The following is a 72,089-nucleotide window of genomic DNA, read 5'->3' as shown; positions in this document are numbered from 1 at the left end:
ACTTTTAAATTACCTCCTTGTAAAAGTGGGCGGTGCCACGCCCATTGTCCAAAATCTTACTAATTTTCTATTCTGCGTCATAACGTCAACCCATCTACCAAGTTTCATCGCTTTCTTCGCCTTTGGCAATGAATTATCGCATTTTTCTGGTTTTTCGAAATTTTCGATATCGAAAAAATGGGCGTGGTTATAGTCCGATATCGTTCTTTTTTAACTTCGATCTGAGATAAGTGCCCAGGAATCTACATACCAAATTTCATCAAGATACCTCAAAATTTACTCAAGTTATCGTGTTAACGGACAGACGGACGGACGGACGGACATGGCTCAATCAAATTTTTTTTCGATACTGATGATTTTGATATATGGAAGTCTATATCTATCTCGATTCCTTTATACCTGTACAACCAACCGTTATCCAATCAAAGTTAATATACTCTTTGAGCTCTGCTCAACTGAGTATAAAAATAGGTAGGTACTTTGGATGAGGATGCAAAGCTTCACGTTTTTTGTGGTCTGCATGTAAAAACTATGACTACGAATCACGTATTTCAAAAATATATGACGTAAACTTAACTATTTGATGAAATTTTGGTGAATTTTGAAGCTTCTAGCCGTAAAAAAGGGACAAAAATTACAGTTTATATGGGGTATATAATATATATACCACCGATGTCTATGATTTTTTCCGACAACAATATATGCTATATACGTAAGCATTTGGCGAAATTTGAAGCCTCTAGCTCTTAAAATAGGGCAGAAATTACGAAAAGTTTCCTATCTGAACAATCGGTTGTGGGGGATATGTAATGTATCTCATCAATTTTTTTCAGACAACAATATGTGCAATATACGAAAGTATATGGTGGAGTTTGAAACTTCAATCTGTTAAATTGAGGAAGATATGGCAAAAACCCTATTTTTCTGAAAAATCGGTTCTATGGAGGATATATGCTATAGTGGTCCGATTCGGCCGGTTCCGACAAAAGTCTAATCGGACACCCAAATACACCCGCTCACCAAATTTTATCAAGATATCTAAAAAATTGAGGGACTAGTTTGCATACAAACAGACAGACGGACATGGCTAAATCAACTCAGCACTTCATCCTGATTATTTCGGTATACTTAATGGTGGGTCTATCTATTTTTCTTTAAGGACTTACAATTTTGGGTTTCGTGACGAAATTAATATACCATTTCATTTTCATGAAAGGTATAAAAATCACCTTGTATCAGCAGTGTAGTATGACGCGTTTAAATTTTTACTACGTCAACATTTTCGGCTCGACTGTACGTTGTACGCTGCTCTAGAAGCTATGTAATAAAAATGTATTTAACAAAAAGCTTATGGGTGTTGTGATTGGATTTAATGTGTCAAAATTTGACATTGTGATACAAAAGCGGATGCATATCACTAATATAAATGTCATGTATAACAAATCAGTTGATTGCAATTAAATTGATTACAATTTTAACTCAAGTGTTTACGTTTATGAAAAAATTTACAATTGGTATATGTTTGTACATTGATATAAATATGCATAAGGGTAGTCACAGTGTCATTTCAATGTAACCGCATTTAATTTGTTGCGTCCCTCCCACAAACTGTCATTCTCCCAGCAGCTCCTTGCACCGGGACTGCTCCATATTCTCTTGCTCCGGGAAGGTATCGAATCCAATCCGGGCCATCTCCTAATCCCGGTCCTGAGAAATGGTTTTGCTGCGTCTCCCGGAAAAGAAACCCTTTATGACGGTCATACTCTTGTCAGTGTGTCTCGTTTAAGGGATGGTTGCATCGGACAGGTCGTTCTGGGTAAGATCCCAAACCAGACGTCCACGTAACTTCTATAAATCTTTTGTGGCTCTTTGCTGTTCACGCCCAAGGGCGTCCCGTAGTATACGCCTTAGTGCGCCCCCACTACCTTCCAGCAGCCAGGCTGCTCAGCAAGCCACAACAAGTACCCGCTGCTGCTCGTGCCCCTCGGTACCACCAACTCATACGGCTGCTCTCACTCATACCTACAATCTCCGTAGTAGAGTCGGAAGCAATGCCGAGCAGCAGCCCCTGCCCCCGTCTTCTCTCGCCCTCTTTTCCGGCAGCAATCGTGTAGGTCAGGGAAACATACTCTTAGTCCCTACCACATTTTGCACCGTTTGTCAGCACAGAATATATATGTTTGCGACATCCGCCCAATGCAGCTCCTGCCTTGGACAGTGCCACTTTCCTAGATGTTCAGGTCTCCGCGACGGCAACCCCCCGACGGGTTTCATTGCGCCATGTTGCCAGGCCGCATACCCAAATACACCGGGTACCCCAATGCTTACACAAGGACGTTGAGTCCCAGGGCCACAACATCAGTTGCGTCCTAGCCTTTCACAACCCAGACGTAGCCACCCGTCACTTACTCCCAGAGTGACGACGCCTTCCCCGTTGCACTTCAGAATTCTGCAGTTAAACTTTAATGGATTAGCTGGGCAGATCCCGGAGATAGCCGATTTCATGAAATGGAGGCGGTGTTCGCGCCCCTACCTAATAAATTATCATCGCCACACCTGCCTTTCCAATCAGTCTTCGCTATCATCGAAATTGCAATTGTTCTCTAACTCCATGCACACTCATGTTAACATATCTTCATCGCTTTTGTTGTTGTCATCACTTGCATTCAAATTATTTCTTCGCTTTGAGCTCATAACTATTGCCCATCCACCTTCATCGCTTTCGTCGCTGCAGCATACATCCCAAGCATACATACATACATGTTGCTATGAATGCAAACATACATATGTGCCTACATTCATACGTAATCACAAGCAGAATTTCATATCATACTTTTCGCCCCTATCATATTATAATAAGCCATCTCATGAAATCATCCGATGTCTAATTTGTGTTTTGTCAATTTGAAAAAACTATTATGACTACTATGACTAATATTTTACAACTCACCTATTTTGAACGGTGTCTTAGTTTTTAAGTTCAATCGAAATGTAACTTTAATCGAATGAAATACACTTTAATAAACACGCAAAGGTAAATTGTCTAGCCTTTCATTATACTCAGTTGAGCAGAGCTCACAGAGTATATTAACTTTGATTGCATAACGGTTGGTTGTACAGATATAAAGGAATCGAGATAGATATAGACTTCCATATATCAAAATCATCAGTATCGAAAAAAAATTCGATTGAGCCATGTCCGTCCGTCCGTCCGTCCGTCTGCCCGTTAACACGATAACTTGAGTAAATTTTGAGGTATCTTGATGAAATTTGGTATGTAGGTTCCTGGGCACTCATCTCAGATCGATATTTAAAATGAACGATATCGGACAATAACCACGCCCACTTTTTCGATATTGAAAATTTCGAAAAATCGAAAAAGTGCGATAATTCATTACCAAATACGCATTAAGCGATGAAACTTGGTAGGTGAGTTGAGCTTATGACGCCGAATAGAAAACTAGTAAAATTTTGGACAATGGGCGTGGCACCGCCCACTTTTAAATGAAGGTAATTTAGAAGTTTTGCAAGCTGCAATTTGGCAATTTGGTTGAAGATATCATGATGAAATTTGGCAGGAAAGTTACCCTTATTACTTTATGTCTGCTTGATAAAAATTAGCAAAATCGGAGAACGACCACGCCAACTTTTTAAAAAAATTTTTTTTTAAATTCAAATTTTAAAAGAAAAGTTAATATCTTTACAGCATATAAGTAAATTATGCCAACATTCAACTCCAGTAATGATATGGTGCAACAAAATACAAAAATAAAAGAAAATTTCAAAATGGGCGTGGCTCCGCACTTTTTCATTTAATTTGTCTAGGATGCTTTTAATGCCATAAGTCGAACAAAAATTAACCAATCCTTGTGAAATTTGGTAGAGGCTTAGCTCCTAGGACGATAACGGTTTTCTGTGAAAAAGGGCGAAATCGGTTGAAGCCACGCCCAGTTTTTATACACAGTCGACCGTCTATCCTTCCGCTCGGCCGTTAACACGATAACTTGAGCAAAAATCGATATATCTTTACTAACCTCAGTTCACGTACTTATCTGAACTCACTTTGTATTGGTGTAAAAAATGGCCGAAATCCGACTATGACCACGCCCACTTTTTCGATATCGAAAATTACGAAAAATGAAAAAAATGCCGTAATTATATACCAAATACGAAAAAAGGAATGAAACATGGTAATTGTATTGGTCTATTGACGCAAAATATAACTTTAGAAAAAAACTTGGTAAAATGGGTGTGACACCTACCATATTAAGTAGAAGTTTTGCAGGGCGAAATCAAAAGCCCTTGGAATCTTGGAAGGAATACTGTACGTGGTATTACATATTGTAACGAATTTACTTGCAAATCCTCTTATTTGCAATCCTCTGCTAAGTTCGAATCACTAAACTGTTGAATAAATAACTCCAATATTCAATAATGGAAAAATGGCCTTTATTAAAGTACTTCACAATGACACTTATACTTTGCTACTCGCTGGCTTAATAACCAAACTGATTGATAACTCAAATTGAATTCTACTATTGGCCGCTAGATCGCGTGCTTAATCAATAACTGATTGATTGCTCAACTCAAACTGAATTACTGCGCCTCTTCATCTGTTGCCTTTTATACCCTTTGGTTTCCTCGTTGGCATTTTTCCAGAATTTTCCAGAAAGCATTGTCCATGAGCTCTCAAACTTCTCAGCTATAACTAAAATTGCACAATTTTATACATCTTTTAGGCGCTTCCAGAATCTACTAGTCCAGTAGCTCTCAAACTTCTCAGATATATGCATGTGTTTGCGCATTGACTCTCCGCTGCATGTAGTCGTACATGGTACATATGTGTAGACGCATTTATTTCTGCGTTTATGTAGATACATAAAGATTGAATTATTGATGTGAATGTTCGTAGTTTAAAATGCATCTGTGTGTGACATCTCTCTGGGCTGCCTTATATATGTGTATACTTGATTTGATTATTAACGTAAATACTGCTTGGCATGGCCTTAGCATCGCCTTAGTGATGGGATAACTTAGTGATGGTAATATCCGTGACAATATATAAATAAATTAGCGGTACCCGACAGATGATGTTCTGGATCACCCTGGTCCACATTTTGGTAGATATCTCGAAAACGCCTTCACATATACAACTAAGGGCCACTGCCTTTTAAAACCCTCATAATACCTTTCATTTGATACCCGTATCGTACAAACAAATTCTAGAGTCACCCCTGGTCCACCTTTATGGCAATATCTCGAAAAGGCGTCCACCTATAGAACTAAGGCCCACACCCTTTTAAAATACTCATTAATACCTTTCATTTGATACCCATAACGTACACAAAAATTCTAGAGTTAACCATGGCCCACCTTTATGGCGATATCTCGAAAAGGCGTCCACCTATAGAACTAAAGCCCACACCCTTCTAAAATACTCATTAGCACCTTTTATTTGATACCCATATTGTACAAACGCATTATAGAGTCACCCCTGGTCCACGTTTATGGCGATATCCCGAAAAGGCGTCCACCTATAGAACTAAGGCCCACACCCTTTTAAAATACTCATTAGCACCTTTCATTTGATACCCATATTGTACAAACGCATTATAGAGTCACCCCTGGTCCACGTTTATGGCGATATCCCGAAAAGGCGTCCACCCATAGAACAAAGGCCCACTCCCTTTTAAAACACTTATTACACTTTTCGTTTGGCACCCATATTGTACAAACGCATTCTAGAGTCAACCCAGGTCCACTTTTATAACGATATTCCGAAATGCGTCCACCTATAGACCTTAGGCCCACTCCCTTTTAAAATACTCATTAACACCTTTCATTTGATACCCATATAGTACAAACAAATTCTAGAGTCACCCCTGGTCCACGTTTATGGCGATATCCCGAAAAGGCGTCCACATATAGAACTAAGGCCCACGCCCTCTTAAAATACACATTAACACCTTTCATTTGATACTCATATCCTACAAACAAATTCTAGAGTCACCCCTGGTCCATCTTTATGGCGATATCTCGAAAAGGCGTACATCTATAGAACTTAGGCCCACGCTCTTTTAAAATACCCATTAATACCTTTTATTTGATACCCATATCGTACAAAATAAATTCTAGAGTCACCCCTGGTCCACCTTTATGGCGATATCTCGAAAAGACGTCCACCTATAGAACTTAGGCCCACTCCCTTTTAAAATTATCATTAACACATTTCATTTGATACCCATATCGTACAAACAAATTCTCGAGTCAGGCCTGGTCCACCTTTATGGCGATATCCCTAAATGGCGTCCATCTATAGATCTATGGCCCACTTCCTCTTAAAATACTCTTTAATGTCTTTCATTTGATACGCATGTCATACAAACACATTCCAGGGTTTCCCTCGGTTCATTTTCCTACATGGTTATTTTCCCTTAAGTTGTCACCATAGCTCTCAACTGAGTATGTAATGTTCGGTTACACCCGAACTTTACCTTCATTACTTGTTTTTCAAATAAGAAACAGAAACATGTAGAAAAAGCTCTACAAGTCACCAAAAGGTCCTTCGAGCCGGATAATTGTTCTGGCTCCCAACAGAATCACAATAAATTATCGTTTTATTTTATCGTCACCATCAACATCATTTGGAAATGGATCAAGAACCCATCACCGAAAATGATGGCGCATCTGGGGCATCCCCGTCCCACACAAATGAACCTATCGCTCGAGAGATTCGCATTAAAATACATCAGCGTGACAGCTTATTAACACGCTTGCGGTCAATACAACACGGAGTGCTGGACGGAGAATCACTTTCATTTCGCCAGCTAACAGCAAAGCTCAGTTTGGTTGAGCGACAATTTAGTACACTCGATACCTTGCAAACCCAATTGGAAGAACTTGACGAATCGCAGTTAAATGAAGAACATCGTGTGCTATTTGAAGAATCATACGTTGAAGCAAAGGCAGCAATTCTCGACCAAATGGAAGAGTTACAAAGAATTCAATCACCAGCCCATCTTAGAAGCACATGGGTAGAACGGCAACCAGCTCATCGCATCAACTTGCCAAAGCTGCAGCTAACCAAATTGAGTGGGAAACAGTCGGAGTGGTTGGATTTTTATAATGTGTTCACCACTCTGGTGTATAACAACCTAAACCAAGTAGAAAAATTTCAATATCTGCGGTCTTGTCTAACAGAAGAAGCCTCGCGATTGATACAGTCCCTTGAAGTCATCAGCACCAATTACAACACTGCATTAGATCTCATCGTCAGTCGGTTTAACAACAGTCGTCTAATATTCCAGTCCCACATGCGGCAAATTTATGATCTCTCACAACTTTCGTCGTCGAATGCCTCATCACTTCGCAACTTTATTGACACCATAAATGTTAATCTTCAAGCAATGCAATCTTTGGCAAGCACTCAACAGCTTGGTGATGCAATTCTACTACATCTTGTGTCAAGTAAGTTAGATAAAATAACGCGTACAAAATGGGAAGAGGAAGTGGCTATGAAATGGACTGCCACAAATTCAACAGTACTTCAGATTCCCACCTGGACAGATATAGCCTCGTTTTTGGAACGTCGTTGCCAGACAGTCGATGTACTTGCGCAGAGTAATTCGTTTCTCTAGCCGTCACCCTCATCAAAAAAGTTGTCATCGAAATCAGCTAGCAGCAAAGGTCACTCAATGGCTGTAACAAATACAATTAACAAGTGTGTGTTGTGTGACAAAAGCCCTCACCACAGTCAATTTAGTTGCGAGGAATTTATGAGCTTAGATGCATATGATGGTTTCCTTCGCGTGAAACAGCTCAAGCTATGTCTTAACTGCTTAGGTAAGAACCATACGTCTAACACATGCCCTTCTAATCGTAGGTGCCAGCATTGTCGCATCAGCCACCATACGCTGCTACACAGAACACCTGTTAAAGCAAATTCATCAAACAATGAAGATAAAGGTTCTTCAGAAGAGAGAAACGCAAAAGCCGTGCTCAAGGTCAATGGAGGTTACGAAGATGTAATTCTTGCTACAGCTCGCGTTTCTTTATACAACTCATCAGGCAACTTTATCATGGTCCGCGCGCTATTAAACTCAGGTTCTCAACTCAACTTTGTCACTGAGCGTGTGGCGTAGCACCTACATCTCCCTCGTGTGAAAAAAGGCATCGAAGTCATCGGCATTGGTGCCACCTCCACAAAAACTCAGCAAATTAGTCACGTAACTATGAAGTCACTTCACACAAACTACTCATCGAGCTTCAAGGTTGTGATAATTCCCACAATCACATCGCAACAACCAAATAATCGCATCAACACGGAATTATGGAACATACCAAACAATATCAAATTTGCAGACAATAGTTTCTCTGAGTCAGGTCGAATTGATTGTCTCATAGGGGCAGGTTTGTTCTTCGATCTGCTATTGGTGGGTCAGATAAAAGAAAATAGCACGTCACCAATCCTTCAAAAGACAGAATTAGGATGGATCATTTCGGGCACCTCCTCGCCAGGCCAGTTATCACCCGCTCATACATCGATGCCCACATACAATACATTTATTTCAGTCATTAATCAGCCATCTTTGGACGAACTACTGCAACGTTTCTGGATATCCGAAAGTTACCCCGAATCAGCAAAAATACTTTCTGAGGAAGAAGAGGCCTGCGAGCAGTTGTTTGAAGCCACTACAAGACGCTGCCCAGTAAGCAATAAGTTCGTTGTTCGTCTGCCGTTCAAAGAAGAGCCGGAAACACTAGGGCAGTCATATGACATTGCAGTAAAAAGGTTAGTAGCTCTTGGATACAAATTACTTAAACATCTCTATGTTTTGAAGAGTTATCGAGAGTTTATCGCTGAATACGAAGAGTTGGGCCATATGGAGCTTGTTGACAATACTACAGAAGGTAGGTACTTTATTCCTCATCACTGTGTCATAAAGGATAAAGGCTACCAAGCTCGGGTCGTATTTGACGCCTCGTGTCGTACATCAAATGGAATTTCGTTAGAAAACATACTCCGAGTAGGCCCAGCCTTACAAGATGACATGTTCACAATTCTCATTCGGTTTCGTAGTCACAAGTTCGTTTTAGTGGCTCATATCGCCAAAATGTACAGACAAGTACTAGTCAACAGTGCTGATACACCATGGCAATGCATCTTGTGGCGTGATTCTCCAAACGATCCAGTCAAGGTGTATAGACTAAAAACTATCACCTATGGGACCCGCAGCGCGCCGTATCTCGCCACAAAATCCCTTTTGGATCTTGCAAAGGAGTCGGACCAGTTTCCATTTTTTGATGACCGGTGGTCATACTGCGAATTCGGTAATTGAAATTAAAAAGCAGGTAGTCGCATTACTCCAACAAGGAAGATTTCCGTTGCGCAAGTTTGCATCCAACAATGACGAAATAATTGATAACGTGCCACATGAAGACAGAGAGGAAATCATAAAACTTGGCGACTCTACTTACATCAAAACTCTCGGACTCAGAAGGTCACCTATGCAGGATCTATTCACATTCAGCTACAATGGGCCAGGCGTATCACGCAAACCAACCAAGCGTACCATATTATCGCAAATCTCCGCCTTATTCGACCCGCTTGGATTACTGAACCCCCTTATCGTCAGTGGAAAAATCTTGATGCAGGATTTATGGAAATTAAAACTCGATTGGGACGAGAGCATACCGCAAGACATTCATACACAATGGCGCAATTTCCAAGAGCATCTCAGCTTAATAGACAATATTGAACTACCAAGGTATGTAGCTATGAATAACACAACTAACATACACGCTTTTGCAGATGCTAGTACAAAAGCATATGGGGAATGTATTTACATTGTTACTTGGGAGCAGGGCAAAATTGCATCGTCGTTGCTTTGCGCCAAATCTCGTGTAGCACCGACAAAACAAATTAGTCTGCCTCGCCTCGAACTGTGCGCTACATTGTTGTTGGCTGAACTTCTACATTCCGTTGTGACAATATTTTCACTGCCATTGGAGAACATTCACGGTTGGGCTGATTCGACGATCGCTTTGTGTTGGATTAGGGGTGAGCGGTGCCGGTGGACTGTGTTTGTGGCGAATCGTGTTTCAAAAATACAGCAACTTACGGCACATTATAAATGGCAACATGTACCATCTGCGCTCAATCCTGCAGATCTAGCCTCGCGTGGCACGACCGTGGCTGGCATTCGTGGCAATCAGCTGTGGTTTGAAGGTCCCCCATTTTTGAAGGAATCACCAGAAAAATGGCCTAACTCATTCGACATGTTGTCAGATATTCCAGAGCAGAGAAAACAGCGAGTGGTAGTTCTTACGAAACCTCAAACTGACATTTTTACAGAAAAGAAATATATTAACCACTATAACAAGTTTCTGCGAATTTTCACCTACGTGAGGCGCTTTATTTCGAGAAGACCAATTAACATAATCGCAGATGACGACATTGCTGAAACGCTAGATATGATATGTCGAAGAATTCAACAGGTTAGTTTTTGTGATGAATACCACAATGTACAAGCTAACCAACCAATTAACAAACATCAAAACTTGTATCTCTTTCCCCATTTTTTCACAACAACATTATACGAGTTGGAGGAAGAGTGAAAAATTCAACTATCAGCTTCGACGCCAAGCATCCAATTCTTCTACCGCATTCGCACCCATTCGTCTATACGCTCATTTCACACTATCATCGAAAAAATCTTCATGCTGGAGCGCAGACTTTATTAAATATCCTAAGGGACAAATTTTGGATCATTGGCGCTCGCACAACTATCCGCCAAGTAATTCACAACTGCATTATGTGTTATCAACTTCGTCCCGTAGTCACAGAACAGCTGATGGGATCACTCCCGGCATCACGAGTCACCACATCGTATCCATTTGAGGGAATAGATTACTGTGGCCCCTTTTTGCTCACCCAAAATATCAGGAGGCGGTCGCCAATCAAGGTATACATGGCCCTATTATTATGCTTTCCCACGAAGGCAGTACACTTTGAAATTGCTTCGGATTTGTCCACGATCGCATTCAAAGCAACATTTAAGCGTTTCATTGCCAGACATGGGAAATGTCGCGTAATTGTGTCTGACAATGCTACGAATTTTGTTGGAGCAAATCCAGAATTACGTGAACTGCTTGAGTCATTTACAACCCAATCACAAATCCAGCAAGTCGAAGAATTTTGCAGAAACGAGGGAATCGAATGGAAATTTATTCCACCTAGAGCGCAGTGAAACTAGCCAAACACCACCTGCGTCGTGCCATCGGTAACAATATTTTATCACACGACGAACTGCATACTGTCATTTGCCAAGCTGAAGCAATTGTAAATAGTCGGCCACTGACTCCAATCTCAATCGATCCAAATGATCTTCGACCACTCACACCAGGACACTTTCTAATTGGCCGATCACTCCTAACAATTCCAGAGCCCTCACTGCAGACAAACGTAAGTAAACTTAGCCGATTTAAGACGATACAATATGTTCAACAACAATTCTGGCTTCGCTGGCGCCAGGAATACATTAAGGAGTTACAAAAGCGCTCAAAGTGGAGCACGGTCTCTCCCAATCTGGCAGTTAATGACCTAGTAATTCTGAAGGATGATCTTAAAACATAAATAAATGTAAGGCGCGATAACCTCCGAAGAGATCTAAGGCCTAGCTTCTCTTCCAATTTGCGTCGTGCTCCTCTTGATTTTCCCTACAAATTGGCCGGACGGGACCTACATGTTTTATGCCGACTCCGAACGGCATCTGCAAGGCAGATGAGTTTTCACTGAGAGCTTTTCATGGCAGAAATACACCCGGAGCGCTTGCCAGACACTGCCGAGGGGCGACCCCGCTTAGAAAAATTTTCATCTAATTGAAAAACCTTATTTCTAAAATTTTGATGTTGCTTTGCCCGGGGTTTGAACCCAAGGCATACGGTGTGGTAGGCGGAGCACGCTACCATCACACCACGGTGACCGCCAAGGATGATCTTACACCACCACTAAAATGGCCTATGGGTCGCATTACAGTGGTAGAAGTAAAAACAGCCGATGGCATTTACAAACGGGCCATTGCGAGGGTTTGTAAATTACCAATTGAAAATATAAGTTCGACTTAATCGCACTGAAAGTCACACTTTCAAAGGGGGGAGAATGTTCGTGCCCCTACCTAATAAATTATCATCGCCACACCTGCCTTTCCAATCAGTCTTCGCTATCATCGAAATTGCAATTGTTCTCTAACTCCATGCACACTCATGTTAACATATCTTCATCGCTTTTGTTGTTGTCATCACTTGCATTCAAATTATTTCTTCGCTTTGATCTCATAACTATTGCCCATCCACCTTCATCGCTTTCGTCGCTGCAGCATACATCACAAGCATACATACATACATGTTGCTATGAATGCAAACATATGTGCCTACATTCATACGTAATCACAAGCAAAATTTCATATCATACTCTTCGCACCTATCATATTATAATTAGCCATCTCATGAAATCATCCGATGTCTAATTTGTGTTTTGTCAATTTGAAAAAACAGGACTTTTCCATGGAAAATTCCTATGACTAATATTTTACAGCTCACTTATTTTGAACGGTGTCTTAGTTTTTAAGTTCAATCGAATTGTAACTTTAATCGAATGAAGTACACTTTAATAAAAACGCAAAGGTAAATTGTCTAGCCTTTCATTTTTTAAATAAGAAACAGAAAATTGTAGAAAAGCTCTACAAGTCACCAGGCGGCTTCGCGTTTATCATACACCACTCAGTGCAATATCATATATTTGATGCCGACATTGGCCGCAGGGACAGTGTCTTAGAACGTCAAGGCTTATCTGTCCGGTCAGGCGATGCAAACCTAGAAATCATCAACATCTACATCCCTCCTGCCACATTTTGCCACAGTGGATACAGCCCTAATATCAGCGCCTTACTCACTGGCAATAATCGCATTATATCGGGCGATTTCAATGCCCATCACGATCTATGGCATTCAAACTTGCAACCAGACAGTAGGGGTGAGATATTGGCGGATCAAATAGAAGAAACGACGTTATGCACAATAAACGGAGACGCCCCCGTGTAGTAGGAAGTTGTCACAGTTCGCCGGATATATCAATCGTGAGCGCGGGACTCGTAAACTGCGTCAACTGGCAGCCGATCGTAACATTGGCATCCTACCACATGCCTATACTTATTTCGTTCGAGCGTACCGCCGACTTCATCGTACAGAAAAACGCACTTTCATAAACTTCATAAAAGGAAAGTGGGACGAATACAAATCCTTTACAGACAACCGCTTTGCTGCCCTCCCTATCCCGACTGATGCTCGACAAGGGGAGCCTGCTTTCCGCAAGGTCATTGAATTCGCCTCGGCTCGCTTCATTCCCGCCGGTAGAATTCCCGAAATTCGGCCTAATTTTCGAGCGGAGGCCGCAAACTTAGCGAGAGAACGTGACCTTATAAGACAGCTCGATCCCGGCGACCCCCAAATAAGGGATATAAACCAACGCATCAGAATGCTTGTGGATGAACACCAGCGGGCGAAATGGGAGGAGCACCTAAGCCGTTGTAACCTTTCTGCCGGTGAAGGTAAACTTTGGTCCACCGTAAAGTTCCTATCGAATCTGTTTAAGCACAATGACAAAATTCCAATCGCCTTTGGCTATAAAGTGCTGTTGGATGCGAAAAAATGCGCGAGCGCTTTCTGCCTACAATATATAATGCCTTCTACGGTTGGCAAAGCTAGACGGAGGGCCAACAGACGCGCACATAAACATAAATTCAGCGCGTCGCCAATTACCATCACCGCCAAAGAGGTTGAGGATGCCATCGGTCGTGCTAAACCAGTTAAATTGGTGGGCCTAGACGGCATAGCCACGCCGATGCTTCAAAGCCTAGGAGAAGAGGGTTTCAAATATTTAGCACATGTCTTCAACCTGTCTCTGTACACCTTTGTTATTCCCGAAAAATGGCAAATGGCCAAGGTGGTCCTGCTGCTAAAGCCTGGGAAACCAGCTAACATAGGAGAGTCATATCGCCCGATATCTCTCCTATCGCCAGTAGCAAAGACGCTTGAAGCAATTTTGCTCCCCTACTTCAGAGCAAATTTGAAGGTAGCCTGTCATCAGCATGGCTTTAGAAAACTACATAGCACCACCACCGCGCTAAATGCCATCAGCACCCAGATAAATTGCGGTTTAAATAAAAAGTCCCACCATAGAACAGTACTCATTGCGCTAGACCTATCAAAAGCTTTTGATATGGTCAACCATGGCACGTTACTGCAAGACCTGGAAGGGTCTACCCTTCCCCCATGTCTTAAAAGGTGGACCGAAAATTATCTGGGTGGTCGACAGGCATCGGTGCAATTTAGAAACGAATCATCTAAACCAAGAAGAATTAAACAAGGGGTGCCACAGGTTGGTGTCCCATCCCCACTTTTGTTTAACTTCTACATATCAAAGCTACCTTCGCCACCAGAAGAAGTTACTATCGTTTCCTACGCCGATGACTGCACAATAATGTCCACAGGCCCAGGCCCACAGATCGATGAGCTTTGCAAAGGAATAAATGGCTACCTGATCTCTCCAGTTTTTTCGCCTCGCGAAACCTGGCATTATCACCGACTAAATCCTCCGCGACCTTATTTACAACGTAGACGTCCCAAATGCCGACCAATTTCAACAGCCACGTCGATGGCACTACGCCCCAAAATCTTGGGTGTGACATCCATCAGGATCTACATTTTGGTGAGCATGCAGCCGCAATTGTACAGAAAATCCAGAGCCGTAATAAAATCCTCAAATCTTTTGCTGGCAGTACTTGGGGAAAAGAGAAAGAAACGCTCATTACCACTTGCAAAGCAATTGGCCAGCCGATTGCATGCTACGCCTCCCCGTTATGGCCGCCAAGCCTAAAGACCACCCACTGGAAGAAGCTAGAGGCCTGCCAAAATACTGCCCTCAGAACCGCCACGGGTTGTCTTCTTATGTCCCCAGAACACCATCTACATAATGAGGCGAGAATACTCCCCATCAGGGAGAGAAACCTGGACATCCCAACAGCCATCTGATTGATGAGCCAATACCGCCCAGGGGCTTAAAGAGTCATCACCATAAGCATTATGAGGAACTACTGCACCTGAGAACTAAGCCGCATGAAGAAAAAAAACACAAGCAGGTCCTCAGTGAACTCCACAAACAGGCGTCGGACCTTTATGCCAGGAATTGCCCGGTGCATCCAGTACTCAAAGAACAGTACCCAAAACTTGCGGAAGAGGAACGCATACTCCCCAGGGAAACGCGAGTAATTCTAGTTCAACTTCGTTCTGGATAATGTAATAGGTTAAACTCTTACCTATCCAGAATCAACCCTGACATACAAAATGTATGCCCCGCTTGCAATGTGTCCCAACACGACACCAACCATCTCTTTAATTGTAATGTGGAACCAACGCCTCAAACACCCATCTCATTATGGCCCACCCCTGTTGAAACTGCAAGTTTCCTTGGACTCCCGTTAGAGGAAATTGGTGACAATTTGTGATTGGTTGCGCCTATTGGATGTGGCGAAGCACTGCTACAAGAACAACAACAGGGTAATCACAAAGGCTACACCTTAACTTTATATCAGTGATCTTCCCTTTTATCTCCATTTCAAGTCAGTTTCATATGTCAAAGGTCAATCACCACTTACTTTCTTGTGGTAACCTCTATAGATTTTGACGGTTTTCTTATGAGCAAGCGAACGGAATTCATCTACACCAATATCAGCAAAGCTTTCTATTCCGTCAACCATCAGCTGCTCATTCATAAGTATGACCCAGCTACCTTTGTTATGCGACTCTGCTCAAATGTAATCTCTCGGAATCGTTAGAAATATAATCCGGTGTTCCTCAGGGAAGTCCCTTGCTCTTTACGCTGTTCATGAATGACTTAACACAGACTATCGCGCATTCCCGCACTAAAACATGTGTTACACTTACTATTCTTCCATTACTCCTTTGGAGTCATTACAGTGCTGGTGCGCAACAAATTTACCGAATGAAGCCAACTTTGAAACCTTATATGCTTGATGGTACACCTTTGGAACACATATCTATTGCAAATAATCTTGATGTTTTTTATTCGAAACTGAGCTTTTAAAACGCATATTTCGTCTATAGCAAGCAACGCGTTAACTGGATTTGGATTTGTTAAAAGTTGGGCTGGATAATTCGGGAATTCTTATCTCACTAAAATTCTTTACATACACTCAAAAAAACACTTTGTTCAGATTGTCAACATCTGCATGTTGGTGGTAGGAGAATGCAATAGGGATAAAACAAAAAACTTTGTAATTCTTGTGTATTGTGGAAAATTTATGCGCTAAATTAGATATACATATTTACTAAAAAAATTATTTAAAGTGATGTGAAGGTATTTAAAAAAACAATGGCCACCACGGCTTTAAATAATTGTCAATGTGTTGGTTACAGTTTACGTATGCCATCTCCTTTTGACAATCCCTATCCCAGTGAAAAAATAAAAATAAAATAAAATCAGCTGAAGGGACCAGCCAACCAATATAATTGAGACATAGTTTTCAGGATTTTTTTTGTGAGTGCATAGTTGGTCTGTCTAGTACATGAGTATTGCTTGGGTATATCTCAAAATCATATAAAGCAGGTTGAACCAGTAATTTTTTCAAAATTTATCAATACAAATTCAAACTTATTTCTGGGTAATCACAGTGTCCGACAAAATTTTTTCAAAGTTTAAATATTTGTGGATAAAGTTCAAAGTGTCAAATTACGTTTGACCAGACGACAACGCTAAGTTGTATTGAATTTATTCACCGCTAATCGGAGGGATAAATCATATGATCAATAAAGTTTTTCAAACATTTTTTTAGGCGACTGGTATATTGCATTATTTACATATTTTAAAATGTTTGCTTAACTGGCTGCTCATATTTTCTCTATTAAAACTACTAAACTTATTTTCAAAAATTAATAATAATATGTAGTCCGATTTTCTGCAGATACATTTAAAAGAAAAGCTGGTTTGAAACACAAATTGGCAATTCATGGCGCTTCAATTTATTTATCGCGAGCAAAAAACAAATCTTTCTTGGATTCTCTGGCCATTCGCGACAGCCGTTCTACGTGTCAGCTATTATTGCACAAGTAGGTATGGGAATGGAGGAATAGAAAGATTTTTCACTTGTATGAATTAACAATGTTCATGGAATTCATTTTATTTTTATGTAGATATAATATTCATCGTTGCCACACCATGTTTTCTTTTGGGACCAAAATTCATCGAAAAAAGGGACCAAATCTCAAAAAACAGGACCAAATTCTTTAAATATCTTCTCTTTCTTTTTCTAGGAGCTTACTTTATTCTAAATTGTTAGTAGTAGGGATGCTCTCTAACAGGCCTGAGTTCAATGGTCCTAAAATTTTCCACTTTTTAACAATGGAATATTGATTCAATATTTTTATATAATTACTATGCATATATGTATTACTCAAAATATACTTGAAATTTTTCTTATTTAGATGGTATAAAAACGGCAGACGGACTTTCTCAGATTGGAACTCTTTATCGATGGAATGAATATCGCCACGATCTTACAAAAACTAGGAAAGGTCATGGGATCGCTTAATCTGAATTCCGAATCAGATTTTTAATTTAATTTTTCTCATATTCTCACATAAAGGTACGCAAATCTTGCTTTTCGACTGCATTTAAAAAGTAATTTTTACACAAGATCCAGTTTTCATTAAAAATATACATAATTATACCGTTTTAGATCGCAATCGTTTCTCTCTCAAATTTTGTTTTATTTTTCCCATATTTAATTGTACTCAACGCCCTTGAACGCTTCGAATAAAAGCAACATGTGTAGCACACTTTCAGGAAGGCTTTTTTTTTATTGGATTTTGGAGTTTTATAGCAGATGGATTGGTCGATCCAATTTTATTTATCTGAAATGTTTTGTTTTATTAATTTAATTCAAATTTATTTCGAAAATTCGTAGTTTGCGGAACCCGCCAATATGCAGTTATTAAGCGACTAAAGTGCCTAAAAGTGCACCTAAAATTTGTGAAAAAGTTTTGTATAGAGAAAATATAGAAAAACTTATACAATTTAAAGAACAATATATAGCGTAATAAAGCCTTTAGATAAGTATTGGCTCATTACTGGGTTTAAATTTGTCTAGTGATCTAAAAAAAGTGTTTTCCTTCGCAAAACTGAACCTCTCCAGACTAGAAATCTTTTATATATTATGTATTTCGTTTTCGCCACTCTTCGGGTAAGTCTTAAAATTAATATTGTCAAGTCAAGGTGGAGGTGGTGTTGCTTCTGTGCTGGGCGTCAACTACTTCCTGATATGGCTACATGTGAAAAGGGTTTGATGCAGCAAGACCCTGTGTACGATTTTCTGGGAGCAGAAAGCTGTTTTAGAGTGACTACAGAGTCATGCCGAGGATTGTGAATTGTTACCGTAATTACTAATATTTTATGGACCTGCTTCGCAATTCTTGAAATCGTTTGATTTCCTGCGGGGGTTTGCTTTTTCTTCTTCTGACGTAAATCCTAGGGAACTTCAAGTTCCAATAGGGTCGGACCAAATATACATGGTTCCACATTGCAATGGTTGCTCTCATATGGGAACACATAATATGCAGGAAATATGTTGAGTGTGGCCAGGTTGTTTCTGGATAAGTAGAAATTTAACCTATAACATAGTCCAGATCGAACTTGTGTTTAGAGTGAAGCGAATTTCCTTGGGAAAGCAGACTTCCCTTTACTGCGAGTTTTGCCGGGCATTTATCGGCATAAGTCTTTGCCAACTCTTTTTCGATGATTATGAGGGCCTCTTTATACTCATTTAGTTCAATCGGCTACATTTTTGTGTATCTGATCCCTTCGTAGGCCTGCTGGGGCTGTTCATTATGTTTAGTGTATAAATATTAACCTTAAAATTTCACTTTTTAGTAATGTACAAACCTGCAAATATATATAAACAAATATAAATATGTTAGCAAAAAAAGTTATAAAAAAAGCATCCAACGCAATGTACCTAGTAAATCACGCTTATGAACTCATTCGTTCATGCCAAATGCACGCAGTTACCCTCCAATTCCGAATACTTCAAGTTCATGTACAGAACAATTTTTAGTATTCATTTAGCACTTTAATCAATTGGACATTCAATTTTGCGTGCTTTGAATATAAAATATGTGTTCACGATTTTACATTTTAACTTAATAAGTACATGAATTGATTTGGCGCAAAACATTTGGCAAATTAACTAAAAAAAATATATATTTAAAAGTAAGCCCTCGATGCGCTATATGGAAATTGGGAAACAATTTTAATTTACTGCTAGCTAATTTCAAGTATGGCGAATATTAGGATGACCCTTGTCTATCAAATGACCGATTTTTTCCAGTCTCACCCCTTCATCTATAATCATATCATATAAATTTTGACGTTGATTGGGGTTGCTTAAGGGGGTTGCTTAAGGTGTTTCGCACAAGCGTCAAGTAAAGATTTTTCTATGAAGCCTCAAAAAATTAAAATTGAATTATTTCATTTCAAACACCCAGAATCGATAATACCATAGAAGGCGATAACATATGTATATAAATTTTGTTAAGAAAAGTTAAGAAACGTTTAGAGGGTGTCGCACAGTGATTAAAATTCATATTTTAATATATTGAGTCGTACGAGCATTCCATAGAAAATCTTTTTTTTTTTGCCGATTTTGGAGTTGCTTTCCTAAGTAATTCCAATGCAAATAAATTTAAATGTATCACATCTCAACAAAACAAGGAAAAAAACTTTAAATTGAGAAAAAAATTGCAAAAAAATTTCTATTCAAAAAAAGCATTGAAAATCAAAATAGTACCAAGTCGAACTTTCTGACCAACCATTTTTTTATACCTGCATATTGGTTGGTTGGTTGATGTGGCTCCCGGATACCACTGATCCGGCGGTGGCTAAAATTAAGATCATACCCGTCTTCGTGAGACAGAGCTGGATATAAGTTTTAAACCACAGAAGTCTTCACTTTCAATTAAAAAACAAAACAAGTCTGGTTTATGGTGGCAAGAGTTCGAACCGACGTTCTCCGGGTATCAGTAGCTTGGTCTCCTGAATTTCGTACCCATTGAGCTATCATATCTGTATAACAGGTCTTAGCATAGCTCTCTTTATGTATAATAAAATGCTTCAAAAAATAATCTATGAATCACGCAGGTAGAGCGCGGCTGTTTTTTTGCTGCCCTCCTCGCCGCAGCTCCTACAAATGCTGTTGAATGAATGAATGGGAATCCCCATTCAGTCGGCGTGCATGCCAAGCAGTTAGTGGCCAGTGATTGTGGCAGTGATCATAAAGATTTATTTCCTTGATCTATTTGGTAGATCTCCTGCTCTCTTACTGTCGTAGTTCAACCAAGTTTGTTTGCTTATCTTGCAGATGTCCGGAGAGTACCAGTTGGAGACTGCTAACTTCTTGAATCTGCTATGTATGTTTTTTTTTTGCTGATGTAAGTACTTGCATATTAGATAGCCTGAAGAATTTAGAATGTTTATTTGTGGAAATATACTAAGCCATACAAATTTAGAATGAGATATATGTAACTATAAACAAACGTGGGAATATTTCCATGTCAGCACAATGCTTTAGATAACCACTGCATTAATTTTTTAAACGGAATATAAGAAAAACAAAATTTAAAAACTGAATTTCGTACCTGCGCCCTACAAACACTTTAATTTCTAAACTAAACATTTTTTTTTTCGAATTTACTTAAATTTTTTTGACATTAGTTGGGGTGTTTAAAAAAAAATGTGAGATAGGGCAACAAACAAATTCTAAAATGGGGCATTACTCAAATGTTTTCTGAGATAGAGAGTTTTCGAATCAGCAACCGAGATAGGGTGATATTCCATTCAGCAGTCGACATGTATTTTTTGTTTATTTTTTTTTTTTTCAAATATTATTAGTTTTGCTGAAATTTCACCAAGGTCACTGTAAGCACAAAATCCGCAGATTCTTTGCTGTTCCGTACAAATTCATTCTTTTTGGATTTTTTCTCACATATACTTAATATACTTACAAATATTTTAAAAGCTTGTTTCTAATTTTATTTACACATATTCCACTAAATTGTTTGTCGGAAAAATGTTTGTCTTTATTAGCGTCACCGATTGAAAAAATGCGTACGATCTGACCCGTACCAGCCGTGGAATGCTTCCCTAATGGGCTGGTGTTAACTTGAGCCTCTATACAAGCCCTTGACCGTTTCCTATCCTGAACAAAATTTAAATATGAGTTTGCCTTCTAAAATAAGTATAATCGTATTCGAAACCAAATTTAGTTGTGATATATTTAGCTATTTATTACCATATAAAGGGATGCAGCTAAAAAAAGTTTATTTGAGTTACAAGGAGCACCTTAATGCTTCATATATGTGGTTATGTGTCACGATAGAGTAAAAACAAATCATTTTTTTGCTATAAAAAATTAATGACATCCTCTAAATTTACCGATTATCCCATTAAAACAAATATTGGCTACAGATAATTAGATTAGTTGATTACCTTTTGGCAACAAATAACAAATTTTCTGCGTATTAGTCAACGATAATATTCCATATCGCAAATTATAAAAATTTACGCAAAATTTACTTTAAATCTACAGATGCTTGGGGTTTAATTATAGTTTTATTAAAATGAGAACCGAAGTTTTTATAGCACTTCTGATTCTAGTTCAATATAATATTCCCAAAAGCTGGCTTGTTGCAGTGCGATAATTAGTTGTGGTATCAGCCTGCATGACCTTGCTGATTTGAGCGCTACTTCCCTCCGTAGACACCACACCGGTGTCCGCAAAGATACTTTTCGTGTTATTTTGTAATAAGTTTTAATGTATACCCTTTGTAAATCTCCGTCACGGATACAAGCAAGCCACCAACTTGACAACGTAATTAGTCAAAGGGAAAAGTTTTCAAGAACCTTTTACGCCTAATTTTTGTGTGGTGTAGTGTAGAAACTTTTCTTCACCACCACCCGCAGATCTACCATGTCCATGAAGTCTTCTTCTGCAGCCAGCTTTTTTTTCAAAAATTTGTGTGTCATATATTTTCACAGCTATCTCATCAGAGAAGCTTTTCCGCTGCGAGATGATAATACTATTTAATAGCCTACTCAAACCAATTTAACATTTGATTAGATGAGCTCTTCACTGGATTGTGTTGAGTATTGTTGACATTAAGTCTGGCTCCCATATAAGTTTGCGTTTCATATTGACATATAAATGATTCAATAGCTTTCTGGCTGAAAAAAGGGACTACATCGGTTGTGTAGCGCAACTCCCTATCGCATCTGTGAACCTCACCTATTCGTCTTTATTAAGCGTTTCCAAGATGGCCGGACTAGTGTCTTAATGGTGATAGTTTCCAGAATGTACTAGATCAATTACCAACAAAGGACCATCAACATCAAAAACCCTCCGGAACTATCGGGAAGTTTCTTTGTCTCTACAAGAAGAAGAAAATGACACAAAAAATGCACTTATGCCAATTTAAAAAACAAGTAAGGACGGGACTGTGTTCGGCTGTGCCGAAGACTTCATACCTTTCATGAATGGGGCTGAACAATAATCTTATCCCATTCGTAATCTCCAAATAATGCGCTGTATAAGATAAGAAATATATAGTGAACAGATGTACTAAACGATTTTAAGATATATATAAAAAATGGCAAAAAACCCCCTTATCTGAACGATCGGTTGTATGGGATATATATTATATATAGCTCCGATGGAAATGATTTTTACAGGAAATCTTCTATGATATATTAGAATAAATATCACCAAGCTTAACGTTTTTATATTGGAAATTAAGGGAGAAATTGCCAAAAATTTTTCTATCTGAACGATCGGTTGTATGGGATATATACTATATATAGCTCCGATCAAAGTGATTTTTTTAGGATATCTTCTATGATATATTAGAATATATATCATCGAGTTTCACGTTTATACTTTTTAATTTCAGCAGGAATGCCCAAAATCGTCGTATCTGAACGATCGGTTGTATGGGAGATATATGTTATAGTGGTCCGATCCTACCGGATCCGACAAATGTATAATATAATACAAAAATACATCCTTGTGCCAAATTTCATTGAGATATCTCATAATTTGAAGGACTAGTTTGCGTTCAAACAGACAGACGGACGGACGGACAGACGGACATGGCTATATCAACTCAGTTCGTCGCCCTGATCTATTCGGTATACTTAATGGTGAGTCCTATCTTCTATATTTCTCAACGTTACAAACATCGGACCAAGTTAATATACCATTTCACGTTCATGAAAGGTATAACGACTGCTAACATATATGATTTTCGTAATCAAACGCTGATATCAAAACATTTTAATAAATTTTTCGTATAAGACACCTACAAGGGCTTAAGCATGGTTAAAAAGGCTTATCTAAAACATCCATTTTATTCATCCTAGCAGCCTTGGATCTTGAAGCTAGAATACTCTGTAGGGCATTCACTTACTACAACCTGATATAAGTAACAAGCTTTAATTCATTAATTTGTATGCTTCCCGCGAAATCAGCCTGTTTACGAAAAAAGGTAGATAGCCACAACAAATTAAAAAATCTGAAAAACCGCGTTCATTATGACGTTCGCATGGCTCAGTTGACCGCGACACGTGACTCTCCTCGTCAACTACCCAAACTGAATAATTTAGTTGATATGCCGCCAAACATGTTTGTCTGTAGATCGACGTTAAGGTAGCGATAAACTTTTCCTGTCTATGGGGCTAACTGCAATAGGTAGGTTAAACAATTGCTTTTCTAATCGACTGCTCAGTAGAGTAGCACCATATCCAGGCTGCCGTTTCAAAAGTGCTCTATCTCAGATAACTTTAAAATAACGCCCTTGATTAACAAAATTCTGAGACAAGGCGTTCTTTAACCAAATTCTGCAATAAGGCATTTTTGAAAAAAATTCTGAAATAGGGCGTTATTCAAACGTTTTCTAAGGTAGAACGTTTTCGAAACGGCAGCCGAGATAGGGTGATATTCCACACAGCAGTAGTTCATCAAATAAGACCCAAAGCAACGCACCGATTTCCATCATTCGTCAAGCATTCACTCATATAATAGTATCTTATTAAAGGAGCGGTATCGATGGACTCGTAGTTCGGGCTTGAACGCCTCAGTAATAAATCGGGGTGTAAGTTTTTAGAACTTTGTCAATAACGACCTTTAAGCAGGCATTTAAGCAGGCATCAACATAGTTCGACGATTTAAAAAAACAACGGTTACACTGACCAGACCACTCCGCTAGAAGGTCCAGGTGAAGAACGATTTTGTTTCCCCTGATGTTAGAAACCCACCAATTAAAATAAGGAGGCGAATAGTCAACAAAAAGAAAACGTCAACACCTATGCAAAATATTGTCGGATAAGCGCATGCCTTACTGAAGCCTAAAGTCAATGAACTCATTGTGCCTTATAAGTGCGTTTCAGAGATAGAAATCTACTTTCCACCAGATCTTCACGATATGCCAGATCCTGAAGAAGAGCCACGATATGAAAATCGATGTGTAAATTATTTTTGTGGGCTTCTTTTGCCGACTTCAAAGCAGCCTTTGACAGCGCTGGAGTTGCTTGTATGCTGCTAAGTACAAATTTGGGCTCTATGCAAAACTAATCCGGCTTTTTGAAATGACGTTGATCAGCACCACCAGCTTCTTTAGGATTGTAGAGCATTTCCCCCAGCTACTTGAAACCAAACGAGGCTTCATATAAGGTTACTACCAGTCACGCGATTTCTTTATCCTAATGCGGCCGCCGTGGTGTGGTGGCAGCGTGCTCCGCCTACCAGACCGAATGTTTTGGGTTCACGTCCCGGTCAAAGTAACATCAAAATTTAAGAAACAAGTTTTTTCAATTAGAGGAAAGTTTTTGGCAAGCACTCCAAGTGAATTTCTGCCATGAAAAGCTTCTCATTGAAAACTCATATGCCTTGCTGATGCCGTATTAAACATTAAGGTCCCGTCCCACTATGTTGTACGAAAATTTAGGAGGAGCACGATGCAAATCGGCTTAAAATTTCTTCGGAAGCTATCGCGCTTTACACTTATTTTATTTAATGCTGAGAAAGATAAATCTAGCAGCAGGTAAAATCCGAGATGGTACAATTTATTAAAAGAGCGTAAGCTGCTGGTGTAAACTGATGATATTGATATCATTGGCCTTAAAAAACGCGCCGTAAGTTCGGAAAGCAGAGGAATGGGCAAACCTCCACTGAGTTGGGAGAGGTAGGTGGCCAAAATTGCGCTTAAGCGTAAACTATTGACGATGATAGTAAATTTCGGGTTTGTTTGCTACTGTTTTTTTTATGTTATTTCGCAGTCTGACCCACACGTTCACGAAATGAGTTGTTTGAATGAATAGGAATACCAAACTCATGCGTTATTCGTCTCCATTTCACGCCCTCTCTATATCTCTCTGGCTCCTTCTCTCCTACTTAAACTCACCAAAAAAAAAAAAAAAAATCCTAAAAATTAAGAAAATTGCTATTATTGTGCTCAACAGTTTTGTTAACTTTTTGAAGGCTATTTAATCTATTTAAAGAAAATCCTTTTAGGTAAGTGTTTTTTCCGATATTAGAGACCTTCAAAACGCTAAAAAAAATTTCCAAGCTCAAATCGCCAGGTTCAGATAGAATTTTCCCTGCTGTGCTGCAGATGGCGGCTGAAACGATGATATAATGGCAGAGAATAATCTTGGAAGATTGCATAAAACTGAACCAAGTTCCGCAATATTGTCGAACGGCTCGAGTAGTCTTCAAAGCGCGAAAAACCATTAATCCGCTCTCAAGCGCTACAGGCCTATTAGTTTGACATCTTTTCTGCTCAAAACCGTTGGGAGATTAATAGATGTGTATATGAAATCAAATACGAACGACGAATATTCTCTTGAGCACAGCATGTTTACATAAAAGGCGAGTCAGTAGATGTTGCATTGCATAGGGTGGTCATGAATATAGAGAAAGGTCTCGAACACCAGGAATATGCCTAAAGTGTTTTTCTGGCCATTGCCAGAGCTTTCAACAATGTCTAGTCCATACGGTTTTAAAAAACTGGATCGGCTCCATGTTAAGCTGTAGAATGATAACGTCGCAATTGCATCGCATCTGGAGTCGGGTTAACCGTCAACGCGGAAAAACCAGATCTAGCATTATTTAATCGGATTAAGTCTAATCTTGGAGGAGCAACCCTACAAGAAAAATATAGCACAAAAAAAATATAGCACCTACGAGCTAAACTAGATAGTAAGTTGTCATGGAAACTCTATGTGGAAGAGCGAGCAAAGAAAGCATGTACGTTCATGCAAGAGGATGCTAGGATATACGTGGGACATATCACCCAAACTCGCTCTTTGGGTATTTACGGCAATTTTCAAACCCATACTTTACTATGGTATATGTTGGGTTGACAGCCTCTCATAGGAGCACTTATATCAAAACACTAGAAGGGGTACGAATATTATCAATGCTAAGCATAATGGGCGCCCTAAAAACTACCCCGAAACCAGCATTGCATTCCATTCAGCACATCCCGCCCGCAAACCTAATGGCCAAAAACATCGCGTTAGCCACTGCATCAAGACTTAAGCCCCCAGGGCAGCTTGATTGCAGGCCGTATGGCCTTAGCAGTATAGCGGCATCGTGCCTGAGCTTCGAAAAAAACCTTGGGTCCACAATGAGTACGAGGGTTGGTACCAGGGTACAGAAATTGCAGAACACTTGTATAGTAACGTGTATACCGATGATTGTACGTTAACAGAAGGGATCGGGTTTGTTGTGTACGATCTAGAAATAACAAGATCCTACAGGCTGCCAGATTACTGCAGCGTCTTTCAGGCGGAGATTATGGCCGTGACGAAAGCAGCAGAAATTCTGGGGGAAGCTTACGCTACAGTCGGGTCAATATATACTGGTAGTCAGGTGGCGATCATAAAAGTCATAAAGGAATAGAAAGTAACGAAAAGGCCGATGTGTTGGCAAAGGAGGATGCAGTACACGCTGAATCGCCTGTAGGTTTTAGAAACCGTTTGGGAGCAATCAAAAGGAGACAGGAGTTGCATATGATTCATCAAGCGGGGCTGCAGCATTTCTAAGATCATGTGCAAATCCTACGATATTAGACACACAAAGTGGCTCATATCTCTGAAGAGAGAATACTTAAGGCTCATGGGCATACCACTAGGCACTGCTTTCTGGCGTCACATGCTTATTAGTTAGGCCTCGTCAGTAACAGAAGGTGTAGGAAGTGCGAGCTGAGGAATAAACGGTTGGGCAAGTTCTGTGTTCGTGTCAGGTCAAATCTCCAGCTGGCGGTAAAGTTGTCAGATGTCGAGACATCGATTAAGCCAGGACCTAGAAAACGTCTAGTATTTGCCAAGATGACGGAGTTATTCTATAACATATGTCCTGGCACCTGATTGGGGCTCTTACTTTTGGTCGTCAAAGAAATTCTGGTAACATTATGGACACATTCAGATTATGTGAGGTGTTTAATGATCGGCAGCTTAACCTAACCATAATCATGCGAGGGTCAAATCTAGTTTATCGAAATAGCTTTTAGTTATATTACTTGTCCTCGTCGGCTTGCACTTACGAAATTTCTGGCATTATAAAAAAGGCTAAGTATAAAAATGTCAAACATCCATACAGTAACATACCATTTTTATAATTTTTATTATAACTTATAATATTCGGAACTTCTTAGCCCTACTTGCAAAAGGGCAAGTTATCTTAGAGTTAGTTCCTCATAAGGGGTTAAAATTATAATTTTTGACAAATATTCATACTAGCTCTGAATTAAAAAGGTAACTTGCCGCCCTGTAGGTGGCCCTGAAGTATTTATTTTCTTTTAGCTGAAATTATGTTTTCAGGTTTTTCAATAAATATTCTTAGTCGGATGAGGCTAGAGTTCGATAATTAACGCCTATAGCCATATGTATATCGCCTATCACCAGTTAATATGACAACACTTCAACAGTGCCTAAAATCTGGCTTCAAAACTGAAGCAATTGCATATTCTGTTATTAACATAGGCAATCAACAGAACTGCTGTTATCAACTTATTCCACGTATTCGGCCTGTTATCTGTAATGTTAGGGAATGGTTGTTGGTTTATATTAGGGCGGTTCACATTGCTCGGTTCAAAAAATTGTTACAGATGAAGAGCCGAAAACAGGCTTGCCGCTGAAAAGAATATCCATAAGCTAAAAGCAAATGCATTTCTTTGAGCTGCTCAAAGAATCCAGAGTGGGTTTGATCACACTATCTTTCGATTGTCAGAAAAATCTCGTGCTCTCAAGGTTCTAGACCAAACAGCCTGGTGGAGTATGCAATTGTATCTATACAAATCTACAATTGTTCAGGGAAACTTTCAGTCCCCCAACATAATGTGTTTTCTTATTACTGGACGGAAAACAAGTTTGGGAAAGGTTCCAATTAGATTGCTTCCGTTGTGTTGGACGGACTCAGTGGGTAAAATAAACCCCACCCTGATTGGAATGTGTAACAAATGGCTTTCGGGAAAAGCGTCAAACCACGTGCAGAATGTCGAGGTGATTTTTCCGGTGGTAGACCATTCTTTCTTGCCTGATAGGGTGTTCGGTAACATTGAGAAAGATATCAGGAAGATGGAAGTTATAACGCAGCCAGAAACGTATTTAGAGTTATTTTCAAAAAGTGCTGCAGTTATCCATCTTGGGAGAGATTGTAGCGTATCTTACTGGAAGGAAAATATCTCAGGTGTCTCTAAGCCTACCGAAATTTTTTACCGAAAAATTGGAAGAATATGGGAGGTTTAAGTCCCGTGGTGAGCTCCTACAAAAGCGGAAATGTGGTAACACGTGTCTAAGAAAGTCTGCCTCTTGAATGAAGGCAGCACTGAAACACTTCTGGAAGAGCACGAGTGATTCAAAGCCCACCGTCCACCAGCTGATTGGATATTTACAGTGCATCTTTAGACCTGGCGGCCGTCGTCGTGTGATGGTAGCGTTCTCCTCCTACCACACCGAAGATCCTAGGTTCACGCCCCGGGCAAAGCAACATCAAAATTTTAGAAAAATTTTTTTCAATTAGAAGAAAATTTTTTTAAGCGAAGTCGCCACTTGGCAGTTTTTGGCAAGCACTCAGAGTGTGTTACTGCTATGAAAAGCTTTTCAGTGAAAACTCATCTGTCTTGCAGATGCCGTTCGGAGTCGGCATAAAATATGTATCCCGTCAATTTGTAGCAAAAATTAGAAAGAGCACGAACACATCTCTTAGGAACTTTCTTGTATTTATTTTTTTTATTTACTAAAGCGAACGTTTTGAGCTCAACACTGCTCTCCTTCTGTTCTTGAAATAGCGGACGAATTTTCCAAAAAAATAACCTAATTTGAGAAACATTCAGCCATATATTTCACAAAGAAAAATGCAGTAAATTTCTATCGAACAAAGTACTATCAAACCAGTGACATTCTTCAAAAGGCTTATCAAAGAAATATAAACTAGAAATGACCTTGCAAAAAAATTATCGACTGCTAAGAAAAGCTAACAAAAAATTTACAATTTTATGGGGTTTCTATTAACTGGTTGTAAAGTCATGAATTATGACGAAGTTAGAATAGCAATAACCAGATTGAAAAACAAAAAGGCCGTGGGCGCTGATGGATTGCCTGCGGAGCTATTCAAGTACGGCGCCGAGGAGTTGGTAAGGCGCATGCTGCAGCTTCTTCGCAAAATATGGGGGGACGAGTGCATGCCCGACGATTGAAATCTAAGTGTTCTTTGCCCAGTCCACATGAAGTGGGATACTGCAAAAACACCAACTATCGTGGAATCAGCCTTCTTAATATCGCACATAAGGTCCTTTCAAGTGTATTGTGCGAAAGATTGAAGCCCACACTGAACCGGCTGATTGGACCTTATCAGTGTAGCTTCAGACCTGTTAAATCTACCATCGACCAGACTTTCACAATGCGCCGAATCTTGGAAAAAACCCGTGAAAAGAGAATCGACACACATCACCTCTTCGTCGATTTTAAAGCCGCCTTCGACAGCACGAAAAGGAGCTGCCTATATGCCGCTATGTCTGAATTTGGTTTCCCCGCAAAATTTATACGGCTGTGCAAAATGACGTTGGGCAACACCATCAGCTCAGTCAGAATTGGGAAGGACCTCTCCGAGCCGTTCGAAAATAAATGATATATATATTCTATAAAAGCGTCCAATTACTGGCATATGATGATGACATTGATATCATCGGCCTAAACACCCGCGCTGTTAGTTCTGCTTACTCCAAACTGGAAAAAGAAGCGGTAAAGATGGGTTTGATAGTGAATGAGGACAAAACGAAGTACATACTGTCATCGAGAAAAGAGTCAGCGCATACGCGCCTTGGCAACCACGCTACTGTTGGCAGCCATAATTTCGAAATGGTAAAAGACTTCGTTTACTGGGGAACCAGCATCAACACTAGAAACAACATCAGCACTGAAATCCAGCGAAGAATCAATCTTGCCAATAAATGCTACTTTGGACTAGGTAGGCAGTTGAAAAGTTAAGTCCTCTCTCGGCGAACGAAAATCATATTCTATAAGTGACTTATCGTACCCGTCCTGCTATATGAGGCAGAAGCAAGGACCATGACAATAGCAGATGAAGCGGCTTTGGGAGTGTTCGAGAGAAAAGTTCTTCGAAAGATTTATGGACCTCTACGCGTTGGCGATGGCGAGTACCGAAGAAGATTTAATGATGAGCTGTACGAGCTATACGCAGACATCCACATAGTCCAGCGAATTAAAACGCAGCAGTTAGGCCATGTTATGCAAATGAAAGATGTTGCTCCGGCAAAGAATGTGTTTCTATCGGAAGCCGCCTATGGAAGCAGAGGTAGAGGGCGGCCACCACTCCATTGGAAGGACCAGGTGGAAAACGATTTAAACTCCCTTGGTGTGACCAATTGGCGCCGGTTGGGGGAGCGAAGGAGCGACTGGCGCACCTTGTTGAACGGCCATAGCCGTTTGGACGGCTAAGCGCCAATTAAGTAAGTAAGTAAAGTCAAGCAACATTGCCATGGCAGACACTGTAACTGGGAAATTGGAAATCTTAAATCAAAATTTTCTAAATCTGAAAATTATTTGCAAAAACTTTAAAATTGCATGGACGGTTGAGTTCATTAAGGACTTTAATGTAGAAAACCTGACTAATTATTTCATTCATCCTCTGCCTGAAATTGGAACAAAAACTGTATATAAGCAATCTATGTATATACATATGTATAATACATATTTCACACAACTGATATTTCAGATTTTACGAATTTTTGAAACTTCATCAGATCCATTCAGGAAAGGTATAAGATCTTCAGCACAGCCGAAGACATTGCCATTCTTACCATTTTAGTTTTATTCTGATAACCGAAATCTTTCCACTTACGACTTTTTTGCCATGTGCAATTAATTCTACGGTTCAGACTGTATCAACTCGACGATGTACGATTATTCGGTTTCTGAATAATTCGACTCCAGCATTTGAGAACATCGATTGTTCGAATATTACAAGCTCTTCAAACTAGGATTGTAATTTTTCCAATTTATAGGATTATTCAATTTGATATACATATGTATGTACATTTATATTTTTTTGACATAAAGGGAACCAAACTGTTGTTATTATTGCAATTAAAGTCTTTTATAAAAAAATGTATTTCCATTATGAGCTTAATATCACTTCAAATGCACCTAAGCGCCGTTTCCTTAATTTGGCTGAATTGGTTTAATAAGTCGCATACTTTTTCTCAACTTGGGAGCTTGTTTAATCTCTGTGACAGTTTTGTGGTGTTTGGTTCGTTCCAAGATTGCGCTACCATTTGACCAAAGCACAAATATAAAATATTTGATATGAACAAAAAAGCAGTTATGATTAAAAACATAATATTCCCTTTCCAATGATTATTCTAAGGGGAGAGAAAGAAATGAAATAATTTGTATAAATAATTAAATGTATACTAGGGTGGGCCAATATAAATATAATTATTAACAGAGTTTTAAAAATAAGGGTCCATAGGACCCATAGATTTAAGAGGAAAAGTCCATTCATACTGATTGGTCCAACCTTATTTACATTAGACAATTAACACAATATTTGGGGACGGAGTGATATTAGCTCAGAGTGAAAAACCACGTTTAGGTAGTAGCTCGATGGTCATAAGAACAATTATTTTATCTCCTCATGCATAGATTTGATAGTAACTGGCGAAATATGTGGAACAGCTTTCGATCAGTAAAACATATAAAGTTTTTTCAGATAGACGAAATGATCGAGTAACTGAACTTAAGGAAAAATATACTGTGCCGATGCAGATATTACCAGGTTCCGAAAAACTTTCAGATCACTGTACTGTCTCAGGTGAAAGAAGCACCTGTGAAAAAAGCAGTACCGTCACTAGAAGATACCCAGTAAAAAAATGGATCATCCAAAGATTAATCTTTGATACCTCTTTTACGACCAAAGGATTACCCTATAAAGATCCGAACGTCTTGCAATTTTTTCCTCCATTTTAACATTGCGTATTCTCACGGGCGAGCACTCCATTCCAGTTCAAAACGGATACAAAAGTTAATATTAGAGATTACACATTATGAGTAACATTCGTATGCATATATTAGCTCGTATATTGGAGAGTGTGTATTAACAAAAGAGAAATTAATATTAGATATTGGATTCCTCGGTTATTGTACCCAAAAATGAACAAGTCATTACACCTTCATTGGGTAAATGCTTAAGCTGTATTAGTGTTAATGGATCATACATGCACGGTTAAAAGTTTGACCCTAAATCTGCAATTTTTTATGCTACATATATGACCAAACCAAATTTACCTTTAACAATTTAATGACAAGCAGGGCCGGCTCAAGAGAATTTAGAGCCCTAGGCGAGTTATAATTTGCGGCCGCTTTCTCTCCGTGTCAATAAAACAAAAAAATATTTCCTTTGCATATTAAATATATTTTTTTTTTTTCAACAAAAAAACGAAAATATAACAAAAAAGTATTTTTTATTATCTTAGAGTTTACTAAGACTTCATTTTCCGCGCCTTCAACTCAGAGACAGTTGATACAATTTTACTTAAATCTAATTTTTGCGCAATTTCCTGCTCTATTGATAGCAACGCTAAACCTACAAGCCTTTCTTGAGTCATGGTCCAACGCAAGTACGTTTTGATTAATTTCAGTTTCGAAAAGCTACGTTCGCCACTCGTAACCGACATTGGTATCGTCAGCAAAATACGTATTGCTACAACTAAATTCATCACATAAATCTGCAGCATATATATCTTTCCATTCATTGAATGTTAAAGCTTTTTCTAGATTCTGGCAACTTTTCAAAATTGTTTGTTTACTCTCATTCAAGAAATTGTGGACATCGTTCAAAAATCCAAAAACGGAGTTCATAATTTTCAGTTGCATAAATCGCTCATCGATGGAATTGATAGCGGTATTCAAAATAGAAAAATACAAATTTATTTTGAATTTTTGCTTTTCATCTACAATTTATTCGTCATCTCCTTCATACGAAAATTGTTTTGTCCTTTTCCATGGTCTTTTCGAAGATTCAAAATTAGTAATCACACCAAGATCCTCAGCGACTGTTTTCGCATCAACCACGATTTTTTTGAAACCTGAGTCTGATCGCATGTCCTCCGAAAAATTCTTAGCTACAGAAAGCTGCTCAGTACACGTTTGTAAATTCATTTCTTCAGACTGAAGAAGTTTACTGCTAATATTTATTTCGAACAAAATATCGTACCAAACAATCAATGACACAACAAAATTGTAATTTGATTTTTGCTGGCGCTTTCACTTTCTATTCGCGTTGCATTTCCGGTTAAACCTTCCAAATTACAGTCAATAGCTACATATATCTATGAGAGCGTCGTATACATTGCCGAGTTGATACCGAAGAGGTTTTAGGGCGTCAATACGACTTTCCCATTGCGTAGAACTAAGCGGTTTCAAAGTTAAATTAAATACGTGGCGTAGTAAAACTGACCAACGATGGGTGGATCCAGAATAAAATTGCATATAGCTTGTACAAGCATGAAAAATGATTTTGCTTCCAAACAACAATCACCAGCATCATTGACGACGAGATTTAATGAATGAGAATTGCATGGTGCGAAAAATGCTCGAGGGTTGACGTCTAATATTTGACGTTGAACGCCATTATTTTTGCCCTTCATATTACTACCATTATCATAGCATTGCCCCGTAAATATTCTATCGGTAATTTCAGTTCATTTAACTTTTCAAGAATAGTATTTTTTATACTGGCATCAGTAGTTTTGCTCAAAGATATGAAGCCCAAAAAATGCTCTCAGTTGATTTCCAAGTCTTTGTGAGGGCGCGCTCCTGCACATTCTGGTTGCGCGCGAAGATTTTAAATTACGTGCAATCTCCACTAGCGTTATGGTGAAAATTTAATTTTTTTATTAAACTAAATATAGGGCCCCTACAAAATTTCTTTTTTTTTTTCTAACAGGATTTTTAGTACAAAACTGTTTATCGAATTTGGTACCCCGTAGAACTTGGTGCCCTAGGCGGGTCGCGCATGAATATGAATTCCAGCAATTCTTCCAAATAAATGTTTATTCTCAGTCGCTTTGCACAAAGAGTATATTAACATTGATTGGATAACGGCTGGTTGTACAGCTATAAAGGAATCGAATTCGATATAGACTTCCATATATTAAAATCATCAGTATCGAAAATAAATTTGGTAAAAGTGTAGTTGAGGGGTCGACTGCTAATATGCTACCAAAAATATCGAGAGAGGTGGTAAAAGACGCATATTGACCTCGACAACAATAATCCGAAGGCGGAAAAGAAAAATTGTATATCTGTCCGGAGATATTTGCAGCTGAAGTTGGCGATTTTCATATGATTGTTGTAATGTTGTAGTACCCACAAAAAAAATTGTGAACATAAGTGTTTTGCGCGGATATAGTATTGGTCTCCAAACCGGTGTTGGACCCACCCAGGGTAATTATTTAAAAGCGTGGCGGAAGGACGCCAACGCAGAAAGGTGTTCTGCACAAAAATACTATGGATACCACCCCCAGTTTCGGAAGGACCCGCGGGTCATTTTTCGGTTTTTCGTTAATATCTTTTGAACGAGTTAAAATTTTTATTTTCCGCCTTCGGATTATTAATACTGATGTCAAGACGCTTCGATTGACACCGCTCTCGATATTTTTGGTAGCGTATTAGCAGTCGACCCCTCAACTAGACTATTACCATAAATTTGATTAAGCCATGTCCGTCCGCCTGTCCTTCCGTTAACACGATAACTTGATCAAATATAGAGATATCTTCACCAAATTTATTATACGGGCTTATCTGGACCCAGAATAGATTAGACGACAAGCTACTCTTAGACAAGTATGTTTCAATATTCCTAAAGGACTCTCCGCTCTTATAATATATTTTACATTGAAGTTAGAAGATCTAATTATCTTAACTTTGTCCCTCTCATTAGAACGCTTGAAGCATTTAATCAGATATCTAGAAGCCTGAATCTTAAATTTGCGATTCCAATACCGTTGTTTAAGTTAGGTATTGAGTCTTACTACCGAGCAAATACAACTGTTCCTGTTATTGTTGCCATTGACTTAATAAAGATATGAAAATGAATATTAAAATGTTTGCTGATAGAGGGTTTTGCATTTAAAAAAATATTTCTTTGCTGATAGTGAAATTTTCAAAATGAGAATAAATACCTTTTAAGCTAAGTTTTGAGCTCGGAATCAATGGCATATATTAAAGGTGACAAAATTTTGCCATCATTATACTCAGTTGAGCAGAGCTCACAGCGTATATTAACTTTGATTGGATAACGGTTGGTTGTACAGGTATAAAGGAATCGAGATAGATATAGACTTCCATATATCAAAATCATCAGTATCGAAAAAAAATTCGATTGAGCCATGTCCGTCCGTCCGTCCGTCCGTCCGTCTGTCCGTTAACACTATAACTTGAGTAAATTTTGAGGTATCTTAATGAAATTTGGTATGTAGGTTCCTGGGCACTCATCTCAGATCGCTATTTAAAATGAACGATATCGGACAACAACCACGCCCACTTTTTCGATATCGAAAATTTCGAAAAATCGAAAAGTGCGATAATTCATTACCAAATACGGATTAAGCGATGAAACTTGTTAGGTTAGTTGAACTTATGACGCAGAATAGAAAACTAGTAAAATTGTGGACAATGGGCGTGGCACCGCCCACTTTTAAAAGAATGTAATTTAGAAGTTTTGCAAGCTGTAATTTGGCAGTCGTTGAAGATATCATGATGAAATTTGCCAGGAACGTTACTCTTATTACTATATGTCTGCTTAATAAAAATTAGCAAAATCGGAGAACGACCACGCCCACTTTTAAAAAAAATTTTTTTTTAAATTCAAATTTTAAAAGAAAAGTTAATATCTTTACAGTATATAAGTAAATTATGTCAACATTCAACTCCAGTAATGATATGTTGCAACAAAATACAAAAATAAAAGAAAATTTCAAAATGGGCGTGGCTCCGCCCTTTTTCATTTAATTTGTCTAGGATACTTTTAATGCCATAAGTCGAACAAAAATTTACGAATCCTTGTGAAATTTGGTAGAGGCTTAGATTCTAGGACGGTAACTGTTTAGGTGAAATCGGTTGAAGCCACCCCCAGTTTTTATACACAGTCCACCGTCTGTCCTCCGCTCGGCCGTTAACACGATAACTTCAGCAAAAATCGATATTTCTTTACTAAACTTTCACGTACTTATCTGAAGTAAATTTATCTTGGTATAAAAAATTACCACGCCCACTTTTCCGATATCTAAAATTACGAAAACTAAAAAAAAATGCCATAATTATATACCAAATATGAAAAAAGTGATGGAACATGGTAATTTGATTGGTTTATTGACGCAAAATATAACTTTAGAAAAAGCTTTGTAAAATGGGTGTGACACCTACCATATTAAGTAGAAGAAAATGAAAAAGTTCTGCAGGGCGAAATCAAAAGCCCTTGGAATCTTGGCAGGAATACTGTTAGTGGTATGATATATATAAATAAGTTAGCGGTATCCAACAGATGATGTTCTGGGTCACCCTGGTCCACATTTTGGTCGATATCTCGAAAACGCCTTCACATATACAACTAAGGGCTACTCCCTATTAAAACCCTCATTAATACTTTTATTTTGATACCCATATCGTACAAACGCATTCTAGAGTCACCCCTGGTCCACCCTTATTGCGATATCTCGAAAAGGCGTCCACCTATAGAACTAAGGCCCTCTACGTTTTAAATAATCATTAACACCTTTCATTTGATACACATGTCATACAAACACATTTCAGGGTTACCCTAGGTTCATTTTGCTAAATTGTGATTTTCTCTTATTTTGTCTCCAAAGCTCTCAGCTGAGTATGTAATGTTCGGTTACACCCGAACTTAGCCTTCCTTACTTGTTTAAACAGATATTGTTGAAGCCTATAGAGTCAGGTTATATCTCTTCTTCTCTCTTCATTATCTTTTTTATACCTTGCATGAAAATGAAATGGTATATTAAGTTTGTCATCAATTTCAACATGGGATGCCTCTACGGGACGTCCGTCTGTCTATCTCTCTATCTTAGTCGCTCCATTTTTGAAATATTGGGAAGAAATTTGGTGAGCTAATATATTTGGGTTTTCTATTGATAATTTGTGGGAACCGACTGGGTTGGATCATTGTATCATATATCCCCCATGCAACCGATTTTTTGAAAAAGAGGGCTTTAGTCATTTGTAATAGGTTTAACGTTACGTCGTCTTCATTTTAACTGCTAGAAACTCAACATTTTTTCAGATGCTCACATATACGGAATTCATTATTCCTGAAAAAATCTTTAGGATCGGTCGCATAAAACCGATTGCTCGGCTAAAAAGTTTAACGTAATTTCTTCCTCATTTTCACATTGTTTATCTACAAGGTATACATTGTTGTCTGGTATCATCATTAAGATCGGTCGTTTATATAATATACTAGCAGACCCGGCAGACGTTGCTCTGCCCTAAATTTGGTCTATCTGCATATATCTTAATAAGCTTTTCCGTTTAACTCCCCGCTCTTCACTTTTTCTTAATACTTTTATTCACTCCTCCCTCCGTCTTTTTCGCTTCATCTATCTCTATCTTCGTCCCACTCTATCTCTTTCTCAGTCTCCTTCTCCTTCCCTTTTCTCTCAAGTTCTTCTGATTGTTCTTCATCCCGTATTGCCAGTACCATGGGGTGGTATGTATTTTGTTCCAGTCCCATTCTGAGTCCCAATCCCAGTCCGAGTCGCAGTCCCAGTCCTAGTCCTAATCCCAGTCCCAGTCCGTCTCTGGTCTACTTCCCGAAAAAAACGATCATAAATACTTATATAAGCAAATTTATATACCAAATTTCAGGCAAATCGAATAGGACGTGTGTAAATAGGTATGTGGGTACTATTAATTCTTGTCTTTATTTCGGCTTGGCATGCACATTTATCAGTTTTGACAGGTTGATGCGACTAAATCGAATATCACAATGAAAATTACTTTAAAGCCCGTTCATTTGATATCCATAATCCACACACATTCTAGGGGTGGACGTTTTGGCCTATATCTCGAGACCCTAGTCACAAATATGTATGAAAATAATCATGTACTAAAACACTCAGCAACAGCTTTCATTTGATATCCATATTGTATAAACACATTCTAGGGGTACCCGGTCCACGTTTTGGCCAATATCTCGAGACCGTGGTCACCCAGGGGTATGAAAATTACCCTCTAATAATGCACTGATCAACAGATTTCATTTGGTATCCATATTCTAGAATGTGGGGTACCCGGGTCCAATTTTTTGGCCTTTATCTTGACACCGTAATAACCCAGGGGTACGAAAAATACTCCGTATTAAAGTATGTATTCATAAACAGCTTCCATTTGATACCCATATTGTACAAACACATTCTAGGATTATCCAGGTACACGTTTTGATCTCAAGACCCTAGCCAGAATGGGATAAACTGTATCCTATGTCCCTCTCCTGGTGCTAAGGTACCTCTCCACTAATTTTCAGCCAAATCGGTTAATCCATCACCAATTTCTTTTATATATATGGATATCCCAGGCAACTGATTTTTCAGATTTTATGAATATTTAAAATTACTGTTGAGTCCCATTCATGAAATGTATGAGGTGTTCTGGCCAGCCGAGAACTATCCCGTCCTTACTTGTTTTTCTTTGAAGACAACAAAAAATAGAAAGAGAGAAAACAAAATCTCGTTCACGTGTTGTCCTATTTATGACTTATTTCAAAAGAAAGCTGATTTAATTCTGAGGAAATTTGAAAAAACAACCTAATTCGAGTTAGGATAATGGCACTACATAAACCTTTATCTGAAAAGCTAGCCACAATTCACCATTGTAACTTCCTATATTTTGTAACAGCCATTTGCTGCTTAGGGTAAGTAACACAGGGAGATCTGTAACGGATTTCTGTTTTGAAGCCAGAATATCACTTTTATCCTAAATCGAATTAGGTTGTTTTTTCAAATTGCCACAGAATTATTACCTGATTAAATTAATCTGCTACAACCATATATTTTAAGCAGGAAATTCTGTAATGACTTGCTTTTTTGGTACCCACCTATGTATGAACAAGGGCAATATCACCTTTACATATAAACTTTACATAAGCTGGCACCCATATTTTTATATGAAAACAAGTAAAGGTGTTTAAGTTCGGGTGTACCAATTGTACATTTCATTCCAGATTAATTACGTTTCTACATAACACGTGGCACCGGCCGTTTAAAAGAAAAGTACCTCTCCATTTCCTCTTACAGTAAAACTTGATGAGTGAAATATGATTGATTCAAACCTATTTTTTGCTAAGTTATAGTTTATTATTCTAGTCTACGACCCTTTTAAATTTGTTTTATATCTAAGTTGCCGTAACCCATAACCGATCCCGTCCATTTTTACTATAAATATTTTCTGCTATAAGGAAAATATGTGTACACAATTTCATTACGATATGTTAATTTTTCTTCGAGTTATGTTTCCCGGAACATAGAAAACTGCTCAGTCATAAAAAGGGGCGGTGCCACGCCCATTTTCAAAAATTTTAGTGTTTTCCAATTTAATGTTATAATTCATTTAGAAAGTAAAATTCTCTTGATGCAAAGCTTTTTTTAATAAGATATAGCTCATTATTTTTAAAAGAATTTTCTATATAAAAGTAGGCGTGGTCTTTGACCGATCTCTTTTTTCTAGAAATATTTCCTGCTATAAGGAAAATATGTGTACCCAATTTTGTTACGATATGTTAATTTGTCTTCGAGTTATGGCTCCCGAAACGTAGAAACTGCCACGCCCATTTTTAAAATTTGAAGTTTTTCCTATTTATTATTATAAATCCACTTGGGAAATGAAATACCATTGATATAAAGCTCTTTTTGCAAAGATATAGCTTATTTTATTCGGCCACGACCCTTTTAGAAATCTTTTATATAAAAGTGGGCGTGGTCCTAAACCGATTTCGTAAATATTTCTTCAAAGCATTCTTTATAGCAAAGGCACCCTCTCTGCTGAATTTTGTTACGATAAGTTTAACGATTTTTGATTTATGATAAATAATATTTGTAAAATTGATTTTGTCACAAGTTGGCGGTGCCACGCCCATTAAAAAAATGTTTCCAAATTTTTATCAAGAGTCTCAATATCATGTTATATATGTTATATATATAAAAAGTGGGCGTGGTTATCATCCGATTTCGCTCATTTTCAATACCAATCTATTCTGGGTCCACATAAGCTCGTGTACCAAATTTGGTGAATATATCTCAATATTTACTCAAGTTATCGTGTTAACAGACAGACGGACAGACGGACGGACGGACGGACATGGCTCAATCAAATTTTTTTTTCGATACTGATGATTTTCATATATGGTAGTCTATATCTATCTCGATTCCTTTATACCTGTACAACCAACCGTTATCCAATCAAAGTTAATATTCTCTGTGTGCAAAGCACGCTGAGTATATTCATATAAAATGGTGTAAATACATTGGATAAATACCATCTTAATATATAACTTTTTGGGCGCGATGGACTCCTAAACTACTGAACCGATTTTGAATTTGTTTTGCACCCCGTATGTAGTTTGATCTAACTTGAGAGATAGGATTGGTTATATCTCAGTTTATAGTCGCAATATTATTTTATTGCAATTTTTTTTATTTGTTTATACGTAATAATAAAAGTAACATGTACGCAGTGGCACTCATATTTTCAGGTGGTGCGGATATACTTTCGTGTAATTGCTTGGTGTTTAATTAAACAACCTGCTTATCAATAAAAACTATTATAGCGAATGATATCAAGTATAGCACATCACCAGGCCCGCCGAGAGGGTGGGGGTTTCTGAGGGGGCCCGCGATTTAGAGGTACTATGAATTTTTTTTTTAAATTTAGGAGAGTCCTTAGTTGTGTAGAGGATAATTTTTATACCCCTGGGTGACTAGAGTCTCTAGATATAGGCCAAAACGTGGGCCAGTGAATGCCTAGACAGTGTTTATACAATATGGATATCAAATGAAAGCTGTTGATGAGTGCTTTAGTACAGAGTAATATATTATCCAGAGAAGGACTGGGACTGGGATTAGGACTAGGACTGGGACTGAGACTCGGAGTGGGACTGGGACTAGGACTGGAATTAAATACATACCACCCTCTGGGACAGGCAATAAGGGATGCAGAAGAATGAGAAGAAATTGAAAGAAGAGAAAAGAGAGAAGGAGATTGAGAAAGAGATAGAATGAGACGAAGATGGAGATAGATGAAGCGAAAAATACGGAGGGAGGAGTGAATAAAAGGATTAGGAAAAAGTGAAGAGGGGGAGGGCAGAGTCAGACGGAAAAAGCTTATTAAAATGTATGCAGATACGCCAAATTTAGGGCAGGATAACGTCTGCCGGGTTTTCTAGTAGTATATATAAAAATAAAACAACAAATCCCACATGTGAATTGTGTAAGCAGTTTTTCATACTTTTTCTACAGTAAAATTTATGCGTGTACTTTTTTTAAATTATTTATTTAGTTATATACGTGAAGAAATGAAGCTGAATACAAAATTAGCTACATGCTCACTTATTGTGGAAAATGTACCAGTCTTTTACGTGTAGGCCGATATTAAACTTAGCACACATTTTTCTGGTACGTTGATGACCCTCATGGAGTCAATATTTTAATCGAAACGATCAACTTCCCTCATATAAATACTTATTGTACATCCTCCTAACAGCTGGTATTTAATTCTTGAACGTTTTTTATTTACGAATCCAATTCGGAGTACGACCAGAAGCACCCATCTTATTCATTTTCCGTTTGTGTTGTTTTGTACTACACCTCCCGAAATAGGGTAAAAATAAACTGTCGCATAGGTTATAGGGAGGATATTGCTGAATCTCAACAAATCTATTTCTTCTCATACTGGCAGCTACTAACTCATTGTGGGTATCCACTGTATTTTCAATATATTCTATATACTTTGACATCAAATATCCCGTAAGAAGCAATATTGCAATGTATACTCCTATTTCCTCGGTTGTTATATTGAGGCAATGGTTTCTGTTATTGATATTAGAGAAATTGCTCATATCTGCAATACATTTTACTATCTCATCTGTATAAAGCAGTTCAAACCACTCAACGGCAGAAAATTCTACTTGCGAATCATAAAAAACTTCTTCGTCACAAACGCCGATGTTTTGGCAATGGAGGGTGTACACTCGCTTAATCGACTATAGGCGTCCCAATCCGCTTGGGCGATATCAAAAGGAGACAGGACGACAACAGGTGTGGACAAAAGCGTGGGGCAGCAAAATTTCCTAGATCATATGCAAAGCCTACGATATAACAAATAAATAAATGTAAGGTGCGATAACTTCCGAAGAGATTTTTGGCCGAGCTTTTCTTGCAATTTGCGTCGCGCTCCTTTTAAATGTTTTACAAAATGGCGGGACAGGACCTACTTGTTTTATGTCGACTCCGAACGGCATCTGCAAGACAGATGAGTTTTGACTGAGAATTATTCATGGCAAAAATACACTCAGAGTGCTTGCCAAACACTTCCCAGGGTCGACCCCGCTTAGAAAAAGTTTCTTCGAATTGAAAAAACTTGTTTCTAAAATTTTGAAGCTGCTTTTTTTTTTGCCTACGATAGAAGTCTCACAAATTGGCTCATATTCTGAAAAGAGAAGACTTAAGCCTCACGATGGGCACACTAACTGGATACTGCTTTCTGGCGTCACTTGCTATATGTTGGGCCTCGTCAGTAACAGCATGTGTAGGAACTGCGACCTGCATTAAGAAACTGTGGAGCATATTCTGTGTTCGTCTCTTGCTCTCGCCACGTCAAGGCTCCAGTCATTACAGTTGCCATATATCGAGGCAGAAATTAAGCTAGGTCCTAGAAAACTTCCAGAATTTGCCAAGAGGACGGAGTTATTCTATAACAGTAGTCCTAGCACTTGATTGGGCTTCTTCCAAGTATATTCTGTTAACACTATGAACAATTTCAGTCTATGTGAGATCTTTACTGACCGGTCAGTTCAGCCTAGGCTTATATAAGGAAGATTATTTATCTTAATACTTTGTCTGCAGCAAATACCGGCTGTTCCAAGTTCATGTACCGCAATAAAAGTGCTCTGGGGATTGTTTTTGAAATAGGTTTGTTTGCTCAAGAACACTGGCTGGCAAAACTTTTCTCAGGTATAAAAAACTTATCATTTATGTCAATCGGAGTCTGCATAAAAGTTCTATATTCCGCTAATTTGTAGAAAAAATTTTTAAGTGGCAAATCGAATATTTCTGGAGAAGCTTGGCCTTAAACTTCAAATTACTTTATTATGTGTTAAGGACGATGTACCGTTACGCCAATAAAATTTACTTTATTTGTGTACGGAGCATAAACAAAAACTTGGCAAGTTTTTGGCATCTTGTCGACAAAATTCTCCCTAATCTACTTATCTTGTACAGATGTGATGCCTAGGCTTATTATATATTAGGGTGATATATCATCAATACAAACTTTGTACTCCACACCTATGCGCTGAGATACGCAACAAAATGTTAATCTGCTTATCACTTGTACGTGTAAACAGATTTTTTCATATAAAATGGAGCGTAATTAATAGTGCAGAAGTTTTGTTCGCGCAACCACCGAATCTGTAACTTATATGTATGCACATACGTAAGTATGTGAGCAAAATTGCAGTCCAACTCAGTACCACGAAACAAAGTTAACTTGTACGAAAATGATCACAAATGGTAGATTTTCACTTGAACCCAAGGACAAATTCAAGGGTAGAATTATTGGTTATCGTCACCTGCAATGTCTACTGCTTTCAATCGGACTTGCAGTGATATTTTCTATGCGTGTAAATATCTCGGTGGCGATTGTGGCCATGATGGATAATAAGGGAGCCAATCCAGATTTTCCTGTAAGTAGCTGAAAAGATAAACAAACATTCTGCGTATCCAAAAGCTTAACAAAAAATTCGTGTTTAATGTGCAGGAATACAAGTGGTCGCAAGAAACTAAATCTCACATATTGAGTAGCTTCTTTTGTGGTTACATTTTTCTACAAATACCTGCAGGTGGCTGGTCGCGACGCTTTGGTGGACATTTAGTTCTTTTGTTGGATGTTATAGTAACAAGCATGTTAGCATTACTCACACCCTTAAGTGTCAGTTTAGGCGGCGGGAACATGTTATGCGCGTTACGCTTTTGTCAAGGTTTATTACAAGGTGTAACTTTTCCGACTATTGCTACGCTTATATCCAAATGGGCACCAGCTGAGGAGCGTAGTGTACTACAAACAATCAGTTTTACGGGTGCGCAAGTAGGCATAGTGATAATGCTGTCGACCAGTGGTATGCTTTGTTCATCGAGTTGGGGTTGGCCAGGTACATTCTATTTACCCGGTTTGTTAGGCCTAGTTTGGGCGGCTGTTTGGTTTATATTTGGTGCAAGCTCGCCTCGTGATTGCAAGCTAATCTCAGCTGATGAATGTGCTATGATTGAAGAATCTTTGGGTCATGATAAAGAGAAACATGAATTAAGAGCTAAATTTCCCGTACCGTGGAAACAGATGCTTACATCGAAACACTTTTTGGTACTCATAATTAATAATTGCGCACATCATTGGTGCTTTTGGACGCTACTCACGCAAATACCATCATATATTCAAAGTGTACTTGGTAAAGATATAAAAAGTAATGCATTTCTCTCATCTTTACCCTATATATCTTCGTTGGTTTTAACATTGGTGATTTGTCCTTTCGTTAGTTGGTTTGAGAAATCAAAATTGTTGCATCCTACAGTGAGTCGCAAGATTTTCAATACAATCGCACTATGGACACCTATTATACCGTTAATCACGTTAGGCTTCTTAAGTCCAGAGCAAAGTGATTTGGCTGTTGGTATGCTTACAATAATTGTAGCCATTACCACTTTTATACATTTTGGCTTTGCGGTGAATCATTTAGATTTAGCGCCAAACTTTGCTGGTACTTTAATGGGTATCATTACGAGTGCTGGTAATGTGATGAGTATTTTTGCGCCGCTGGTGGTGGGATACATTGTTACCGACACAGTAAGTAGTGCTTACATAAATTCAATTTGCTATATTTTTGTATGTGGCTTTTCATTCAAAATTTGTTTCTTACAGACAAACGTTCGTCAATGGCGTGTAATCTTCTCAATAGCTGCTGCCCTGATATTTTTCGGAAACTTGACCTTTCTTATTTTTGGAACGGCTAAGATTCAATTATGGAACGAGCCTCAGCAGTCCAATACGCTTGAAATTGAGCCATTAAAAGGAAAAATAATCGAAATGGAGAATACTCAAACGAATGCCGCTAAAAATTATGAAAAAGTTTAAGTGCACTTCGCTTTAGAACTTAGCAGGCAAGCAAAATAAGTAGTAGTGTGCCCGTAACATGACTAGTGATAGAACTTTTAGAAAAAGTTTATTCATTAAAAATACTCGGATCAAACTATCGATGCTAGTACTCATACTCAGTAGAAGGCATCGTGTATATTCGTTCTAAGAGAGTATTTTGGGAACTTTACCAAAAAAGAAGATAATTTTTGTTTTTTTGTTTTATTTTTTTTTTGTACTGAGATTGTATGTTCAGAATTGAGTGGAATACAAGTAAGGAAGTTTACGTTATACCTTTTCATATCAAGTGTTCCAACATAAAATAAATCGAATTCTCCAAGATCAATTAAAGTTGGCGAAAATGTTGTCTTTAAACATTACCTGCGTAAACGGAGTGCCCCAAATATGATAGAATTGTGATGATACAGAGAAACGAAAATTTGTTTTTTTTAATAAATATTTGGGCTGTCAAACTCAAAGTACAAAAAAAGTTGTATATAGTACCTGTGGCATTTTTTCAGAACTTAAAGAAAAATATCAAAAAATGTTTGTTAAATTTTTTCAACTTTCCCAATTTTTTTTGCAAAATTTTAACTTTGTTCCACTAAATGTGGACGGTGCCCCGCCCATTTGGCATAATTGTACTAGATCCATTTTTGCGTCATAAAGTTTATCCACTTCCTACTCCCCATAAATTTTGTCTATCTGCATACATTTTAATAAGCTTTTTCCGTCTAACTCTGCCCTCCCCCCTTTTCACTTTTTCTTAATCCTTTTATTCACTCCTCCCTCCGTCTTTTTCGCCTCATCTATCTCTATCTCTTTATCAGTCTCCTTCTCCTTCCCTCTTTTCTCTACTCTCAAGTTCTTCTCATTCTTCTTCATCCCTTATTGTCAGTCCCAGAGGGTGGTATGTATTTTGTTCCAGCCCCATTCTGAGTCCCAATCCCACTACGAGTCTCAGTCCAAGTCCTAGTCCTAATCCCAGTCCCAGTCCGTCCTTGGTCTACTTCCCGGAAAAAGGATCGTAAATATTGATATAGGTTGATGCGACTAAATCAAAGATCACAATGAAAATTACTTTAGAGCTCTCAGCAACAGCTTTCATTTGATATCCATATTACACACACATTCTAGTGGTATCCTGGTCCACGTTTTGGCCTATATCTCGAGACCCTAGTAACCCAGCGGTATAATTACTCACTTACTTACTTACTTACTTAATTGGCGCTTAACCGTCTAAACGGTTATGGCCGTCCAACAAGGCGCGCCAGTCGCTCCTTCGCTCCGCCAACCGGCGCCAAGTGGTCACACCAAGGGAGTTTAAATCGTTTTCCACCTGGTCCTTCCAATGGAGTGGGGGCCGCCCTCTACCTCTGCTTCCATAGATGGGTTCCGATAGAAACACTTTCTTGGCCGGAGCATCATCTTTCATTCGCATAACATGGCCTAGCCAGCGCAGCCGCTGCGTTTTAACTCGCTGGACTATGTTGATGCGTATAGCTCGTACAGCTCATCATTAAATATTCTTCGGTACTCGCCATCGCCAACGCGTAGAGGTCCATAAATCTTACGAAGAACTTTTCTCTCGAACACTCCCAAAGCCGCTTCATCTGCTGATGTCATGGTCCATGCTTCTGCCCCATATAGCAGGACGGGTACGATAAGTGACTTGTAGAGTATGATTTTCGTTCGCCGAGAGAGGACTTTACTTTTCAATTGTCTACTTAGTCCAAAGTAGCATTTATTGGCAAGATTGATTCTTCGCTGGATTTCAGTGATGATGTTGTTGATAGTGTTGATGCTGGTTCCCAAATAAATGAAGTCTTTTACTATTTCGAAATTATGGCTGCCAACAGTAGCTTGGTTGCCAAGGCGCGTATGCGCTGACTCTTTGCTCGATGACAACAGGTACTTCGTTTTGTCTTCATTCACCACCCAGCGGTATAATACCCTATACTAAAGCGCACATCAACAGCTTCAGTTTGATACCCGAAATGTAAAAACACGTCCTAGTGTTAACCTGACTCAAGTTTTGTCCTATATTCATGACCCTAGTCACCAGTAGGTATGAAAATTACCCTCTACTAAAGCACTCATCAACATCTTTCATTTGCTATCCATATTCTATGAACACACGGCGACGCGTAGCACATGATCGGCGGGCCAATTGCCTTGTAAGTGATTAGCAGCGTTTCTTATCTTTTCCCCAAGTGCTGTCCCCAAACGACTTGAGTATATAGTTTCGGTTTTGTACTTGAGATATAATTAGGAAGGCATGCGACTTGAAGATGAGAATATTATCCGACATTACACCTAAGATCTTTGGGTGACTGACAGTTGGTAGCGTTATACCATCCACCGGAACATCCAACCTTTGTCCTCGGGCGGTACCGAAACATTTTTCGCAACACTAGCGGAGACAGCTTTTCCTTTATAATTGGAAACTTGTTTTCTTGGTTTCAGGACTTGTTTCCGTGATTTAGAACCGAGTTTTGCATATTTTTTTACCGTTCTAGGGCTAATTGCAATGAGATATCATACCCGTTGTCGCTTTTCATTGAGCAGAGCTTTGTCTTCTTTGACTCTGCCTTTTAGATACTTTATTCTTTTATCCCCTTTTTATTTGCGTTAAATTTTCTTTTCCAATCACTACACTCCCACTCCAAGAAACTCGTGGGACCAAGAAATCAATTTTTCTTTTCACGTTGGGCGCGTGAAATTTCTAAAAATGTGAGGCGTAGCATTACCTGTTTAAGGTTCAGTTGGTCTTACTTATGACTATCAATAGAAATTTGACGCGTCCAACGCTTTTATTTAATTGTCCGTCCAACGCCCTAGATTGGTGAGGAGTGTGATGGCTAGTACCTAGGACCTGCCTAATTATTTTCTAGCTTTTAGTATTATCATTACTTAATGTAAGTATTGTTTTCAATAAAACCTTTTAACAAAAAAAAATTTTTTAATTACTTTATTTTGTATCATGGTCAGAACGACAGGTGCGCGCTGAAATATTAAATTCATAAAATTTTCACTTTTCTTAATGTTACCAGAATAAATATAATAAGTTACGCACAAGAGGTGTTTATTATTTCGTGCGAGACTAAAATAGCTTACCACTACAACTAAAGATTTTTTTCATTTGATTTCATTCATTCCTTTTTTATAAAACTTCCTGTATCAGATTCAGGAACACGAGGTTACCAAAAAAGCTGATCACCGCTGACATCCCAGATATAATTTACCATTCAGAGCGATTGTGCTGAGAAAACATGTAAAGAGGAAACTTATTAGATGAACATTACCGAACCGAACAAATTGCATGCTTACCAGACCTGTGACAATAGCACCTACAACCAATGGCGTAGCCAAGGGTATGATATAACATATTAAATTTATAATAACCATCACAACGTTGGCTTGATTTGGTGCTAAATCGATAGTACTAAGAAGGGCGCCAGTTGTCGTTCCAGCTTCAATTCCAATACTTGCAACCAAGAAAGAAATAATGAGTTCAATACTTGATTCGTCTAGAAAGTCAATCCCAATTAAGAGAGTTGTAGGTATCCACGTTGCCAACGTATTACCTGTCTTACCAGCCTTTACCGACCGCCGATTTTCCCAAAAAAGTGTACACATATATCATTATCCAACGTACTATATAAGGTATTGCCGATAAAGCAGCATTACCCTTGATATACTGGTTCAAAACACTATTGATGTATGATGGTGTTTGATTTTGAAGTGTACTGAAGCTCCATATTTCACAGCCACGTGCAAATAATAATGCCAAGAACGCTGTAGATGTCCACATCGCCAACCAAGGTACAGGAATTTTTTTTTTTATGGAAATCATCTCCACTATTTAACGACGATTCAATATACTGTCATTCCTCTTTGGTTATAAAACGCGACGAAGGTGCATTCTTGGTACCGAATAGGAGCAACGCTGCATACCAGATAATACAAATACCTCCAGAGATATATGAAATGCCAGACCAATCAAGTGAGCTACTTGCTATCAAACCACTAAACAACATTGAAGAAACCGTTCCACAATTGCTATAAGCAAGTGCACCTAGAACATCCCGTTCTTGAGGTGGTGACCACTTAGATATGTGGTCATTTATACAAAGAAAGAGTGAACCTTCTAAAAGACCATGTTCTATAGTAGGCTTGCCAGCTGCCAAGCGTTACGAGGTAAGGTGTGAGTAAAGGTAAAATCGCAGAACAGAAAGTTGAAAACATTAAGATCTTAGCGCCAAAACATCGATTCAAATATCCAGGTGGAAATTGTGTTAATATATAGCCCCAATAAAAACTGGAAATAATATAGTTTTTCTCCTTCCCTGACCAATCGAATTCCTAGGTAGATAAATTAATAATGTGTGCAAATGTATGTTTGTATTAGTAATAAAATATTGTAGTATGTACTAAACAGAAATCAGTTTACCAGAAAATTTGGATTTGTAGTTGAAGCGCTTGTCATTGCTGCCACGATTACAGATATACTCAACTCACCCGTATATATGCGGGTAATATAGAGAAATAGGAGCAAAATCTGAACATGGCGAATGCCAAAGCGTGTACCTGAAAATTTTGCAAAAGAATATAGGTCGAAGACTATCAGTTAGTGGACCAGTGCAAAACTTTATTTAATTTTCCAATTTAATCAATAACTAATTTCTTATAAGCGAAATTTACTTAGTTAAACTTAACTTAAATCGTGTAACTTTTTGAGCTTAGCATTATGGAAGCACCTTTAGAAACTATTATACAACAAGTAAGGAAGGCTCAGTTCGGGTGTAACCGAACATTACATACTCAGTTGAGAGCTATGGAGACAAAATAAGGAAAATCACCATGTCGGAAAATGAACCTAGGGTAACCCTGGAATGTGGTTGTATGACATGTGTATCAAATGGAAGGTATTAAAGAGTATTTTAAGAGAGAGTAGGCCATAGTTCTATGGATGGACGCCATTTAGGGATATCGCCATAAAGGTGGACCAAGGCTGACTCTAGAATGTGTTTGTACGATATGGGTATCAAATGAAAGGTGATAATGAGTATTTTAAAAGGGAATGGGCTTTAGTTCTATAGGTGAACGCCTTTTCGAGAAATGCCCATAAAGGTGGACCAGGGGTGACTCTAGAATATGTTTGTACGATATGGGTATCAAATGAAAGCTGTTAATGAGTATTTTGAAAAGGAATGATCCTTAGTTCCCTAGGTGGACGCCGTTTCGAGATATCGCCATAAAGGTGGACCAGGGGTGTCTCTAGTTGTACGATATGGGAATCAAATGAAAGGTGTTACTGAGCGTTTTAAGAGGGAGTGGGCATTAGGTCTATAGCTGGACGCCTTTTCGAAATGTCGCCATTAGGGTGGGCCATGGGTGACTCTAGAATGTGTTTGTACGATATGGGTATCAAACGAAAGGTGTTCCTGAGCATTTTAAGAGGGAGTGGGCACTAGGTCCATAGGTGGACGCCTTTTCGAGATATCGCCATTAGGGTGGGCCAGGGGCGACTCTGGAATGTGTTTGTACGATATGGGTATCAAATGAAAGGTGGTAATGAGTATTTTAAAAGGGAGCAATCCTTAGTTCTATAGGTGGACGCCTTTTCGAGATATCGCCATAAAGGTGGACCAAGGGTGACTCTAGAATGTTTGTACGATATGGGTATCAAACGAAAGGTGTTACTGAGCATTTTAAGAGGGAGTGGGCACTAGGTCTATAGGTGGACGTCTTTTCGAGATATCGCCATTAGGGTGGGCCAGGGGTGACTCTAGAATGTTTGTACGATATGGGTATCAAACGAAAGGTGTTACTGAGCATTTTAAGAGAAAGTGGGCATTAGGTCTATAGGTGGGCGCCTTTTCGAGATATCGCCATTAGGGTGGGCCAGGGTGACTCTAGAATGTGTTTGTACGATATGGGTACCAAATGAAAGGTGGTAATGAGTATTTTAAAAGGGAGTAATCCTCAGTTCTATAGGTGGACGCCTTTTCGAGATATCGCCATAAAGGTTGACCAAGGGTGACTCTAGAATGTTTGTACGATATGGGTATCAAACGAAAGGTGTTACTGAGCATTTTAAAAGGGAGTGGGCATTAGGTCTATAGGTGGACGCCTTTTCGAGATATCGCCATTAGGGTGGGCCAGGGGTGACTCTAGAATGTTTGTACGATATGGGTATCAAACGAAAGGTGTTACTGAGCATTTTAAGAGGGAGTGGGCATTAGGTCTATAGGTGGACGCCTTTTCGAGATATCGCCATTAGGGTGGGCCAGGGGTGACTCTAGAATGTTTGTACGATATGTGTATCAAAGGAAAGGTGTTACTGAGCATTTTAAGAGGGAGTGGACATTAGGTCTATAGGTGGACGCCTTTTCGAGATATCGCCATTAGGGTGGGCCAGGGGTGACTCTAGAATGTTTTTACGATATGGGTATCAAACGAAAGGTGTTACTGAGCATTTTAAGAGGGAGTGGGCATTAGGTCTATAGGTGCACGCCTTTTCGAGATATCGCCATTAGGGTGGGCCAGGGTTGACTCTAGAATGTGTTTGTACGATATGGATATCAAATTAAAGGTGTTAATGAGGGTTTTAAAAGCGAGTGGCCCTTAGATGTATATGTGAAGGCGTTCTCGCGATATCGACCAAATGTGGATCAGGTGATCCCGAAAATCATCTGTCGGGTACTGCTAATTTATTTATATATTCAATAACACTAACAGTATTCCTGCCAAGATTCCAAGGGCTGTTGATTTCGCCTTGTAGAACTTTTTCATTTTCTTCTACTTAATATGGTAGGTGTCACACCCATTTTACAAAGTTTTTTCCAAAGTTATATTTTGCGTCAATAAACCAATCCAGTTACCATGTTTCATCCCTTTTTTCGTATTTGGTATAGAATTATGGCATTTTTTTAATTTTTCGTAATTTTCGATATCGATAAAGTGGGCGTGGTTATGGTCGGATTTCGGCCATTTTTTATACCAAGATAAAGTGAGTTCACATAAGTACGTGGGCTAAGTTTAGTAAAGATATATCGGTTTTTGCTCAAATGATTGTGTTAACGGCCGAGCGGAAGGACAGACGGTGGACTGTGTATAAAAACTGGGCGTGGCTTCCACCGATTTCGCCCATTTTCACAGAGAACAGTTAACGTCATAGAATCTATGCTCCTACCAAATTTCAAAAGGATTGGTAAATTTTTGTTCGACTTATGGCGTTAAAAGTATTCTAGACACACTAAATGAAAATGGGCGGAGCCACGCCGATTTTGAAATTTTCTTTTATTTTTGTATTTTGTTGCATCATATCATTACTGGAGTTGAATTTTGACTTAATTTACTTATATACAGTAAAGATATTACATTTTTTGTTAAAATTTGAATTTAAAAAAAATTTTTTTTAAAAAGTGGGCGTGTTCTTCATCCAATTTTGCTAATTTTAATTTAGCACATATATAGTAATAGTAGTAACGTTCCTGCCAAATTTCATCATGATATCTTCAACGACTGCCAAATTACAGCTTGCAAAACTTTTAAATTACCTTTTTGTAAAAGTGGGCGGTGCCACGCCCATTGTCCAAAATCTTACTAATTTTCTATCCTGCGTCATAACGTCAACCCATCTACCAAGTTTCATCGCTTTAACCGCCTTTGGCAATGAATTATCGCATTTTTTCGGTTTTTCGAAATTTTCGATATCGAAAAAGTGGGCGTGGTTATAGTCCGATATCGTTCATTTTAAATAGCGATCTGAGATGAGTGCTCAGGAACCTACATACCAAATTTCATCAAGATACCTCAAAATTTACTCAAGTTATCGTGTTAACGGACGGACGGACGGACGGACGGACATGGCTCAATCAAATTTTTTTTGGATCCTGATTATTTTGATATATGGAAGTCTATATCTATCTCGATTCCTTTATATATGTACAACCAACCGTTATCCAATCAAACTTAATATACTCTGTGAGCTCTGCTCAACTGAGTATAAAAATAAAAACGTTGTCCCCCTTCATTTCGTATTGAAACTGGATAAGGAACGAACGCTGTTAAAGGAATTACTGTACAGAATGGCTCATAGTAGTCTAATTTGTGAATGATCTCTATTTATTTGCCCCGGGCAAGGCAATATAAAAATTTTAGAAACATGTTATTTCGTATGAATTAAAAATGTATGAAAACATTTATTTGAAGCAATTTTTAATTTATAATTTATTTAATAATTTGGGAAATATTTAAACAACGTGACATAAGGACGGACAAGGCGACAGCTGTTTCGATTATACCTTGCAATAAGGACAGCCTCGCTTAATTCATACAAATAGACAACATTGGTTAATTCTTTGTAGTTCTATAAATAGAACAAAAGTAAAAATACCAGTTTCTTTGAAACCGCCACAAAAACAAAAATAACTTTAACATATGATTACATACAAAGTATGTACTGTGCAAAAGAATAAAATATACAAGGAAGGCAATTGGGATAAAGTTTACAATAACTAAGGCATGACGTGGCTGAATGCGTTTGTAACACTTCAGCCATCGTAGGAATGCGGGTTCAAATCCCACTCCCGGGAGAAAAGGCTTTGAAGCAGGGACGGAAAATAATTATTAATTTTTTCGGAGTCGAAAAAGTCCGCGTCAAAAAATTGTCCTAGGTGAAAATGTTTGAGTACTCGGGTATCCCAATAGGAATATCATGTCGAATCATACATCCTTTTTATTTTTCGAACTTTTTCCATAAAAGTCCACATATAAAAGTAAAATAAGTATATTTATTTTTTGAGTCCGATAGAACTAGTTAAACTCGGAATTTTAAAAATAAAAGTCCGGAAATAAAAGTTAAATCCGGACTTTTATTTGGAAAATAATTTTTATCTTGATCCAAATATATTAAAAGTCCAAAATTAATAGTTTTGCAATGAAGTATATTATAAAAGGAATAACAGCTTCCGCCCCTGCTTTGAAGAGATTTAGAAGGTATAATCGAAACAGCTGTCGCCTTGTCCGTCCTGATGTCACGTTGTTTAATTTATTCCCAAATTTTTAAACAAGTTTTTTCAATTAGAAGAAAATTTTTGTAAGCGAGGTCGCCCCTCAGCATGTATTTGTGCCATGAAGAGCTTCTCAGTGAAAGATTATCTGCCCTACAGTCGGCATAAAACATGGAGGTGCTGTCCTGCCAATTTTTAGTAAAAATAAAAAGGAGCACGACGCAAATTGGAAGAGAGAAGTTCAACCTAAAGCCCCCTCGAAGGTTATCGCGCCTTATATTTATTAATTTTTTATTTTAACAAGTCCCCCTATTTTGTTTTCAGCACGAATTTTACATGGCAGTGAGCCATGTTGCGTTCACATAGAGACCATATATGAGAAGTTTATTTCATATCTCTTTTAGAGCTGTTCCAAATATTAGTTTTTCCCACTCAATCAATTTTGACCGTTAGTTATGATATTTCTGGCTGAGCATTGCAGCATAATTGCTGCGACACATGCGTCACATGTTCTTTATGACAACTGGCTGATCCAGAGGGAACAAACTTACAATTATATTAATCTGCCTATACTGGTCTTGATGGGAATGATTCGCCTTAAGCTTTCAAAAAAATTAGTCACTGCTCTATATAAAGTATGGTTGTCATGGGAAGGTCTAATAGTTTTATCACTAATACTGTGAGAAATATTTTCTAGTAGATTGTGCCTACATTAATTTTGAATAAGTTAATATAAACATGTAAATTAAAGTTTTATTATTAAAGAATCATAAACCAATAAAATCTCAAAGGCGAAGATATCTAACATGATTGCAGGTGTTGTGATCGAGTCATATCATACGATAAATCTTAAATTATAAACACTAGCAATTATATGATATTGCATAATAAATGATAAACCATAACACAGTTAAAAATTCGGTGTTTCTGGAGTGGGGAATTCCATTACCAGTTACTTATTAAATTGTCCTAAAGAGAAATTCATAGTAGGGGTGCTAGCAAGAAAGATATGGCAAAGGTGCTGTATGAGTATGGTTACTGATACGATCACAACACACGTTGCAAATAAGAATTTGGACTCAAATCGTTTTTGATTTATAGGTATATTAGTTAATTATGAAATCTCCACTTAACATTAATATCTTGCTTGCCAATCACACTACTATTCTAGGCAACCTGTGGCGTAGTTTGATTGCACCAAGAGCCTACTGAGTACTTTAATTACCGCTTGGGTAAAGAAATAGTACTCAACCTTTTATTTGGAGACATCCAAAGGCCAGATAGATTGAAATTGAGAGATACGTCATATCCGTATATTAGCCATGAAAAAACACAGCGTTTTCTCTACCACTGGCCACATCCTGTTCCGAAGCGATCCGCTTGGTAGCAGTGAACTAAGTTATAGCGGCAAAGACAGTTCGGGGCAGTCAAGAATTTCTAAACGCTTTTCTGTCAGCCAGCCTGTATCTGGAGTATGTATGTGAATATAAGTAAACTAGAGTAAATTTCCATCTATACAAATTTCCTTAAATAACCACTGCAAAATGGTCCTATCTAAAACATGTGGCGCAGGAATTGGAGGGACTCGTTCACATTTTTCAACACTTATAAAATTGATATACGGAAGTTAATGTGTATCCCGGCCCTCTTTCAACACTACATACTAACGCTATCGATTTGAAGTTGTAATACTAATTAATGAGTATAGTTGGGTATAACAGCTTTCAAAACTAGAACAATTATTGTATGGAAGGAGATTCAGCGATAATTTTAGCATCATATATGCTGATGGAGGGTATTGAATATAAGCCGACGATTTATATTTGATCACCTTTGGGCGATGAAAGATAAGAAAGACATGAATATTGACAATTTGTAGAGGATCAATCATATACCAATCCTTTTAGTCTAAAAAATGTATCGAGATCTCACGCATATGTAATATAACTATAATATGTCGTAAAACCGACTGATGAGATAGTAAGAACCCTGAAAGTTTATGGAGGGTTACCAATCAACTTTTTATTTGAGATTTATCGCTTATATCTGTTTTCTATATAATATATTTCTCACAGAGAAGACTTTTCAGAAATTGCGAATTGTGCAGCTTCACTAATAAAATATATGAGGTCTTCGGCACCGTCGAATAAAGTCCCGTCTTTACTTCTTATTACTCATTTTGGTTGCCTGCTGATCAATATCAGAAAGATAAATGTCTTTATTTGCACTCTCCTGCTCCGAATCTTTCATTGCTTCATCAATATTATTTTTCAACAGAAAATCTGGTGCATCCCATGGTGCAGCTTCCGCTGAGCCAAATGTAATGAATAGGAGATTACCGCAAAACAAAATCACCGCTGAAATTCCAAAAACGATTTGCCATTCAGAACGATTGTGCTGAGTTAGAAAATGAAATTAAATATAAGATGACCTTTGATAACGTAACATAAATATCAAGCTTACCACATCTGTAACTACAACGCCCACAATCAATGGCGAAGCTATCGGTACAATGCAGCATACTGAATTTATTATACCCATTGCAACGCCAGCATGATTTGGAGCCAAATCGATGACAGTAAGAATAGCACCAGTCGCCGATCCAGCTTCAAAACCTAAACTCACAACAAAAAATGAAATAATCAGTTTCATGTCTTCTGAATCTAGAAATCCAATAGCAATTAAAAGAACTGCTGGTATCCAAGTTGCCATTGTATTGGCTGTCTTGCGCATTTTCGTTAATGTGAGCCAACCCTTTTCGACCGCGATTTTACCAAAAAAGATGTACACATATGCCATAATCCAATTAACCATGTAAGGCAATGTGGAGAATAATGCATTATCCTTGATATTCAAGTTCAATACACCATTCATGTATGATGGAATTTGACTTTGAAGTGTAGTGGAGCCCCATACCTCACAGCAACGCGTAAATATTAAAGTCAAGAATGTCGCCGATGTTAACATCGCCAGCCAAGGAATCGGAATCTGTTTCCTATGGAAGTCATCTCCACGATCAAGTGACGATTCAATATATAAACATTCGTCCTTCGCGATGAAACGTGACGATTTTGCATTCGTAGCGCCAAAAATCAGCCATATTACACACCACAGAATACAAACACCGCCGGAAATGTATGAAACACCTGGCCAACCAAGTGAACTACTTGCTATTAAACCACTTAACAGCATAGCGACAACAGTTCCTGAGCTGGTGCCGGTATAAGCAAGTGCGCCTAGAACAAAACGTTCTTGTGGTGGTGACCATTTAGCTATGTGATTATTTATACAAGGAAAGAGTGCACCTTCGAAAAGACCATGTGCTAAACGAATGGCACAGTATGCTTGCCAGCTGCCAAGCGTTACAAGGTAAGGCGTGAGTAAAGTTAAAATCGCTGTACCGAACGTTGCACAAAACATTACGATTTTTGCACCAAAACGTCGAATTAGATATCCAGCTGGAAATTGTGTCATTATATAGCCCCAATAAAAAGTGGAAATGATATAGTTTCTTTCCTTCTCAGACCAATCGAATTGCTATCCAAAAAAAATTAAGTAATTTATGGATATATGTTTGTATATGTATAAGTAACGCAGTTTTGTAATTTGTATTTATAAAAGCAAAATATTTCTACCGGAAAATCTGGATTTGTAGTTGCAGCGTTCATCATTGCCACCACAAGTACAGATATGCTATACCGACCCCAATAAACGCAGGTAATATTCAGAAAGAGCAGCAAAATCTGAACATGGCGAATGCCAAAGCGTGGACCTGAAAGTGTAATGAAAACAAAATAGTTTAAAATTACATAAATTGTAAGCAGTGGCAATTTCATGAAATTATTAAACAAGTTATGAAACGAAGTGTTTGGCGCCCCCTCTGGATCTAAAAGGGTGCCAGCGCAAAATTCTGTGTTTTTAAGATAAATGTATTAGAGCTAGGAGTAATCGGTTTATCGATTACCCGATTTATTCGGTTCTGATAGAAATCTACTACAGTTAATCGGTTAGCATTCGGTTAACTGTTCATTTTTGGATAATGTTTTTGTTGTTGTTGTAGCGATAGGGATACTCCCCGAAGGTTTTGGGGAGTGTTGTCGATGTTGTTTCCCGAACATCTCGGAAATGATTTAATATTACCACATAAAACGTTCGAGGACATACCGCCCTCCCACCCCCTAGATCCATGAGGAAAGTGGGGTCGACAGAGCTTCAGTTGCTAAAGAGACAGGATTCGGCACGGGTAGGTGAGAGTGACAATTAGGTTTGAGGGGGCATAAAGGGTTGCGCTACACAACCCCTTGAATTAATTTAATATTTTCGTCGCCTCTAACAACAGGCATACCTGCCGCAAGTATAGTCTAAGCCCCACAAGCCTGCATTGCTACAAGTGAGAATGTGGCTTGCTTACGCGAAAAATTATTGCTTTCAACTTGCATTAGTTTAAACATACGTAAAATTTCATGTTTGAAATTCTGCAGATACACCCTTACGAATGCGTTTCGAAGCTTGAAAAATTTCATAGCAGTAAAATATAAATATGGTAAGCTATTATTCGCTGTTGTTGTATGGTTGCAGCAGTATCTTGGTTCGTTTACACTAGTTCGTTTCATCGCCACAACCTTTTTGGTTTTCTTCAAATCGGGGACTTGGATTTGTTTACTTTATCATACTTTTATTATTATCATACTTGAGCTTGTATTTTATCACCCTGCTTCAAAACTTAAATTGCATATAGATCGGCTAGCAGAAACACCTTGATTCGGTCCAACTTGTTCATTCTAAGCCACTACATTTTTCGTTTGCTTTAAAGAAGGGACTTTAAGTAACTTTTTTTAAATTTTATCAAATGAAGCAGCTTATGCAACATACATATGTATGTATGTTAACGTAAATGAAGGAGGCTTCACTATCTCTGTATAATAGCTTTCAGAACATGTTGTTTTCACGTGGATACTTGAAGCAATCCTCCATTTCGTGCATAGAATTCTCGTTGCATGGTATTTTTCCCATTAGTTTGGCGCTACGTAGGCCTGGCCTTTGGCGAAAAGTGCAGATCCTAGATTCGCTACTTCGATATCCACGTACACCCTTGCATTTTGTGAATTGTGCAAGCGATCGTAAGATTTCCCCCCTTCCATACGATTTTTCTAAATATCTCTATCCGTGCGACTCATAGCGAAACTTTTTGTAATATCTTTTATACTGTCATCGGGCTATGAATTAAATTTGAAATTTCAAGTCCTACCTCCCCGAGAAGTTACTTAAAAACTGATCTCAAAATTCCAAATTTCCAAATTCTTATCTAATTATTTCGATCCGTGCGCCACCTAACGGCATTTTTTTACTTTATTCTACATTGTCTGGGTGTCTTAGCCTATATGTATGTGAAGTTTTACGTTTGTAGCTCAATGAGAAGATAATTAAAAAGGAAAAAAAAAAAATAAAAATAAATAAATAAAAGTAAGGCGCGATAGCCTCCGAAAAGATTTAGGCCGAACTTCTCTTCCAACGCGTCGTACTGCTTTTAATTTTCCCTACAAATTGGTGGGACTGGACCTAGTTGTTTTATACCGACACCGAACGGCATCTGCAAGGCAGTTGAGTTTTCAATGAGAAGCTTTTCATGGCACAAATACGATCGGAGTGCTTGCCAAACACTGCCGAGGGGTGATCCCGCTTAGAAAAATGTTCTTCTAATTAAAAAATCTTGTTTCTAAAATGTTGATGCTGTTTTGCACAGGGCGTGAACTCAGGATCTTTTGGTGTGGTAGGCAGAGCACGCGACCATCCCACCACGGCGGCCAGTGAATAAGAGCACTCAATAAAATTTTATAGATTTATAAGAAAATTACCTGTCTAGATTTAGGGAAGGATTTCTTTATCATATACCATTTTTCTTATTTTAATAGCTATCTTTCTCGTTTTTAGGTAGTTTTTTGAGTGCAATGAGGGCGTATGTGGTCGTTAATATTTGAGTGTAGGGTTGTGATACCGATTGATTTTTTCCTAAAGTTTTGTATACTTACTTATGTTTTTTCTCACCGGACACGGAAAGTTGGGAAAATTTCACTTCGATACACTATTTTTGAGACGTACCATTCCAAGATTTCAATATCTAGTATCGATCAAATTAACAAAGATTCAACAAAGAACACATAGGCCTGGTACAGAAATTTTTGAAAGCCTGGCAATATTTGGACAAATAATCCAAATGTTAGTTAGATCATCCTATGACACAACCCGAAGAACGGCTTTAAGCTTCAACAAAGGTGTCTTAGTGAGAACAAAAAAAGAAGTGCGAGCCCAATGCGATCAGCAGGCGCCTAATTGTTTTATCCCAAATTAGGAAAAAGCGATCCATCTCAGCAAGAGTTGTTGCCAAAATAGCAAACACGGCACATGTGCATGTCACACGAATTAAGCAGACAAATGGTATTAAACATTGTGGATAAAACAAGTTTGATATCTTATCCGTCCACTGCCTGACAAGATGTTCGATATGGCGGCGCATAGGGTCGGCTATCTTCAGCGGGTGATAGAAAGAGATACAGAATCAGACCGCAATAGTCAATTAAAAATCATGTGACCGGTTCTATTTGTAATTTTGACGTCTGTGCAGAATTTATCACGCTTGTTTTATCCACAATGGTATTAAATGTACAAAAAAAAAAAATAAGTTCCCAAACGAAGTTGAAAACAGACGTCAAAAAGCATTTCAAGAACAACAAACCTGATATGTTGATTTTACTAGCTTCAAAACTTTCGGTGTATGTTTGAAAGATACTCTTTCCTCTGATTTAAATAGAAACCCAGGTGGAGTCAGTGCATACAAGCTACTTCGACTAAACATTGGTCAGGTTTTCGAAGATGATAAAGACATCTCAAAAACTGTCATACTTATATTTTATCACGTACCATTTAACATTGTTGTCTGTGATTACAAACCTTTCGCCATTTTTGCCTCACTATTTTCTGCGCTCATTTTTACACTTAACAAAACAATTTTAAGTTGTACTAAATTATTAGTACACGCTTTTATAGGCCGCGTTAACAATTCTCCACATATTGACGATAAAGAAATTGGGCAACTTTCCCGAACCCGAGGTCTATTTGTATCTATTTATTTAAACCAACTACAAAAGACCAACTACAAAAATCGACTAAAGTTAAAAAATGATACCACAATTATATTCCCCTTATCTTTGCTTTTGAAGAGGCACGCATATTTTTAATTATTTACAAATATCTATGTATATACATTAAGCTGGGTTGATTTGCATGGACGAAAGTTAACCCATATCGCGCCATCGATTTTTCGATAAGTTTTGGGCTCACGAAAAAAAGTTCCACTAGGCATACCCAATAAAATAATTTTCGAGCCTGCAAATTTTAAGTTTATTGACTTTTTTCCTTTGATTTTTAAGGTCTTTTTCATGACCTACTTAAAAATTTGTCATTTAATTTTAAAATTTTCATGTATGCCCTGTCCGACTCAAAATTGTACGCTAAAAACTTTGGCGATAATAGTTTTTTGAAAAAAAAAATAAAAATATTTTTTGAGTTTTGAGGAGTGTTTTGGTGAAAAAATTTATTTTTTCGCAATTTTTTTTTAAGGGTTTCTTTAGAAAAGTGCAAAAGTGTTGCCGATGAAAACGAATTTGTCTCATAGTTCCTATCCCACTTAAAATTATGCGATAAAAACGGTGGCATTAACAGACTTTAAAAAAAATTTTTTTTTTGGTTTTTGGAACTTGTTTTGTTCGAAATCGATTTTTTTCATTTTCAAGGCTCCAAATCATTTTTTATGTATATGTTTCCGTTAGACCCACCAATAAGTATACCAAAATGATCAGGGGATGAGCTAAGTTGTTTTATTTGTTGTTGTGTTTCATTATTTTTGTCGAAATCGATTTTTAGTCCCATTTTGACGATTTTTTCAGACAACCATCTATGCCCAATACGTAAGCTTGTGGTAAAATTTGATGTTGCTAGCTGTTAAAATGAGGCAGAAATGGCGAAAACTCTCTTATTGAACAATCGATTGTATGGGAGGTATATGCTATAGCGGTTCGATCCGGTCGTTTCCGACAAATGTCGCATTCCCCATCGAAATATGAATGTTGTAAGGATTTTGAAATTACCGATGATCTCATATTTATGGTAAATAGCCAAACTTTATACGCAGGCTTCTTCAGACGGGGACTATTTTATATAAATAATTAGTTTGTAATATTTTTTCATATGCAATCATTTAAAGTAATTCCATGTGCTAGTCAAGGAAAATGTTCCTGATATGTTTTGAAACAAGAAGTTATGTTTATAAGTTTTTATTTACAAATGTGTAAACTAAAATATAAAAAAAATTTTATGAATTAACCAAAAAAATTTCTGGCCGTTTTTTAGCTTCTTTTTTTTCTAAATTTAGCTTTTTCTAACCTTTTTTTTTTTGCCAATCTAGCTTCTTGTTTTGTCATCACCTGGCAACACTGCACGTTTGTTCGTACTAAAAAGTACTCAAGAAACTGTTGTATTCTTTATTTGATTAGAAAGTTTAGAAATGTGAAGAAAGTAGAAACTTAATTAAAAACAAGTAAGGAAGGCTAAGTTCGGGTGTAACCGAACATTACATACTCAGTTGAGAGCTGTGGAGACAAAATAAGGGAAAATCACCATGTAGTAAAAAGAACCTAAGGTAACCCTGGAATGTGTTTGTATGACATGTGTATCAAATGGAAAGTATTAAAGAGTATTTTAAGAGGGAGTGGGCCATAGTTCTATAGATGGACGCCATTTAGGGATATCGCCATGAAGGTGGACCAGGCCTGACTCTAGAATTTGTTTGTACGATATGGGTATCAAATGAAAGGTGCTAATGAGTATTTTAAAAGGGCGTGGTCCTTAGTTCTATAGGTGGACGCCTTTTCGAGATATCGCCATAAACGTGGGTTACTCTAGAATGCGTTTGTACGATATGGATATTAAATTAAAGGTATTAAGGAGGGTTTTAAACAGTGGTTGTAGTTGTATATGTGAAGGCGTTTTCCAGATATCGACCAAAATGTGGACCAGGGTGGCCCAGAATATCATCTGTCGGGTACCGCTAATTTATTTATATATGTAATAACACGAACAGTATTCCTTCCAAGATTCCAAGGGCTTTTTATTTCGCCCTGCAAAACTTTTTCATTTTCTTCTACTTAATATGGTAGGTATCACGCCCATTTTACAAAGTTTTTTTCTAAAGTTATATTTTGCGTCAATAGAGCAATACAACTACCATGTTTCATACCTTTTTTCGTATTTGGTATAAAATTATGGCATTTTTTTCATTTTTCGTAATTTTCGATATCGAAAAAGTGGGCGTGGTCATGGTCGGATTTCGGCCATTTTTTACACCAATACAAAGTGAGTTCAGATAAGTACGTGAACTGAGTTTAGTAAAGCTATATCGATTTTTGTTCAAGTTATCGTGTTAACGGCCGAGCGGAAAGACAGACGGTCGACTGTGTATAAAAACTGGGCGTGGCTTCAACCGATTTCGCCCTTTTTCACAGAAACAGTTATCGTCCTAGAATCTAAGCATCTACCAAATTTCACAAGGATTGGTAAATTTTTGATCGACTTATGGCATTAAAGGTATCCTAAACAAATTAAATGAAAAAGGGCGGAGCCACGCCCATTTTGAAATTTTCTTTTATTTTTATATTTTGTTGCACCATATCATTACTGGAGTTGAATGTTGACATAATTTACTTATATACTGTAAAGATATTAACTTTTCTTTTAAAATTTGACCTTAAAAAATTTTTTTTTAAAAAGTGGGCGTGGTCGTTCTCCGATTTTGCTACTTTTGATTAAGCATATATATAGTAATAAGAGTAACATTCCTGCCAAATTTCATCATGATATCTTCAACGACTGCCAAATTACAGCTTGCAAAACTTCTAAATTACCTTCTTTTAAAAGTGGGCGATGCCACGCCCATTGTCCAAAATTTTACTAGTTTTCTATTCTGCGTCATAAGTTCAACTCACCTACCAAGCTTCATCGCTTAATCCGTATTTGGTACGAATTATCGCACTTTTTCGATTTTTCGAAATTTTCGATATCGAAAAAGTAGGCGTGGTTATAGTCCGATATCGTTCTTTTTAAATAGCGATCTGAGATGAGTGCCCAGGAACTTACATACCAAATTTCATCAAGATACCTCAAAATTTACTCAAGTTATCGTGTTAACGGACAGACGGACGGACGGACGGACATGGCTCAATCGAATTTTTTTTCGATACTGATGATTTTGATATATGGAAGTCTATATCTATCTCGATTCCTTTATACCTGTACAACCAACCGTTATCCAATCAAAGTTAATATACTCTGTGAGCTCTGCTCAACTGAGTATAAAAAAAATTTTTCTGTGCGCAGCGATATTTTAATCTTTTACAACCATATTCATAAAAAATTTGAGTGGTTTATAGAGGTTTTTAAAATGATATTTCCATACGAATTTCCAGTGAAGCTTTTCATATTTAACGTCTCTGAAAGAATCTTACAAGTACGGGCCTGATTTAATGGCCACTTGTTTTCTTAAAAAATACGCTGAACACATTTATTCAATCTGTCCCTAAAACGTGGAGTCTTTCCTTCTGCTTGGAAGGAATCTTTTCTCATACTCCTTCACAAAAGTGGTAGTAGGTCGTGTGTAGAAAACTATCGAGGAATAGAAAAGTTGTCGGCCATCCCAAAGTTGCTTGAAGTTATCGTTACCAATGAGCTAACATTTTCCATTTCTACTTTGATTGCAGAACCGCAACACAGATTCTGTAAAGGCAAATCTACCATTACTAATCTACGTGAATTCACAACTCATGTTTCTAATGGACTTAGAGAAAATCTTCACACCGATTTTATTTATACTGATCTCAGTAAATAATTTCACAAAGTATCCCACTCATTACTTATCTTCAAGCTGGATTGGCTTGGCTTCCAACCCGGCCTCACCCAATGGATCTCGTCGTATCTCTTCGGTCGAACGCAAAAAGTTATTTAAAAAAATACTTTTTCAAATGTCATCGATGTTCCCTCTGGCGTCCCACAAGGCAGTCACCTTGGTCCAATTCTGTACTTGCTATTTATTAATGATATCTGTAACTATAAAATATCCCAAAATCTTAATGTATGCTGATGATGTAAAACTGTTTAGGTCTAATGGGTCTATCGAAGAACGTTCCTTGCTTCAAGCGAATTTAAACTGCCTAGTTACTTGGTGCAACGTAAATTCAATGCCGCTGAACCTCAATAAATGCAAATTCATGAGCTTTTCTCGAAGATATTTGCCTGCAGCCTCCTCCGTAATTAATAATTTTTGTCTTCTATCAGTAAACTATTTTGTGGACTTGGGTGTCACGATAGATGCTAAACTTAATTTCAACCTTCATATTAATGCTACTGTCAATAAGGCTAGAAGTGTTCTTTCATTCGTGAAACGGTGGTCCAAAGAATTTAGTGACCCTTATGTAACTAAAGCTATTTTCATCACTTTAGTTAGACCGATACTAGAATACGGATCAATAGTCTGGGATCCACAATATCGAGTTCATGCAGATAGACTTGATTCAATACAAAAACAATTTATACTTTTCTGTTTAAGGAATTTTCAGTGGAACTTTGCTTATAATCTTCCACCTTATACTAGTCGGTTGAAGCTTATCAATCTTCCAACTCTTGCAAGTCGTAGAGAAATGCTAGGCATTATATTTATGGCTAAACTCCTGAATGGATTGATTTCTAGTCCAATTCTTTTGAACGAAGTAAACTTTAACGTCCCATCACGGGTGTCAATATATTACAAACCTCTTCTTTTGAGGCAGTGCAGAACTAGTTTCCAATTAAATGAACCTTTTCGGTGTTTTCATTTGGTATAACGGATTCACTTTTTACCATAAAGAAAACTGTCTTATTCTATCTTAACTCTTAACTCTTAACAAAACAAAACAAAACAAAATCAAATAAACTAAAAATCTTCACTAATTTAACAATGTAGTATGTATATGTATAATTTCTAACTGTTATGTAATTTCTAACTGTTATGTATCGTACTCAGCTGATGATTTTTATTCTGTAGCTGAGCAGTTTTAGATCTCGACGCTTAACAAACCTCCTCCTATCAACAACTCGGCAAAAATAAATCCGTGCGTCATGCGGATGCGCCCCTCGCGACGGTCGGGCGGGCTTTGGAGGGCATTAATCCGTTGGGTATTATTATTATTATTATTATTATAAGAGCTTTATAAATCTCGTTTAATTATATTGAATAAGGGGGTTAAAATGTATAAAATATACATTTTTTATATAACTTTTTTTGTGTAAGTGTTGCGCTCTCTAAGTGTTGAGTACTTGTTCTAGAAAACGCGAAGTTTTTTACAATATTTACTACGCTTTCTAGACTAAGAGAATTACCCTAACGTAAAACTATAGTAACTTTTTCACAAACAAGGCAACTGGATACTCCCTAAGTTTTCTATGATTTTCATCTCTTGTTACATGCCGACTCCGAACGGAAACTGCAAGGCAAACTGAGAGATTTTTGTGGCAAAAATATATTCGGAATGCTTGCCAAACACTGCCGGCGACCTCGATTAGAAAAATCCAGGATCGTCGCTGTGGTAGGCTGAGCACGCCACCAGCACAGCATGGCGGCCGCCAGAGAGAGAAAACGCCCATTAATTGTTAATACATTGATATGCCTTTTATATATATATTTTTACTAAATATTATTGACGACAGCAACTATAAAATCGACCGAAATTTAAAATTTCCATGGTATGCGTGTCCTATATAAATTCTTGCTTGCACAAATACTTCTTTCTTCTCTTGGACCACCGTCTGTGCTTCATCTCGACCATGCTACATACTTCGTTTGCCAAAGAATGGTTGTCTTTTGCCATTTTCTTGGTAGTCTTAATCAACGTGTAAATACCTTGATCCGCGGCCTTATTATTTATTTTAATGGTTCAAGATTGATCAAAATTCCGGAAGTCCAAGCAGTGGCGTAGTGAGGTTTTCTTGCGCCCGGGGCAAAATATTATTTTCCTTCCAGGATGCAAATGTTGTTGTTGTTGTTGTTGTTGTAGCAGTGCTTCACCCCGCTCCATCCAATAGGCCCGACCGATCAAACTATTTTTTGCCTTTGAGGAAGGAAATATGTTAATGTTATCATCAAAATTTATCATTTCAAATTTTTCTTTTTCCACACTTAATAACGTTAGGTCAGCGACCTTGTCCCATCGTTGATCGCAAATATGTCAAAATTAGTCTTAGTTTGGTGAATGAACGTTTGGCAGTTGATACCGAGATAGTCAAGAGTATTTGAAGTGTCACTCGCAAGTTTGCACTAACATTTTTTCCATATGAGAATGAAAAAGTAAGTAATTCCAACAGAGGTTTGGGTTAAATTTCTTGTCTACTGCGAAGAAATATTTTGCAGTCACATATTTCGATAAAAAGTTCTGTTCCAATGAAATCTGTATTATAAAATTCACATAAGTTCTTACAATTTCTTCCTAAGTCATCATTATCCTTGCTTAACAAATTTCCAATGTACAAGAGAAATCCAAATCTAAAATTAAGTTCATTTAGTCGTGTAAATCTTATACGTATTTCTTGTTGGAGAAGATCGAGAACACATTTCAGAAATTTTAAATTCTGCACGTTTTACGATATCAATATCCCATTCTTCGCAAAGAGACTTCGCTTTTTCTATTGCTTCTTCACATAGAGTGTCACAAATTTCTGATAGTTCAGTCGCTAATGATTTAAGATCATGATACGCTTCTCTAAAGTTCATCCCCGGATCTGGTAATCTGAGCTGCACACGATCAATCCTCCTTAAGATTTCATACCAGAAATGAGCATATGTTATGAAAATAAAATTTTGTATATTTTGCAACAGAATTGTAGCTTCGTTTCTGGTGTCACTTGCGATGTCAGTGTCCTCTGCTAATTGTTCTAAGTGTTCTACTACATTATCTAACCTATCAACGCTAACGCTAACCGCTTGTATTCTGGCGCTCCATTGTATTTCAGATTCACGTTTGAAAGTTTTTGTTAAAGCATTTTTTAATAATTCCCACGTCGAACGTGAGAAAAAACATATATGCTTTCAATTATCCCACAACCTGTCGCAAGTGTTCCGGATATATGCATGCATTTTGTAATATAGAAAATGTTTTCCAGAAATCAGTTATAATAAGAATACAAATTATCCAGGAAGTTCTGCTACGCGAACAATTTGCCCCCCCCCCCCGTGAGTAGTGCCCGGGGTAAGATCCAACAAGAATATATATGCTTCCGACTTGCCCAATGTAGCTTCTGCTTTGGACGCTGCCACTTCCCAAGATGTTCTGGTCTCAGCGACGGAAACCCCCAACCGATTTCATCATTCCATGTTACTAGGCTGCAAACCCAACTATAACGGGTACTGCGATGTATACCCAAGGAGGTCCAGCCCCAGGGCCACAACCGCATCTGCGACCTAGCCTCCCTCAATCCAGGCGTAGTCACCCCTTACATACACACAGTATTTCCCGCAGATCACGGAGATAGTCTATTTTATGGAGCAGCACAACATCCACATTGCTGCGAGCCAAGAGACTAAACTCACGGCAAGATCTGCTTTGCAGACCTGCTCTGGGGATAACGGACACAGAAAAGATCGCTAGAGTAGAAATGGAGGTGGACTCGCATTTATTACGAACCACTCAAAGCAAAATAATCTATTTAATCCCGACATCGGCCGTAAGGACAGTGTCCTGGAACGTCAAGGCATGTCTGACCGGTAAGGCGATGAAAATTTGGAGATTATGAACATCCACATCCCCCCTGTCACCTATTGCGCCAGTGACATTTCCATCGTGAGCGGAGGACTTCTCAACTGCGTAAAGTAGCAGCCGATGGTAACATTTACATCCGAACACCTGCCCTTACTCCTTTCGCTCGAGCGATTCGCCGAATTCATCACTACTGGAAAACGGACTTTCATCAACTTCAAAAAAGGAAAGTGGGAAGATTATAAAATATACAGACAATCGCTTTGCTGCCCGTCAAGGGGAGCGTGCTTTCCGCAAAGTCATAGAATCCGAAAGAATCCCGGAAAATCGCCTACATTTCCTAGCAGAGAACGCAACTCTACACTGAAAGAAAAATACTTAAAATCTACCGAAATACGGGTCAATTCAACCGAAATTTCTGTCAATTTTTATCTATCCCAACAAGATGTTGAAGCAACTGCGCACAAATCGTTGATTCGTAATTGACCGTATCAGTAGTCAAATAAAAAAAAGAAGTCGTTTCATTATACTTTACCCATAGTTTTGTTAAATTAACAATTATTACTCTCGCTCTAGGAATACCAATCAAAACTGTTCATATGAAAGGGATTTCTGTTCTCTTGAAATTACCATTGCAAACTGTTAAATTAATACTGTTTGTTGTCGAAATGGCACTACCTGTGAAATCTATTGAAATAAGAGATATTTCTGTTTTCTAGATTAATAGCGTAAACTTTCACATCAACAGAGTTTTCAGTTTATATGACATCAATACCTGTGGAAAAAATAAAAGCCGGATAGACATATATTTAAACTAACGTAGTTTTTTTTTTTATTTGTATAAATTACATATAAGTACATTTCATTTCTAATGGTTTTAATGCTATATTTAGTAATATTAATTAAAATAATAATAACTTAAATCTGAATTCAAATAAACAATTTATGTTCCGAAGTACCATCGACAGCTTTGTACGAAAGTATGTTGCCATACCCTGCAAAAATCGTTGGATCAAGTGGTCCACTGGAGTACTTACCATTGTACTCCACTGTAATGCAGCAATGGACCAACTCGTATTTCTACACGAACATATTGTAAGCCGATCATTGCTCGTTTTTAACGATTGTAATCACTACACGATGTTTATTGGACTGTGGGTACTCCATGGATTACTCTGATGTAATGCGGAGCTGGAGTATATGGTCCGGTCCTAGGACATCGCAATGTTAATTGGACCACATTTTTTGTATGAATTGTGGTTAATTTTGGAGCACTCGCTTGGTCCATAGCGAGTACTCCATACATGCATGGAGTACTCGCGATTTTTGTAGGGTATATACATACGTAAATATGTGAATATGTACATAAATACTCATGATTGCTACATACATATTAACACACGCGTTCGTACGTGCTCTAGCGAACCACATTGGCGTCGGTTTCAAGAACTTTATTTCAACTTTTTTTTCAAAAATTTTCACCATATTGTTATATTATAATTATAGTTATATTTGTGTACACACATTTGATATAAAATGTTTCCATTTTCTTTAAATTTACAACAAAAATCGGACAAATATGTACACATGTATATACTTACTAACCGAAATTCAATTGAGCGTACATCAAATATGCTGGCACACATTAAACATTATACATTTTTATTAAACGCACTTTCACCAAATTTTATTTTTTATAATTTATTTAATTTATAGTTTAGAACTTCGCCGCGCGTCACTTCACTTTTCAAATAGAAATGAAAATAGTAGTCACGAAACAGATTCTCAATTCATTCAGTTTCAGCTCATTCTCAATTTCTTCTCTCACATGTAGAGTTGCCACAGTTGATTGTTTCGAACAAAACTTGTAGTATTTTTGACATAACATTTTAAAAAGAGAACTTGGAAGTTATAGAAAAGGAAAGAATCAAACCGCGGGAAGGTAATTCACAACTGGAGTAACTTTACATGTAAATCGGCAAGTTTAGGGGTTTTCCGTTTTGTATGAATAACTAAAAAACTGGTTTTTTGTTGTGTTCCGAATTTGTGGGTTTTTTTGTTTTGGTGTTTTTCTTATTTTGGTGTTTTTTTTTAAGTGGCACCATCGTCATAAGTACA

The 72,089-nt window shown here is 38.0% G+C and overlaps 3 protein-coding genes across 6 annotated transcripts; 1 reads left to right on the top strand and 2 right to left on the bottom strand.

Moving 5' to 3' along the window:
• Positions 1 to 31,905: 31,905 nt before the first annotated feature.
• LOC137246153 (uncharacterized) lies at positions 31,906 to 50,609 on the bottom strand. Its single transcript, XM_067777241.1, has 4 exons — positions 50,574 to 50,609; positions 50,301 to 50,485; positions 49,451 to 49,607; positions 31,906 to 32,064 (listed from the first exon to the last, which is right to left on the bottom strand). Exons 1-4 carry the CDS (start codon positions 50,607 to 50,609, stop codon positions 31,906 to 31,908), a joined length of 537 nt encoding a protein of 178 aa, XP_067633342.1.
• LOC137245620 (sialin-like) lies at positions 44,367 to 46,559 on the top strand. The gene is made up of 3 exons (XM_067776573.1): positions 44,367 to 44,678; positions 44,753 to 45,832; positions 45,908 to 46,559. The coding sequence occupies exons 1-3, from the start codon at positions 44,493 to 44,495 to the stop codon at positions 46,118 to 46,120; spliced, it is 1,479 nt and encodes a 492-aa protein (XP_067632674.1). The 5' UTR covers positions 44,367 to 44,492; the 3' UTR covers positions 46,121 to 46,559.
• Positions 50,610 to 57,142: 6,533 nt separating the features above from the next.
• Positions 57,143 to 71,706, bottom strand: LOC137245618 (putative inorganic phosphate cotransporter). 4 transcript variants are annotated; one of them, XM_067776572.1, is made up of 5 exons: positions 71,577 to 71,706; positions 70,650 to 70,746; positions 58,776 to 58,912; positions 57,604 to 58,677; positions 57,143 to 57,537 (listed from the first exon to the last, which is right to left on the bottom strand). In XM_067776572.1, the coding sequence occupies exons 3-5, from the start codon at positions 58,809 to 58,811 to the stop codon at positions 57,301 to 57,303; spliced, it is 1,347 nt and encodes a 448-aa protein (XP_067632673.1). In that variant the 5' UTR covers positions 58,812 to 58,912; positions 70,650 to 70,746; positions 71,577 to 71,706; the 3' UTR covers positions 57,143 to 57,300. The 4 variants fall into 4 exon arrangements, with proteins under 4 accessions (XP_067632673.1, XP_067632671.1, XP_067632672.1 ...); XM_067776570.1 differs by lacking the exon at positions 70,650 to 70,746 and having other exon boundaries at positions 71,577 to 71,701; XM_067776571.1 differs by lacking the exons at positions 70,650 to 70,746; positions 71,577 to 71,706 and adding an exon at positions 62,059 to 62,281.
• Positions 71,707 to 72,089: the final 383 nt, after the last annotated feature.

The sequence above is a fragment of the Eurosta solidaginis genome, chromosome 3 (genome assembly GCF_040869045.1).
Source record: "Eurosta solidaginis isolate ZX-2024a chromosome 3, ASM4086904v1, whole genome shotgun sequence".
NCBI lineage: Eukaryota > Metazoa > Arthropoda > Insecta > Diptera > Tephritidae > Eurosta > Eurosta solidaginis.
Note: the sequence above shows the minus strand (reverse complement) of the source record. Positions and strands in the feature narration are given on the sequence as shown.

Excerpts from the sequence above, each read along its gene's own strand:
- LOC137246153 (XM_067777241.1), bottom strand. The coding sequence starts at position 50,609 with ATGACAAGCGCTTCAACTACAAATCCAAATTTTCTG. Across the intron at positions 50,486-50,573 it reads CTACAAATCCAAATTTTCTG|GAATTCGATTGGTCAGGGAA; the intron begins GTAAACTGATTT and ends TTATCTACCTAG. Across the intron at positions 49,608-50,300 it reads CTCGTAACGCTTGGCAGCTG|TATTGGAATTGAAGCTGGAA; the intron begins GCAAGCCTACTA and ends CTTGGTTGCAAG.
- LOC137245618 (XM_067776569.1), bottom strand. The coding sequence starts at position 62,125 with ATGAGCGCAGAAAATAGTGAGGCAAAAATGGCGAAAG. Across the intron at positions 58,913-62,088 it reads TGAGGCAAAAATGGCGAAAG|GTCCACGCTTTGGCATTCGC; the intron begins GTTTGTAATCAC and ends TTACACTTTCAG. Across the intron at positions 58,678-58,775 it reads CTACAAATCCAGATTTTCCG|CAATTCGATTGGTCTGAGAA; the intron begins GTAGAAATATTT and ends TTTTTTGGATAG.
- LOC137245620 (XM_067776573.1), top strand. The coding sequence starts at position 44,493 with ATGATCACAAATGGTAGATTTTCACTTGAACCCAAGGACAAATTCAAG. Across the intron at positions 44,679-44,752 it reads GAGCCAATCCAGATTTTCCT|GAATACAAGTGGTCGCAAGA; the intron begins GTAAGTAGCTGA and ends TTTAATGTGCAG. Across the intron at positions 45,833-45,907 it reads GATACATTGTTACCGACACA|ACAAACGTTCGTCAATGGCG; the intron begins GTAAGTAGTGCT and ends TGTTTCTTACAG.